The 63,385-nt window shown below is 50.8% G+C and overlaps 3 protein-coding genes across 3 annotated transcripts; all 3 read left to right on the top strand.

Annotated features, from left to right (window-relative positions):
• Nucleotides 1-2,704: 2,704 nt before the first annotated feature.
• Nucleotides 2,705-30,520, top strand: KLHL12 (kelch like family member 12). The gene is made up of 12 exons (XM_036398420.1): nt 2,705-2,788; nt 3,057-3,254; nt 9,918-10,071; nt 10,856-11,073; nt 14,070-14,219; nt 16,433-16,547; nt 19,621-19,727; nt 20,588-20,783; nt 21,933-22,091; nt 23,258-23,356; nt 27,464-27,650; nt 28,974-30,520. Exons 1-12 carry the CDS (start codon nt 2,705-2,707, stop codon nt 29,098-29,100), a joined length of 1,794 nt encoding a protein of 597 aa, XP_036254313.1. The 3' UTR covers nt 29,101-30,520.
• A 4,913-nt stretch (nt 30,521-35,433) lies between these two features.
• Nucleotides 35,434-38,586, top strand: RABIF (RAB interacting factor). The gene is made up of 2 exons (XM_036398545.1): nt 35,434-35,619; nt 35,700-38,586. Exons 1-2 carry the CDS (start codon nt 35,434-35,436, stop codon nt 35,940-35,942), a joined length of 429 nt encoding a protein of 142 aa, XP_036254438.1. The 3' UTR covers nt 35,943-38,586.
• An 11,469-nt stretch (nt 38,587-50,055) lies between these two features.
• On the top strand, nt 50,056-62,102 carry LOC118696418 (tubulin alpha-8 chain). Its single transcript, XM_036398578.1, has 5 exons — nt 50,056-50,137; nt 54,745-54,967; nt 58,751-58,899; nt 60,198-60,878; nt 61,712-62,102. Exons 1-5 carry the CDS (start codon nt 50,135-50,137, stop codon nt 62,003-62,005), a joined length of 1,350 nt encoding a protein of 449 aa, XP_036254471.1. The 5' UTR covers nt 50,056-50,134; the 3' UTR covers nt 62,006-62,102.
• The last annotated feature ends 1,283 nt before the right edge of the window (nt 62,103-63,385 follow it).

The following is a 63,385-nucleotide window of genomic DNA, read 5'->3' as shown; positions in this document are numbered from 1 at the left end:
CTTAAATCAGAGGCCTAGAGAGCTGGTGCCACCCCACTCAGAGCAGAGCCAACACCAACATCACATCAGGTGGCTCAGGGCCTTATCCAGGTACATGTAGGTGACTTTGGAGCATGGTGTGTTTGTACAGAGTGTTCTAGACAGCATCACCTCTGTGGGATGTCATCACCACTGTCATTCCCACACATGGGATGACATCTTCATTTTCAAAGGCCCTGCTTTACTTATTTGCTTATTCTGAAATATTTGCTCACTCTGAATATTTGCTTATTCTTAAAGAACATTGTTGCAGTGAATTTATTTGTACATTATTTCTGAGCCCTATGATGCACCTTGCTCTTGTTTACACAAATTTGATCATTCTAATTTCTCTATTTTAGTTCCTTTTTCTTATTTCAATAATATTTATTTAAAAGGATAAAAAATATATGAAGAACATTAATGTAGAGAGCAATGCAATATATGTCACCATTCAAATAACAACATGTATCTAAATTAACAAACATAAAGTAAATTGTGTTGTACTTTTCATCCTTTGAGATATAAAATTTAATGTCAATATGCAATTTTTACTGTGGCTGCCTTAATTTTCCTCAGACTTTTTTTCTTGAAAAAAATCATAGAATTATAGATAGAACACCTGAGCTGGAAAGGACATACAAGGATCATCCAGTCCGACCCCCGCCCTGCCCAGACCACCCCAACAATCCCACCCTGGGCATCTCTGACAGCGCTGCCCAAACTCTCCTGGAGCTCTGGCAGCCTCGGGGCTGTGCCCATTCCCTGGGGAGCCTGGGCAGTGCCAGCACCCTCTGGGGGAAGAGCCTTTCCCTGATACCCAGCCTGCCCCTGCCCTGGCCCAGCTCCAGCTGTTCCCTCAGGTCCTGTCACTGTCACACAGAGCAGAGGTCGGAGCTGCAGCCCCCAGTGGGCTCTGACCTCAGGCCCCAGGGTGAACAGACCAAGTGCCCTCAGCCACTCCTCGTGTGGCCCCTCCAGACCCTTCCCTATTTCTGTGACCCTCTTTTGGACACTCTCCAACGACTTCAGATCCTTCTTATATTGCAGTGCTCAAAACTGCCCCTCGGACTTGAGGTGAGGCTGCCACCATGCAGGGGGTGGGGGAGCCACCCATTGTTCCAAACTGGCTTTGATACTCCAGGGCTTTCATCTGTAGCCTTGGGCAATCAGCCCCAGGTGGACACAGAGGCTGACTGTTGGGAAATGAGGTGCACAGAGAGCACTAAGCAGGCAAATGCTGCCTCTTTCCTCCGTTCCTCCAGGCTGTATCTCCCATGCACTGAGTCTGCTCTCACACCCTGGTCACACATCCCTCCTGACTCTGAGCTCCCAGAGGAGCAGGTGATGATGCAGTCTCACACAAATACTGGTACCTGCCTCCAGAACAACAATTTCTGCTTGAGTTGGATCTAGAGAACAAGGTGCTGCTGACTCAAAAATCCCCCGTGGCAGAGCATCTGCAGCTCTGAAGGCAGTGGTAAACTGCCCTCCTTGCCAAACACTGGATTGTCATCTCCAGCTGCTGGGTCTTGCCAATCATTTGCTTCTTTAGCATGGCTGAGGTCAAACAAATCCTCCAAACTCTCATTCCATGTACAGCCTCCAAAAAGACTGACCCTGGTTCTTGGAGGAAAAAGCTTATGAATTAATGATCAGCCTGCAGGCCAGGATAATATCTCAACCTTGATGGACATATTCCTTAAGTCATACTCTGTTCTACATTTAGCTGGGAATTTATCTCAGGTTGTTGACAATGACTGTGCACCTGACTGTATGTATGGATTCAGGTTTTAAAATTCATCCCCAGGCAGGCTTGGAAGCAAGCTCGAGGGCAGGAGGGGAGCGGAGGCGGCTCAGGGCTGTCAGCTGGAGGCGATCTGCCGGAGATGTTGAGTTGTGTGTGTGGGAAGAGCTCAAAAATAGTATTAATTTTAAAATCCTGGGATTCTAGAGCAGGCTGCCGGAGCCTGGCTCCCAGCTTGGCAGAGCCAGATCCAGGGGATCACCCGGCAGGAACCACACCAGGGGAAGGAGGCAGCTCACACCCTGCCCTGTGCTCTGTGAGGGATCTGTGAGGGCTCTGCTTCCAGAGCACTGCAGCAGGGAACCCAGAATCATGGAATCACAGCTCCATTAAGGTCTCGAAAAAGCCTTCTAAGATCATGGAGTCCGACCACTCTCCCAGCATTGCCATATTCACCGTGAAGCCATGTCCCCAGGGGCCATCTCCACGCATATTTTGAACGTTTTCAGGCATGGTGATTCCACCATTCCATGCCCACTGCCCTGGGCAGCCTGTGCAAGGGCCTGACCACCCCTCTAGGGAAGAAATTTCCCCCATTATCCAACCTGACCCTCCCCTGGCCCAGCCTGAGGCCGCTCCCTCTCCTCCTGTCCCTGCTCCCTGCAGCAGAGCCCGATCCCCCGGCTGTCCCCTCCTGTGAGGAGTTGTGCAGAGCCAGAAGAGCCCCCTGAGCCTCCTTCTCTCCAGGCTGAGGCCCCTTTTCTCCAGGCTGAGCCCCTTTCCAGCTCCCTCACCGCCCCCAGTGCTCCGTTCCCCCCGCGCCCCTCAGGGTCCTGCGGGTCCCGCGGGGGCCGCTGGGGGGCGCTGTGGGGCCCGCTCCGGGCTCGTTGCTCGGCAACCGCCCGGCACCCAGGGGCGGGGCGCTGTGCGCGCAGCGCGATGACGCAATCAGAGCGCGCGGCACGGGGAGAGGGAAGGGCGGGGGGAGGCGAAGTGTGCGGGCCGGGACCTCTCCCCGCGGCGGTGAGTGCGACCGGGCCGGGCCGAGCCGAGCCGAGCCGAGCCGAGCCGGGCGGGGCAGGGCGGGGTGAGGCGGGGCCGGGCCGGGCTGGGCTGGGCTGAGCTGGCGGCTCCGGGCGGGCGTCGGCGCGGGGTCGCGGTGGGCGGGGGCGCCGGGCGGGGCGGGCGCTGAGGGCGGGCGCTGAGGGCGGGCGCTGAGGGCGGCGCGGCGGCAGCGCCCCCTGTCGGCGGCGGGCGCCGTGCCATGTGGCCGTGCTGGCTGTGCCCGCAGGTGCCGCGCGCCATGGCCCCCCCCAAGGACATCATGACCAACTCCCACGCCAAGTCCATCCTCAACGCCATGAACGCCCTGCGTAAGAGCAACACGCTCTGCGACGTCACCCTCCGCGTGGAGCACAAGGACTTCCCGGCCCACCGCATCGTCCTGGCCGCCTGCAGCGACTACTTCTGCGCCATGTTCACCAGCGAGGTCGGTGCTGCCGCCGGCCCTGGGTGCTCCGTGGGTGGAGGAGGCAGGGCCGCCCAGTGCTTGGGCTGGTCTCTGTTGAGCTGCTCAGCAGCTGGGCCAGGATCCCCCCGTAGGGGCCCAGGATCCCCTGGTGGTGATCCTGGAGTCCACTAGATACTCCCCGTGGTTGCTCAGGATGCCCCCGTTGTGGTTCTTGATCCCTTCATGGTGGCTGTGGGTGCCTCAGGAACCCCCATGGTCGCCCTGGATATCTCCATGGTGGCCCTTGGTCTCTGTGAATCCCCCTATGCTGGCCCTGGAGCCCTTGGGGTTCTGACCTGGTGGCCCTGGAGCCCCTCGAGGTAATTCTGTGTCTTATGGTGGCCCCAGAGCCATTTATTGTGACCTGGTAGGGAGTTAAGAGGTTGTGGCCTTGATTCATGGTCTGCTGTGACCACCCTGTGCCCAGGGAGCTGCCAGGCTGAGCTGCCAAGCCGGAGAGTTCTGATACATTTCTTTATTTTTCTAGTGTTGATTTGTGGTTTCCGTGGTTCCGGGCATCTTTCCTGCCCTGGCACAGCGCTGTGGGAGCCGTGCTGGGGATTCTGGGCAGCCCTTGCAGTGCAAGGGAGGGTGTTTGATGCGTGCTCTGGACTGCCCTTGGCACTGGCTGGGAGCTGGGCTGGGTGGGGGTGTCACTGGGGCTGGGGTGGTTCTGAGCCCCAGGTGCTGCACCCAGCACATCTCACCTGTGAGCACCTTGGCTCTCAGCCCTTCCTGTGAGACTTGCACTACCTGTGTGCAGTTTTCCTGAGTCACTGACAGGCACTGCCTCAGCTGGAGCTGGCACTCGCTGCTGAATGTCAGATGCTTTGCCTGGCTTTGTCTTTATAAGCTGGAGTCAATCTTTGCATCTTTTTCTTATGGAAGATGCTTTCCTTATCCTACCACCTTCCCCATGAGCAGGGAGAAACATTGTTAAGTAGCTCACAGGTCCTAAAGCCCTCCCTGCTAGCCCAAGAGTCATTGCATCAGAGAATGATTTTTTTCTTTGTTTTACCCAGGCACGAAGGCTGTGGCAGAGCTCTCTGTGTGCCCACTTATCTCAGTGCTGTCAGGGCAGCAGGTGTTTACAGTCCTGTGCAAAGAAACCAAAATGATGCTTGTGTGGCCCGACCTCAGACCAATATATTTTTTTGTCCATATCTTCATGAAATTTGTAAATTCATCAGGTTTGTGCTTTTTCTCTGCATAAAGGAAATGTAATTAGATGAAGAAAATGCACAAAGCAGATTCAGTCCCTGGAGGCTGAAGTTCTCTGTTCTCCAGTAGCTCTAGGTGCTCAGCAGTACAGAGGTATCTCTGCTTCTCTGGGTTTGCCTCCACGTTCCTGTCAGTGCTTTCGACTTCTGGACTTGTTCTAGGCAGTGTTACTCCATGTGCTCCAGAATGTTCTTTGTGGCTGCTAACAAAGGCTGGGGGTTGGTGTGCTTTGGGTCTGAGCTGTGTCTCCTTGCTTTGTTACATTCATGTTAACAGTAACATCATGGTGACCTTCATTCAGACGTGTGAGTCTTCCTAGGAAATTAAATTCTTCCTGGGAAAGCAGCTGTGCTCAGTGGGCAGAATTGCTTGCTCTCTCATGCTCCCACAATGCCTCTGCTTTAAGGGTTTCTTTCTTTTTGCTTGGTTTGTGTTTCTTCCAAACTCGTTTCTTTGTTATGGAAACCCTAAAGTGCCCAACCTGCCAAGGGGCAACAATTACAGAGTGTTTGTGGGACACTTCCTTCCAGGAAGGGGCAGCTTGGTGAGCCTCAGAGTGGCCATGTTTCCTCTGTGTGTCAGGGCTGTGATGGGACAGTGCTTGGACACTCTCCAGGCACTTGTGGGTGCAGGGTTTGGCCAGGCTGGGACTCCAGAGAGCTCAGAGTGTGTGTGGTGCCATGGGCTGACAGGCCCTGCCAGGGCTTCCTCAGCACTCCATGGCTTTCCTCCTGCAGCTCTGGGGCCTGCTGGGCTGCTCTGATGTGCCAGGCTGGGCTGCACGAGGCTTTGCTCAGAATTGATCTTGGGGTTATGCCATGGCATTCCTGGCCTTTTCTCCTGGGGTTATGCCACGGTATTCCTGGTGTCACATCTGTGCATGGCCAGTACAACACTGGCAGCAATACTGTTGTCATAAAGAACTGCCTTTGCCTCTCTCTGTGTCTCAAGTTTCCTTCCTTCTCTCACTTCTGACTTTTAACATTCTAAGAAGTTGTCAGTCTAGCTTAGTATTAATTCCTTCCCATTTTTTGTTCCCGTTTTGCCACATGAGGAGAAGCCACTGATCACCTGATGAAGCCCAGGCTTTTTACAACACTTTGCTTTGCCCCTGTGCTGAGCAGTGTGGGAGCACTGAAACACCATCAGTTTTACCTGCAGGGTTGTTCCTTGTAATGAAAATTGCAGTTTTATCTCCCCTGGATCTTGGCTGTGCATTGGCATTTGTCTTTGTTTGTCCAAGTTAACATGACTTGGGATCTTTTAAGAGCTGATTACTGGCTTCACCTCAGAAGGAAACTGTTCTGTCTTCTCTTGGAGGCTGTGTTCTAGAAATTGAAGGGTCCTTTCCCCCCAGAACAGAGAAATATTATTCTGAAAGTAAACAACTGGTGTTTCCAGGTTCTTACACGGTCAGCTTCTCTGTGCTGTGATTGCTCTCCAGGGTACAGTGAGCCACACATTAGCACTGTCATGCCAGCATTTCTCTCCCCCTGTGAGAAGAAATTGGAGTTTATTCCAGAGTACTTTTGTGTATCTGTATTAGTAAGGGCAAAAACAAGAAGTAGCCTTGGGTAAGAAAGGAGTTGCAAAATTTTAGACCCATTCTCCTGCATGATTGTCGTGGTTTAGCCCCAGGCAGCAGCCAAGCCCCTCAGAGCCTCGTGCTTGCTCCCCCACCAGCAAGATCAGGGAGGGAGTCAGAAGGGTAGAAGCTGGAAAATTTGTGGGTTGAGATAAAGACAATTTAATATGGAAAGCAAAAGTCACATGTGCAAACAAAGCAAAACCAAGAATTCACTCCCTCCCATGTTTCCCATGGGCAGGCAGGTGTTCATCCATCCCATGGAGAGCAGGGTTCCAGGACGCGTTACAGTGACTGGGGAAGGCAAACACCATCACTCCAAACATCCCTCCCCTCCTTCCTTCTGCCCCCCACTTTGTGTACTGAGCATGGTGTCATATGGCCTGGACATGCCTTTGGTCACTTTGGGTCATCTGTCCCCGCTGTGTCCCCTCCCAGCCCCCCACACACCCCCAGCCCCCTTGCCAGCCTGGCAGTATGAAAAGCAGAAAAGGTCTTGGCTCTGTGTGAGCACTGCTCAGCAATAACAAAAACATCTCCATTATCATCCCTACATTCAGCACAAATCCAAAATACAGCCCCATGCCAGCCACTGGGAAGGGAATAAACTACCCCAGCCAAACCCAGCAGAATGATTGATGGGTGGAATGGAAAAAGCAACATTGTGTCTCACAAAAGAGCTGTAACCTCAGCCCCTGCCTTAAGGCTTTCATCACCTTGGGGGCCTTGAGGTAAAACTCCTGAGGCCTGGAAGTGACTGTCCTTAGTTGTTTTCCTGGATGCTGTGGTTGATTTTGGGATCTGTGCTGCTGCACACTTCCTATGTATGGGCTACTCCCTTCAGGGAGAGTGAGCAGAGCTCTGATATTAAACAGCAAAGTGGGAAACCAGTCTGAAATTCTGACAGCAGAGGTGTGTCTGGTGCCACTGAACAACCTCAGAAGTAAACAGTGAACACCTTGGAGGGGAAAGCTGCCTGGCCTGTGTGTTGGTTAGCATTGGATGGCCATCATTTTGCATTCTGAGTCCAAGGATGTGGCTGCATGGATGGACCAGGGACTGTCTGTGTCCCAGCAGCCCAGCACTGAGCACTGCAGGCAGTTCTCTAATGCTGCACACACAGGCTGGAGCTCAGCTCAGAGTCCTCATGAGTCTGAAAGGCTGAGAGAATTTGGATTGTTGAGTCTGGAGAAGGCTCTGGGGTGGCCTTCCAGTACCTGAAGGGAACCAACAAGAAAATGGAGAGAGACTGTTTTCACTGGGGTCATAGGAGAAAGGGAAATGGCTTCAAACTGACAGAGGGGGTGGGGTCCATGTAAGGTCCCTTCCAAACAAGACCAATCCATGGTTTTTTGTTCAGAATCAAATTGTCTCCACACTGAGACTCTTCTTTAAGGGATGATGTTAGGATCCCAATTCTGCATCACAGACATTAGATGAATTTACATAAAATGCTTCCTTCCTACTAGGCATTCTTAGCATGTGAGTAAACTGGGCAAAATAACAACCAAGTAGTGGAAGGGAAACAGGAAGTAATCATCTGTATGGTATTAGAGTTGTCCTTGTGGTTTGTGTTGTGGTCACCAATATAAAGAGAGTATGTACATGGTTGGTTGATCGTGGGTCAGGAGCTTCTTTATCAGCTCCAGGCTGATGTGTGAAGAACTGATGCTTACAGCTATCAGGAGGTCAGTAGAAGTTTGTAACATCTTTGGTCCTAAGTATGTATGGTCTGTGTCTTCATTTGCTTATTAGAATCATCTGGACATCTTGTCTGATCAGTTCTGCACTTTGGTGGCACCTGTGTCCTTTGTGGTACAAACAGCTTAGTCTTGGTTCAGGAATGTTTTGTCTGGCCCAAGGCAGGAACTGGTTTTAGCTTCTGAATGCAATGCCTGGCCTGTCACACAGCAGGTCAGACAAGGTAATTTGCAGTTCCTTCCCAACTTTGGAATCCATAAAGGTTGTTCACTGAGTCAAGAGAGTTGAAAAGCCTCTTCTCTCAAATTCCTTCAAGGGTCACCCTTACCTCCTGTACTTCTGTGCAGGTGTATCTCTGCATGACAGACAGGGCTCAGTCCCAGCAGACAGACATCTGTGCTGTGTCATGGAGTGCCTCTGCAGGAGTAGCTTCCACTGCTCTTATTTTCTGTTTCTGTATCACCTCCTTTTTCCCCAGCTGTGGCAGATGTGAAGCTCAGTGTTGGTGCTTTGGCCATGCTCTCTGCTCCCTGATCCTCTGCCCAACTGGCTGTACCAACTTTGGGCTCATTCTTGGCAAGAGAAGCCATGGGCTTTCATCTGCATTGTGCTTGCACTGGTGCTGACTGCTCCAGAAGTCAGGGGCTGGTTTTGCAGCGTGCCACAGGAAGATCATTATCCCTTGAGGTGCAGCCATGCTGCTGAGCTGGCAGCAGTGTGCAGGGTGTGATCAGTGAGCCCACCAGCCAGTCCATTGGTCAGGAATCATCAGGTGCTCTGCCAGCAGCTCTGTGCTGGAGGCACTGAACCATGAAACTGATGCTTTGTGAAATATAATCTGTTTTGTGCAAATTTGATGGATTCACAGAATTTGCTGTTCCCAAAGATTGACCGTTGAGAGGATAATGTTCCTTGGAAAAAATAATTATTCCAAAATTAATCATAGAGGTGATTAAATAGTCGAGGGACAAAGCCTGGATTGTGTAAGTGCCATCACTGCACAAACTGTCATTTTACTTTGTTTCATTTTAGGAATGAAGTTCACCATAAGCTTGAAGAACATATCAGGAAAGTGACAAGTTGAGAAAGCTTTTTCTTTGGCTTGGTTTTAGAGAAGAATGGTGAAGATGTCCAGGTGTTGGAAAGGAAAATTACGTGTCAGTAGAATTGACTTGGTCAGGTTTAGGGCTGGACATGCCCAGGGAGAAGTTACCAAAGCTCAGGCAGAAGGATGTCCTACTGATAGGGGGCACTGAGAAGCCAAATTTCGGGGCCACAGAGACACTTGGCAAAACTCCCAAAATAAGGAAGAAATTGATAAAGCCAGCTCAGCAGCTGTGCTGAATTCAGCTCTGAATGGGCAGAAGGTAATTCTGGCAGGGGCATGTCAAGACTGCTGACTCACAGCCACCAACTGCAGAAGTCCCCTGACCCAGAGGAAGAGAAAGACTGAGCATGGGACTAATTAGCAAAAGAAGCAAGGAAATCATTAACCAATAGAAGATAGAAGGCTAATCAATAAGAGAACTAGATAGCTTGTAGCCAATGAACATTAATGCCTTTGTTTGCTAAAATGTATAAATAATAAACTTTTTTGTCAGTCTGGCGGGCTTTGGGGATTGGTCCCCAGCCCCCCTTTCTGTGCTGAAGTGAAATGAATCAAATCCCCAGACTCTGGGTGTGGCTTGGCCTCTTTCACACCAGGTGAAAGAACCTGGTTTGGGCCAACACTTAGATGGAGGCTCCCTGGGAGCTGCAGCATGTCACACACATCCAGCTCAGGCAGGAATTCCCTTGGAGCAAAGCTTGGAGTACTGCATGGAGGAGACATTTGAGTTGTCTTGCACAGGTGACACATGTCATCTCTGCTGACTCAGATCTCAGCTCACAGGTTTTACTGTGCTGTGTGACTGTCCTTTTGAGCCATAAAGAACTTTTGTCTCTTACTCATTTCTGTAAGTGAATTCTGTAGGGAAATTCCCTCCTTCCCTATATCCTTTCAGTGAGCACCAGAATAGAAAGGACAAATCTCTCTTGAAAGCTCTGACAGATCTTATTTTCAAACCTGCTGAGGGTTGTGGGCTTTCTGATCACATTAATGAAAAATAAAGCTGTGTCTCCCTTTCAATTTACAGCTCTCAGAGAAGGATAAACCCTGTGTGGATATCCAGGGCCTGACAGCCTCCACCATGGAAATCCTGCTGGACTTTGTATATACAGAAACTGTGCATGTGACAGTAGAAAACGTCCAAGAATTGCTTCCAGCAGCATGTCTGCTTCAGCTGAAAGGTAATTCAAAAATTAGCACAAATTGCATCATTGCTGCTGTTTAGAGATTTGGTTTGTTTGACCCTCTGTGCATGGAAGAGAGGCTGGGGGAGGAATGATATTTTTAAGTAGTTATGTCCAACTTCTCTTTTCTTGTGTGCTGTGGTCTCATGGTGGAGGAATGGATTTGAGTGCAAAACAAAATGGTAAAACAGGTTCCATTCTTTGGGCTACTGTCGTTCTGCAGGAGGACTCCCAAGAGGAATTGTGAGCTGTATAGCACATAAATGTTACAGCTCAGTTAGATTATTATAATAAGCAATCCTAGATGTCATTTGACCTGCCATCACAGTGTGTCTGGGTCAGTAACAGACTGGTTGCTGTCATTGCACATGCACCTATGGAGCTATCCCAGACAATTATCCCAAATCCCAGACAGGTTACCTAAAAGTTATCATAGTCCTAGAGATCTGGTGCCATATCCACTGGCAGACACATTAGTGGTTTATAATCCATGAAGCTGAGTATAGCTCATACTGCAGTCTTCCTGGTATCAGATTGATATCATTTTTTCATTGGAATAGAACAGCCAGAGCTCAAACCAGCCCAAACACGTGGTCTGGCTGCTCCAAGTGTCCTCAGTCTCCAAAGCAATACATGCATGTGTATGTTTCTGTAGTACTTTTACTTGTTCTTTGGATTGGACTTTCATTATTGCTTAGAACTTTCTTTTTTGAAGACCTTGCCAAAGCAGTGGATTGATAGTAAGTGTGCAGTGCTCATTCACCCCTCCAATTTTCCATAGGTGTGAAACAAGCTTGCTGTGAGTTTCTAGAAAGCCAGCTGGATCCATCAAATTGTTTGGGCATTCGGGATTTTGCTGAGACACACAATTGTGTGGATCTAATGCAAGCTGCAGAGGTCTTCAGCCAGAAACATTTTCCAGAGGTGGTTCAGCATGAAGAGTTTATCCTCTTAAATCAAGAAGAGGTTGAAAAGCTCATCAAGTGTGATGAAATTCAGGTAAAACCTGAAAAGTACCATTACTGTGCAAAGCATTGAAATAAAACATTGAAACCAGTCAGTAATTAGTCCATACTCCTGGGATGGACTTCTCACACAGTTCCTGAATTTGAAATTTAATTTTCAAGAGGCATCTATTTTTATTTTTGCTAGTTTGTAATTTTATCAACACCATGTAGCTTCTCTGTAAGAATTTGTTGTCACACAAGTGTTTCTTGCAAGTCAATCACAGCGAGTTAGTTCCCTTTGCAGAGTTATTGGCCCTTCATTCCCTCCTTTCCCTGGAGAAGATAAGTTGTCTCAATGCCTACATTTCAGAAATAGCCTCAAGCTCTAACTTCTGTTTGGCTGCTGCACAAGGAATCCTGGGCTGGTGCAGGGTGGTCTGACTCTGCCAGGGGTTACAGGGAGATTTAGTTCCCTGAAGGTGAGCTGCTGGAGGGTGTGCTATGTGACTGGAACATGTCAGATACATTTTTCCAACTTTTCTATGAATAAGTTAAATATTAAATGAGGTAAATGAGGAAAGAGCTTGACTATTTATTGGCCCCTATTTATTGAGGTGGATTTTGTTGAGAGCTGATGTTCACTGCAGTGGAAAGGCTTGAAGCAATCACTGCTCAGAGTTCAGGGGAGCAGGAATGTCTGGAAGCAAACCAGTGTATGGGATATCTTTGGTGGTACTCCTGAAAAGCCAGTACAGGGGTAGCCAGAGGAGAATTGTTGATGTGTTCCTTGAAAGTGGTCTTCAGCCATGCCAACATCCCCTTGTTAATGAGGCTGCTTGAGAAAAAGCCTGTGAGGCAGTGGTGAAGGCCCCAGCTCTGGCTGGGATCTGCAGTGGAGGAGGCTGAGTGTGCTTGGTGTTTGACCAACTGCAGTTTTGTGCTGTGAGGGGCTGAGCTCCTGTGGCTTGTGATGCCATAGGCCAGCAGCTTCTGGGCTGGGACCAGAAAAGAATGAGGAACTTCAGAATGACCCAGCCAAGCTTCTTGGATGATTTGCTCAGGAGAGGTGACATTCCTTGTGGATTGGAAGGGCTGGTTCAGACCTTGCAGCAGGCAGTGTGTTGGGCTTGCACTGTGGTACCTTTAGAATATGTGATGAGTAGGGCACAGGAGGGGATTCTCCCCTCTTCTCTGTCCTTGTGAGACCTCACCTGGGGTGCTGTGTCCAGGTCTGGGGTTCTCACAGAACATGGAACATGTGAACCTGTTAGAGAGGGTCCAGAGGAGGCCACAGAGATGTTCTGAGAGCTGGAGCCCCTCTGCTCTGGAGCCAGGCTGGGAGAGCTGGGGCTGTTCACCTGGAGAAGAGGATTCTGCAGGGAAACCTTATAAAGGGGCTTATAAAAAAGAGGAAGAGTGACTTTTTACATGGACAAGGGGTAACAGTTTTAAAGAGGAGAGATTTAGATTTGATGTTGGGAAAAAATTCTTCCCTGTGAGAATGCTGAGACCCTGGCACAGAGTGCCCAGAGAAGCTGTGGCTGTCCCTTCCCTGGAAGTGTCCAAGGCCAAGCTGGACCAGGAGCAGCCTGGTCTGGTGGAAAGTGTCCCTGCCCATGGCAGGGGGTGGAATGGGATGGGCTTTAAAGTCCCTTCCAGCCCCGACCAGTGTGGGATAAGGAGCAGATCTCTCTGCTGCTGTGCCAGCACAGAGGTGCTGTGTGGAATCAAGAGTGTGATAAGGGAACACCCTCAGAAAATCTCTGGGCTGCTCAAGAAGTGCAATGACAGGTCCTCAGTGTGATCCTGCATTTAGTGTTACTCATCATTTATCAGAAAACAGAAATGATTCCATGAATGGTAAAGCTGTTAAATATATCTGAGGACATTCAGTTCAGGAAGGAATAAATCAACACAGGATTATTGCATTTAAAGAGGAGGTGGGGAAATTGGAAACAATACAGTAGTCTGCTCTCCTTTTGTGAGCTCTAAATGTCCTTCCCCTGTAATTCCAAGAGAAAGAGGCCATTCCAAATTACACTGTAACAAATATAAAACAATGGTGTAGAAGAATGCCTTATATAATTAACCTCAGTGGCTCCCTGCTTCAAAACATTCTGCCTGACAGCTTCAGACTGGATTTCAAAGGGGACCAGTCATAGGCTGGTGGGAAGGCTCAGTCCTTTCATCACAAGCTCTTCTTTTATCTTCATATTTAGTCTCAGTTAACAGACTGTGTGATAATAAATTCATGTCTGATTTCCTTTTATGTCGGATGATCTGATAGATGTGCAAAAAGAAAACAAAGTCTAAGTAATATATAAGTAATAAGTAATATATAATTCTTATATATATAGAAGTAATATATAATTCTTTTATATATAGATATAGATATACAATTCTTATGCTTTTGGTAATCAAAGGTGTCCAAAGCATCTGTGGCTCATTAAAGGATCAAATTTGGATTATTTAGTCAGTGTAATCTCCAGAAGTGGTGTAAGCACCAGCATGTGCTGGTCCTAAATGGAGACAGAAATAAACTAGTGATAAAATAAAATAAACAGTAGCGTTCATGCCCTGGGATTCTCCACTCTGAAATCTTTTTTAGTTTTTAAAAGGTGGATTGAAACCTTAAATGTACCTGCTCTGGCTGGAATGTCTGTGGGCAGTGTGTAGGCCCAGGGCTGCCAGGGCCTAGGGCAGACACTTTGCTGTGCAAAGGAAACATGATTCTAATCTTCTCTTTGATAGCACTTTGAATTTTGCAGGAGCTCTCAGCTCCAGGCTCTGCTCTGCACCATGGCACTCACTGCTCTGGGACTTGGGCTGCCCATGGTTGATCTCAGCTGCAGGGGAAAAAGCAAACGCAGGTTTAAGGAAAAGAAAGTGAGGGAGTTCACTGTGGTTATGGGGATTTCCCTAAGGGACCCGTAGCTGAAGGGTCCTGCTCCCCTGCTCGCTGTGAAGCAGAGCAGCAGCTGAGCACTGTGTGCTCCGTGGCAGCAGCTGCTGTTCTGCTGCCCCTGATCGGGGTGTGCCTGTGTGCAGGTGGACTCGGAGGAGCCGGTGTTCGAGGCGGTGATAAACTGGGTGAAGCACTCCAAGAAGGAGCGCGAGGCGTCGCTGCCGGAGCTGCTGCAGTACGTGCGGATGCCGCTGCTCACGCCGCGCTACATCACCGACGTCATCGACACCGAGGTACGGTGAAGGTCCCCCTGCCCCAGAGCAGGCTTTGCCCTGAGCAAGGCAGTCCTACCCACACAGCTCGGTCCCTCCTGGAGACAGAGTGCCCACATACCCAGGCCGCTCGTAGCCGCTGCTACCTTAAGCAAGCTTAGTGGATTTCAGTTCTTTAGTGATTATCAGCTCTCTCAGGATTTCCAGCTCTTGCTTGCTAAGGCGCCAGTGGGCTCGGGGGAGAAGCAGATGAGAGAGAGGAGAAGGAGAGGTCCTGGTGGTTCCACAGTGATGGTTTTACTGAGGGGTCTGTGAAGGGTTCCAGCGATGGCTCTTCTTCTGCTGAATGGGCTAAAACAGCCCCTTTTTATAGGGTATAGGGGATCCAAACTTGTCCAATAGTAGGGGTTAGGGGACAGTGACCTATGGGGTTACAGAGATAAGTTAGGGTCCGAGAAGCAAAAGACAGGAGCTTATTTTGCTATCTCATCATGACTCAGCAATTCCTGCTGTTAAGTTTTAGCCCTCCAAGGGGTCTTAGACACACAATTCTATGGAGTCTGCTACAGTACAACAGCCACTGCTGCTCCTGCCTGGCCTCTGCTGGCCCCAGAATGGCTGCAGAGCCCTTTCTCTGCTGCTGTTTGGTGACACTGTGCAGCTGTCCCTGCTCAGCACAGTGCTGCTGTCACACTGAGCTGATTGCTGTGCCAGCAGTCACAGCATCCTGCTCTGCAGCCCCAGGGTGCCCTCTCCAGTGCCATTAGTCAGCTGTCCCTGCAGATATCCACAGCACCTTTCTGTTGTCATCCCTTACAGTCTCCAAGTGCCTTCTGCCTTCATTCCTAAGCACTGGCAGGTCCCCTTCCCCAGGCTGAAGATTGCTGGCATCGATCTCAGGAAGGTCATGGCTCCTCAGAAGGTGTCTGAGGTGCAGATGAACAGAATGTACCTCTGAGTGAGAAAGACAGCAGCTGTGTGGGTCCAGGACCAACACACAGCCAAGAGCCATGGCTAACGCTGCTGCTTTGTGTTCTGGGATGCTGCAGAGGCAGCCCAAAATGGGGACAACAATTAAGCTTTTAAGTGTTAATTCAATTCCAGACAGGAAATTACCCCAGGCAAGATTTCAAAGGAAGGCCCAGAGAAGGTCAAGCCAGCCTTCAGGTTGGATGGTCATAGGATGTACTCAAGGGTCACCAGCCCTTGTCACCTGACAGGTGCTGAGTGGTGAATGACAGACATTTCTCTATGTCAGGAAAAGGCTGATTTAGCAACAGTCATCTCAAATGTGATAGATTATGGAAGTTACTAAATCAGGACAACCTAATGGGCCGTTGTGGTAGGTTGTGCCAGAGCTAAAGGGTGTTCAGTCAGATTATCGTGGTCCACTTCAAACTGAAATTTAAGCTAATGGAAAAGGGACTGGTACCAAAACAAATAGATCTGTTCCAAATCCAGCCTGAGACAGAGTGTGTGCAGCCCTCAGCTCTCAGAGTGAACGTGGAGGGTGACCTGTCCAGTCTGGCAGGGCCACACACTGGTGGCACATCCTCAGCTTGGGGCAGTGTGGAGAGTGGAGTGTTGGCCCCATGTGCCTGTCTCACACGGACACCAGGAACCTGTAGAGGTAAATCTGAACTTACTGAAGCAGCATGTACACCCAACACCCATAGGAAAATGATAGCTGAGCTGAAAGGAGGTTGGTCCAGGCCTCAGCTAGGGAAGGGAATTACACAGCATTGTGCAAGGATATGAGGCTGTCCTTGCATGCCCCTCACTCTTCAACAAGACCTCAGTGTTCCTGTTGCCTCTTCACAGCTCCATGTCCCGTGTGCACAGTGATCAGGGCAGTAAATCAGCTAAACAGTTTCATTGTGCTGTGCTCTCCTGCTCCTCTCCAATGGCAGGTGCAGGTCAAATTATGTGGGGCACAACAAGTGTGGTTTCACTGCCAGTTCCCCTTCCTAGTCATACTTCTGCTGGCTTAAATGGAGCAGAAGTGGTTTTTCCTTAGTGTTCCAATGCAGCCATTTTCTTTAAGGAGCCTTCAGTGCCAGACTGTGAGGATGGAGCCATATCTTCTCAGCACCTTCAGTTGCCTTTGCATTTCCCAGGACCCGCACACAAGTCCTTTTCATGCTGTCTGAGCTGATGAGAGTTGGCTTTAGGACAGTTCTTCTGAGGTTTCTTAAAATACATTGCATGTAGCAGTGACTCATGTTTCTCCCCAGCCCTTCATCCGCTGCAGCCTGCAGTGCAGAGACCTCGTGGACGAAGCCAAGAAATTCCACCTTCGGCCCGAGCTCCGGAGCCAGATGCAGGGACCCAGGACACGAGCACGTCTGGGTGAGCAGCAGAAAAAGGACCCTGAGAGGGGCCAGGGCACTGGCAGGTGTTGTGTTAGCCCTTGTCTAATGCCTTGTGACTGTGTTGGTGTTCTTCACAGCAGTAACTTGTTGTGCCATGGTCCCCAGCAGGACAGAGAGGGGACTGGAGCAAAGGACAGAGGTGCCTCTTTAGTGCCAATGTGGGGTCTAGCTGACTGCCTTTAATCCCAGCCCCTGCTGTGGCCTTAAAACCAATTTCCTGAGTTGCTGGTGCCTGCAGATGCATTTGTCCCAGCATGCAGCTGTCCAAGAAGTGTGGGAAGAGTTTCTTCCTGTCTGAAGAGGTAGGTAGGTAGGTAGGTATCAGAGTCCAAAGTAGAGCTATGAGGTGAGTGGCAGCTGCCTTACAGTGATAGCCAGTTTCCACAGCAAATTGAACAGGGGAAGGTGCAAGGAGGGAGATGGAGATGTCCCTCTTCCCCTTCAGAGGTGCTTTTTTTTTCTCCCTAGCCTTGTTAAGGCAAATAAATTATGATATCTTCCTTTATTTCAGTAACTTCTACCAAGCACAGTCACTGAATTGTTCAGAAAATGTTTGTCTTAGGGCTGTGAGCGCTCAAGGGCAACATAAAAGTAGGACTGACCTACAGAAAAAGGAAAAGTATTTTACTGGCTTCTGTGCCATGCCTGTGTCCTGGTGCACTCCCAGGGCACTGCCATCAGTGCCAGCAGGTACCACTCTCCCTGCAAGGAATCCTCCCTGTGTGTTCTCCAGTGCTGCTGCAGGTGTGGTGGAGAGAGATTCCAAAATCCCTTTGTGGCCTCTTTTAGGGGACAGAAAGCAGTTTAACCACAAAAGGAGGAGGGCAGATCAGGTTTGTCAGAGACACAGTGATTGCACCTCTCTGGCCTGAAGGAAATGTTGTTGTGCTGTTCCTGCATAGTCCAGGCCTCAGCACATTTTGTGGGAATTCCTGTACCAGTTTTGAAGATCTGCACTTCAGCTCAGCCTGTCATGGCAGCAGCCTTCCAGTATCTGAAGGGACCTACAAGAAGCCAGAAAGGGACTCTTCATCAGAAACTGCAGCAATGGGACAATGGGGAATGGTTTCACACTGAAAGAGGGGAAATCTAGGGAAGAAATTCTCTCCTGAGAGGGTGGGCAGGCCCTGCCCAGAGAAGCTCTGGCTTCCCCATCCCTGGAAGTGTCCAAGACCAGGCTGGACACAGCTTGGAGAAGCCTGGGATAGTGCAAACTGTCCCTGAACATGGAATGACATGTGCTTTAAAGTCTTTTCCAACACATACCATTTTGTGATTCTATGATTTTAGAAAAACACATTTCATTTTATTCTTAGTTGAAATACTTCACCTGATGAAAAAGACATTAAAAAACTGTTTTATTGTCTAATTGTACAGGTTAAAACTGCACATTATTGTTGAGGTTCATCCTTTGGATTCAGCCCTAGCTGTTTTAATTGATTCCATACCATCTGAATTCAGCAATGTGTCACTTTAAACTGTGATCAAGGCATGCATTAACTTTGCACAGGAGGAGCTGAAGTGATTGCACTTTTAGCTTTCTTACTGGAAAAGAGGCTTTGCAAGATGTTGGAGCTCTTGTGAATCCTTCCCAGTTATTTTTTATATTATTCTTCATCTGAGGTTGCACCTTTCTGCTTTGTGACAGACAAAGTCTTGTTAAATATTTGTTGCTTGGGGTTCAGTCCTTGTGCAATGAAAGGCTGGACAGTCCTAAATTCTAGTGATAAACTCCCTGTTCCAGAAAGGGCCCAAGGAGTGGAGGGGATGCTAAGCTGTTCTAAACCTGAGGCAGAAGCCTGCTTCCAGGCAGTGATTAGAGGGGAAGTTGCAACTCTCCAGGTCACAGCTGTTGCTAACAGTCATGGAGGAAATAAGAAAAATTCAGAGAATTCATCTCAGAGAAAATAGATAGAAGGCAATTTTGAAAATAAAATACACAAGATTTAAGAGACAATTCCTGGGAAAATATTTAATTGGTTTTCCAGCCTTCAGACAGCCTGACTTGTTTGTCAGTTATGTGGTGAACAAAGTCCCCTAAATCAGGCCTGGATGTCACCTGAGGCCAAGAGGAGACTTTGTGTTGTGAGGAGGCTGCAGGGAAGCAGCCATTCTCCTACAGATTCTATGGAGTGGTGAGAGGTTTGGAAAAAACAGTGGAAAGGGTACAAAAGGAGATAGAAAGGAGTGAATTTCACCACCTGTCTCTGAGGCAGCTTGTCTTTTCAAAGTGCCTCTGATGTTTGGAGAAACAGCCCTCCAGCAGCCAGCTCCTAACACCTCAGTCAACTGTCTGCCACATGCTCTGAAGCATTTCTCCCTTCTCTTTCTTGCTGAGCACACAGGGAGTGTTGAGTTTGTGAGGGTCCCCAGGACAAGGTGAGAGATGAGGAATCTGACTCCATGTTCTCAGGAGGCTGATATGATACGACATGATATATGATATTATGTTATATTATATTATATTATATTATATTATATTATATTATATTATATTATATTATATTATATTATATTATATTATATTATATTATATTATATTATATTATATTATATTATGCTATACTAAAACTATACTAAAGAAAGAGAAAGGATACAGACAGGAGGCTTAACAAGAATGAACAATAAAAACTCGTGACTGACCCCTCAGAGTCCAACACAGCTGATGGTGATTGGTTATTAAGTAAAAACAATTCACATGAAATCAGTCAAACAATAATCAGTTGGTAAATGATCTCCAGACCACATTCCAAAGCAGCAAATATAGGAGAAGCAATCAGATAATTATTGTTTTCATTTCTCTCTGAGGCTTCTCAGCTTCCCAGGAGAAGAAATCCTGGCCAAGGGATTTTCCCAGAAAATATGACAGTGGCAAGGGAGTGTGAGTGCCTGAGCCAGGTTAGGTCCCTTCTCCAGAGCCGAGACAAAAACAGTGATTTAGAGGCAGCTTTGTGCCAGGGAAGCCTCAGAGTTTCTTCAGGTTGTTCCCCTGAGGTGACCCTTTGGTTGTGAAGGGATTGACTTGGCTTTGCTGTCCCTCTGTCCCTCAGGAGCTAACGAGGTGCTGCTGGTGATCGGCGGCTTCGGCAGCCAGCAGTCCCCCATTGATGTGGTGGAGAAATACGACCCCAAGACCCAGGAGTGGAGTTTCCTGCCGGTAAGGGACTGCTTCTGAGCACCACTGGGCTGAGCAAACACTGATCCTGCAGCACCAGCTGGATAACCATCTCCTTGGGCTGTCCTGTGCAATCTGCTGAGGATTTCTGACAGAAATTCTTTAGAGATTTACATGGAGAATGCAGAGTGACTGAGGGAGAGGGGGTTGTTGTCATAGACCTGATCAGCTGAGCCTGCAGAGACCCACATCTTGGTTGTGGGAGTGAGAACTATCATGTTTCTTAGTGAAGGGGTGTGAAGCTTTAAGGTTAGTGATGATAATTGGAATGTCAATAGGAACCGTGTAATCAGTGCAGTCTTAAGGCTGCTGCATGATCCCACTGCTTGCAGTGTTTTGGAGCATAATGGGAAGAGAGAATTCCTGCACTGAGGAGTATTTCTACCCAAATTAAAATCAGCTTTATCTGTGTGAAATGGTGGAGAACTGCCTCTTCTTCAGTATCACCAGTCAGGGCAGACTCAGTATCACCTGGTGTTCCAAAATTCTGATCTTTTTTGGAGGCTGAAAGCTTCATCAAATATTCAGAGTCCCTACTTTTTCCCATTGTAATGGGAGGCTAACAAAATCATCCCAAATGCATTGGGGGTTATACAGCAGCACAGGATAAATGACATTTAGTGTGAAACATTTGAGTGCAGAGAGACACAGTCCTGAGAAGAGAGCACAGCCAGGGGAGGCAGGCACAGTCACTCAGGCTGTGTCCTTTAAATCCATAGAGCTGCGTGCCCTGGGGCAGTGGCCATTTCCCAAAGGAGCAGCAGGAGAGGGTGAAGAGCAGGGGCTCATCTCCATGGCCAGTGCTGTTTCTGTCTGACCTTGGTGTTGCTTTGCTGTCGCAGAGCATCACCCGCAAGCGGCGCTACGTGGCCACGGTGTCGCTGCACGACCGCATCTACGTCATCGGCGGCTACGACGGGCGCTCCCGCCTCAGCTCCGTGGAGTGCCTGGATTACACCTCGGATGAGGACGGCATCTGGTACTCCGTGGCTCCCATGAACGTGCGGAGAGGGCTGGCAGGAGCCACAACCCTCGGAGGTACGTCCTGCTCGCTGCCAGGGTGTGGCATTCACACGCCCTCTGAACAGAGAGGAGCTGTGAGACGAGCAGAGAGAAGGAAAACACAATTCTTATCTCGCTTGCTGTGCCTGTGTTGTGCTAAAGTAGAATGCAATATGGAGAATGTTTACCCAAAGAGGATGTTTTGTTCTCTTGGCCTGTCTGGGCCAAGAAGTGTGTGTGTGTGTGTGTGTGTGTGTGTGTGTGTGTGTGTGGGACTGTCATGGGACAGTCAGGAGAGAATCAGGGATGAGTGCAGTTCTGAGCAGTGTGAGCAAGGGTGAGTGCATGGCAGATTCAGTTTAGATACAATGTACATAGTATAGTATAGTATAGTATAGTATAGTATAGTATAGTATAGTATAGTATAGTAATTCTTTATCCTTCTGATGATGGAATCAGATGCATCATTCTCCCCTCCATCACAGTCGTCTTTGATTTACAATACCAGGGCAGAGCAGCCTGTATCTCCGGCCTGAGATGCCCTGAGCTGCTGTGTGAAGAGTGGGCTGGCTCTGCAGGAGGAGGGGAGCCTGAGATTCTGCCTTCTCATCACTGAGATGCAGAAATGGAAAACTTGCCCACATATCCTGAGAGGAGCTCTGCCTCCGCTGCATTCCTGCAGCATGTATTTGTGAACTGGGGGAAAGGGGCTCTGTGAGAGATTATGGAGTGGGAAGTTCTGAGGGTGGTGACAGTGTTGGGCAACACTGAGCACAGGACACCAAGTACAGCTGTGACCATCCAGCACTGCAGTGACTGGAACATCTGCAGGGAAGGAGTGAGGACTTTGGGGAGGTACTGGCATGAGGCTCACCATGGGCAGGGTTTGGTTTGGGCATGGCAGTGTTTCAGTGGTTCTGCAGCATGAAAAAAAATAGCTGAATTCTGTGTGTTCTCTTTCATCCATCAGCAAGAAGCAGATTTAAGGGCCAGATGGAAGTTGTGTTTGTTTGTTGGGCCTGTGAGCCAGGCTGAGGAGCCTGGGTTCACCTTGGCTCCCAGTGTGCCATGGTCTGTTCTCTGTGGTTTGCAGTCCATGTTGCAGCTTTGCTCCGTGTGTCAGGGCCCTGGTGCTGCCTGCCCCTGGCTGACTGGCTGTGGCTGGTGCCTCCTCTGTCCCTGCAGACATGATCTACGTCTCGGGGGGCTTTGACGGGAGCCGCCGGCACACCAGCATGGAGCGCTACGACCCCAACATCGACCAGTGGAGCATGCTGGGAGACATGCAGACAGCACGGGAGGGAGCAGGGCTCGTGGTGGCCAACGGAGTCATCTACTGCCTGGGTAGGTACCCTCAGCACCTCTGAGCTGTGCAGAGCCTGCCTTTTTACCCAAGGGGCCATTCAAGTGCTGCCTGAGCAGCCCCAACCTGTCACATCCGTGTTAGAAAAGGTTTAAGCTCACTGGGCACTCACAGCTGTGTCAGTGCTGCCTGACCTCACTGTGCCCGTCACAATGGCTTGAACTGCAGCTGCCACATCACTGCAGGGAATGCTGCACACTGCAAATTAAACACAATTTACACACACTGCATTTGAAGGATGGCAGGAGTGTGGAGGTAAGAAATGCCAGCTGAGGCTTTGTGTGGCCTGGGCAATGTCTAAATGCCCAGACATGAAGCAGGTAGCTGTGGGACAGGGGGTGCACCTGCAATGGTGGCTGTAGTGCTCCAGAAATGTATCTTGAGCTGTCTGTTCTCCAGCTTCTTCCTGTAGCACTCATTTCGGTTTCAGAGCACTACACCAGCTGTGAATATAGTGAGATTGCCAGAGGACAGAGCACTCTGAAGCTTGTTCTGTGGGCCCCAGAAAAGGCAGGCCCAGTGTTGCACCCACCTCTGTTGCAGTCCTGTTCCTGTGGAGTCACAGATCTTAGGCACTGGTTTCATAGAGCCACTGGATGCTTTGGGTTGGAAGGGACTTCATCTCATTCCACCCCCTGCCATGGGCAGGGACACTTTCCATCAGACCAGGTTGCTCCAAGCCCTGCCCAACCTGGCCTAGAATAAACCAACCATGTTCATTCCTCTTCCTCTTGCTGTTCCCCAGGGTGGATGGCAGCACACTGCTCCTTTGCTGGGGCTGCACAGAGATTTTGGTATCTGCTTGTGAAACAGCTCTTGAGAGATCCCAGCCTACACCATTCAGCCTCAGCACAGACCTGGGAGCTGCACATCTGCAGGGCTGCACCAGCAGTGGCCTCAGTGTGCTCAGAGGCAGCTCCATGGGGCTGGTCTGGTTTGCTGCTTTGGGGAGGTGATGCTCTCCCAGGGCAGTGTGAGGGCAGAGCTGGCTCTGGGCTGGCTGCAGGATGCTCTGCCCCACCAGGATGGGCTGTGCTGATGGCAGTGCCACGCTGTGCTCAGGGCCCACCAGGCATGGTACTGCTCTCTGCACAGAAAACATTCTCCCCAGGCCAGCCCCATGGTTTGCTCCTGTGTTTTGTTTCAGGAGGCTACGATGGGCTGAACATCCTGAATTCTGTCGAGAGGTATGACCCCCACACTGGACACTGGACAAATGTCACTCCAATGGCCACCAAGCGCTCAGGTAAGAGCCCACGGTGTCACTGCTGAGTCAGAAATGACACAGATTAATGAGTGACACGCTCCATGTGTTTTCAGAAGGCTAATAACAATTTTATTAGGATCCCATTCCTTTTTATACTCTAGTTCACAAAAGTGGACCTCATTGGTCCTTTAATCAGAACACCCTCACCATTGGCTAATTAAGAGGACACCCATCTGTAAACAGCCTTATGGGAAAACAACTTATTGCAGCCACCACCTGTGGATTGTTTAGTATTTGACTATCATTCTTTCTCTCCAGCTGCCTCAAACGAATTCATGGGAAAGCTTATCTAGCTTTCTCTCTCTGACCAGACTGTCACAGCCACAGTGCCTGAGGTCAGTGTGTTTCTGCTGCACTGAGGGAGCAGTCACTGCTGCTGTGTTCTGCTGCCCTGGAGGATGCTCTGGCCCCAGTGGGTGGGTTGGCTTTGAGAAAGGATGATTTTACTGGCTTGAATTCCTAAGAGAAATACTAATTTTCACATGCCTCCATCCCAGGCCAAGGTGTGTACAGAGGAATGCAGTTGCAGGGTCACAGGTTACAGGGAGGCAGATGAAATGCTGGGTGACTTCCACAGCCAGGAGCAATGCCTGGCATGGAGAAGAGCTCCCAAGGCACAGACTGACCCCAGTACTGGGTCAGTGCTCATCAGCTGCATGGGGCATGGTGAAGGCAGGTGTGGCTGCCAGGCTCCTTCACCTGAGCCCTGCTCTGGGGCAGCACTGCCACAGCACTGTCACCCAGCAGTGGGCTTACACAAATAATCACACCATAATTATCCCCCACCAGCTCTTCACTTGTCTCCCTGCCTGGTGTTCTATCCAAGCTTTAAGTTGGCATTTGTATCTAGGACAAAAATACAATTTAAATCCTACTTTTGGGGTATCTTTCTGTTTAAACTCTCCATTTCTCAGAGGGGTTGTCATGGGGCTCCTGTAGCTCCTGTGTGCCCAGGTGTGTTGACCTCCTGCTCTGGCTGTGTGCCTCAGGCCTCCTGCCCTGCCCTCCAGGCCCTGCTGATGGGCTGCCCTGGCCCTGCCTGTGTGTGCATGGGAAGGTTGCTCTGTGCCTCCACACCTGTGTGCCTCCCAGTGCTTACAGTTATGTGCTTGGACCCTCTTTCAAATCCCTTTTAAAGCTGCTTTTTCTCTGCTTCTTGCAATAACTGGCCCTCACAGCCAGCTGGGCAGCACTCCTGCATGTGATCCCTGTGCAGTGGTCCTGGTTAGGGACAAGTACTGGGTACTCAATAAAACTGGGCTCTGTTCCAAAACATTTCAGTTTTCCTGTGCCTGCAGTGGCATTCACCAAAACTCCAATCTTTAAATATTTATTCCTGTGACAGGGATATTCATGTTAAGTGTTGGTTTATCTGCCAGGAGTGGATTTGATTTAGGAGTTGGGCACTTTCCACGTCCAGGAAGGCCATACATGTAAAACACAGGATAAAATCTGCAGGTTTTTCTAGGTCAGAGGCACCATGTGAGGTCAATCCATGCATGAATCTCTAGGAAGCTTGAGGATCAGATGGCTTTCCTCAAGGGGCCTGCTGTGGGCACCAGAGAAGGCTGACTTTGGACAAGACCAAAAGCAGAGTTCAAACTTTCTACAGCAGGCCTTTCCCAGGTCTGTGCTCCCCACAGGAGCTGCAGGCTTTAGTGGCTGTGCCTTGGCTGCAGCATGAGCTCCTTGGTGCCACAAGCCAGCAGGAACCTGGTGAGGCTCTTGTCCCCAGCACTGGCTCAGCTGATTCCTTCCTTGGCACTGTGACCTGGAATACCAAGATCTGAAACGTGGGTGTGCCCAAGGGCCTTTTTTTTGCTCAGGTTTTTGTGCTGCCACTCTGGTAATAACACCCCTAACTACTCATACCTTAGGTGTGAGTGCTGGTGACCTTGGACCCTGCAGGATTTCTTCTGTCCCCAAAAAACCCTCTAAGATTTATCCATGTGCAGGTGTTCCAAGACCAGGACTAAGAGTAATCTTGGCTGTATTCACAGAGATCATTTCCTCCTTGTTTCTTTTCACCTCTTAGTACAGGTTCTGGAGGGAGGCCACCTCTCAGAGACCTTGGCCACATTGCATTGCTGGCCCCAGTTTCCCTGAGTAGGCCTTGGTTTGGTCTCTTCAGCCAAAGCTCCTGGAGAGCCCCCGGGCCAGCCTGGCCATTCCCAGCTGTTCTGAGGCTCTCAGCAAGGACAGACAAGGAAAGCCAGGATGTGTTATTGGAACAGAAAGTCTCTTACACCCTGTTTGTAAAGAAACAGATCCATGCCAGGGTAGCTGGCTCGTTTCCTTCAGGATATTCATTAGTGCAAGAGTTCCATGTGGGTGGTGACAGCCTGACAAGGCTGACTGTGCTCCCAGGAGCCCCTGAGGCCACCAAGTGCCTGGTAATGTCACAGTGTCCTCCTGTGCTGTACCTGAGGGGCTGCCAAGGAGGAACCAAGGCTGGTGGGGGTTATTTGCTGCTGGTTTCATAAATTCCCAGTTGGAGCAGCATATTATTGTCTGCTTTCACTGTGAGAAGACCTGTTCAGGCAGCTGTTCCAGCCACCTCTACTTCTGCAACAGTGTAGAAACCAGTTTTCATTTTGTCTTCCAGAGAAGTAATGTCAGGGAAATCCCTCGTCCAGCTTAGCATGGAGCAGTGTGCAGCTACTCTCCAGGCCACAGCCAGGAGATGGGTGACACCAGGGACTCAGAGTAGCAGAGGAACCTGTCTCTGCCTGCCAGCAGAGCGGGCCTGGTGCTGCTGTGCTCACACACCTGTGGTCAGGTGTCAGCCCAGGTAAACTCTTGTGCTGCTGTGCTGCCCAGGCCCCCATGCCACAGAGTCAGCAGTGTTCAGTGGAGTGAGGTGTTTTCATGTTTCATATTGGAGACAACAACACCAGAAGACACAATTCCCAGCTATTTTAGGGGAGGTATACAGGCATAAAAAATGTCCTATGGAGAGGGAGGAATTGAGCTGTTCACCTTGTGGCAGCGAGCCCGGTGCTGTCTATTGTAGTGTGGTTTTATACTTTGCAATACTTTGAAGAAGTTTTGGTTTGTATTCCCATATTTTTCCCAAATGGTTTATCCCAGACTGTACCCCCTCCCTTTACCTGTGTAATCCCTCTCCCTGGCTCTCTGTCAATCACTCAGCATCCCATCCCTTCCATCCAGAAGTTTCAGTCCAGGATGTCGAATGATAGGCCAGGGGTCAGCCCCCCAAGCCTTGCCCCATACTCTGTCCTAAATGTCCATGCCCCAGTACCCATCCCTTAGGGTCACTTATTGGTTGGTAAGATGTTATCTACTTGGGGTTTCCAACTCCCTTTAAATGTAACCTTGGCACATCTCCCTGGGGCTCTGGGCAGGAGGCCCCTGAGGTGCAGGAGCTCCTCAGAGCCCCTGAATAAAACCTTGGATTAACCCTGCTAAGAGTCGGCCCTTTCTCTTCTACCGCTGTCTCTGGTGTCTCTCCTGCAGCAAAGGCGCCAGCCCAGGTGCCCTCAGCACCCTCGGGGCACACACAGAGAGTGTCTCCCCCCAGTCCAGGTGCCCTCAGCACCCTCGGGGCACACACAGAGAGTGTCTCCCTCCAGCCCAGGTGCCCTCAGCACCCTCGGGGCACAGAGAGTGTCTCCCCCCAGCCCAGGTGCCCTCAGCACCCTCGGGGCACACACAGAGAGTGTCTCCCCCCAGCCCAGGTGCCCTCAGCACCCTCGGGGCACACACAGAGAGTGTCTCCCTGCTGCCAGCCCAGGTGCCCTCAGCACCCTCGGGGCACACACAGAGAGTGTCTCCCCCCAGCCCAGGTGCCCTCAGCACCCTCGGGGCACACACAGAGAGTGTCTCCCTGCCAGCCCAGGTGCCCTCAGCACCCTCGGGGCACACACAGAGAGTGTCTCCCCCCAGCCCAGGTGCCCTCAGCACCCTCGGGGCCCAGAGAGTGTCTCCCCGCTCTCGGCCATGTTGGGGCTGCTCCCCCGGTGTCTGGGACTCGGGACTGGCCGAGGGTTCCTGAGGGGCTCCCAGAGGGACAGAGACACTGCCAGTGTCACTCGTGGGTGTGACTGTGCCACCTTCTCTCCGCAGGGGCTGGCGTGGCTCTGCTCAATGACCACATCTACGTGGTGGGTGGGTTTGATGGCACTGCTCACCTCTCCTCAGTGGAGGCCTACAACATCCGCACCGACTCCTGGACCACGGTGACCAGCATGACCACACCGCGCTGCTACGTGGGAGCCACCGTGCTGCGGGGCCGGCTCTACGCCATCGCTGGGTAAGCCTGGGCCCTGCCCCTGCCACAGGGGCTCTCTGTGAGAGGAGACACCCACAGGGTCACTGTGCCCAGCCAGAACAGGCAGCTCAAAGGTCCAGTATTGTGTTTGCAGGAATGATGAATCCGACTCCATGTTCTCAGAAGGGTAATTTATTACTTTATAATACTGTATTATATTAAAGAATACTATACTATACTAAAGAATACAGAAAGTATACTTACTAAAATGCTAAAAAGATAATAATGAAAACTCCTGACTCTTTCCAGAGTCTCAACACTGCTTGGCCCTGATTGGCCAAAGAGTCAAAACAACTCACACCAGAATCCAATGGAACAATCAAATCTGTCTCAGTTTGGAAAGCCAGGTGTCTGCTAAGGAAGCCAGGAGCCTCCCCTGAAATGGAGAATGTAAACCCTCCCCACCCCTCCAAATTGCTATAAATTTTAAATTAAGGGGCTCTCAGGCAAAAATATGGGAGCAGGAATTAGCAGTTCTCTAATAGGGAAGAAAATAAAAGGATCAAATAAACAATGCAATAAACCAAACAACACTGACAGAGTCAGAACCCAGCCTGACACCCTGTGGGTCAGGCTGTTGGCAGCAGAACCATTGGAATTGTGGCTCAGCCCTCCTGCAGTGCCAGGGCTGGTTCTGCTGGAGCAGGGATCCTGGAGAAAGGTGCAGTCTCTGCCTCTGAAGATCCAGGGGCAGAGGCAGCTGCTGTTCCTCTGGGCAATCCAGTGCAGAAGCTGTGCTGGTGTTCCAGAATCTCCAGATTATATCCAGGTAGGAATGCTTGGCTCCTCCCTCTGGGCTCACATCTCCCAATGGGATGCTGTAGTTCTTATCAGCCATGCAGGGACATTCAATGGCTGTTATCAGCAGGTGTCTCCTCCCAAGGGAGGAGTGATTGTGATCACTCAGAGAAAGATCACAAGGAAAGCTGCCCACTTGACAAAAGACAACTGCCATACAGATGGTAATAGAATACATCTTGCCTTGCCATCTGGAACAACCTGGGGTAAACAATCCCCAAACACATTCCACATGAGCAAAACACAGGAGAAGCAAATGAGATAAGAATTGTTTTCCTTTTCTCTGAGGCTTTTCAGCTTCCCAGGAGAAAAATCCTGGGCAAAATTTCAGAGAATGTGAATGCCACAGTCCAGGGCCCAGGCAGGCAGGAGAGCAGCAGCAGGCAGCAATGGCAGCCTGGTGCAGGGGTTATAATTTGGGCTATTCCAGCCTCCCAGGAAGAGCTCTGAATGCCTCAGCCTCTTCCTCCAGCACCCTCCTTCATGTGTAACTTTGTGTCCTGGCAGATACGATGGCAACTCACTGCTGAGCAGCATCGAGTGCTATGACCCCATCATTGACAGCTGGGAAGTTGTCACCTCCCTGGGGATGCAGCGCTGCGACGCCGGGGTCTGCGTCCTTCGGGAGAAGTGAGCAGAGGGAACTCACAAAGAAAAACATTCTAAAATGTCTCGGCTGGAGGAAGAGTCCCAAATGATTTGCAGTGACTGTTCTTGAGAGTTGTGGATGCTGTGGGAATAGGCACCAGAACAGCAGCTTTCTGTGCTGCTTGTGACTAGAGCATGTGCATAACTGTGTGATCTCAGCAGTCATTTGAAATCAGGGGCTCTGTGGGAAGCTGGAGGAAGGGGATGAATGGGTCAGGAGAAGCTGCACTCTCTGCTGTTCCTGTGGCTCAGTCTGTGGGCAGAGCAGAGTTGCCCCAGCCTGGTCTCAGGCAGCCTGGTGACCCCTCCCAAGGACATGTACATAGCCCTGGGTCACCTCTTCAGCCTCCGCAGGACCCCGCGGGTCCTCGGGTCGCTCTCAGCCGTGTGGATGTGTGAGGCTGAGCCCAGCTGCTCTTGTGTTCCAGCTTCAAATCATTGTGTACGTCCTGAATGTTCCAACGTGCTCCCGAGCACTGCAGAGCCAGCCTGGGTGAGGTGTGAGGGGCCCTGAGCTGTCACTGTGTCTGCAGGGCTGCACAAAGGAGTCGAAGGTTAAAGCTGTCAGCCGCTGTGACCAGAGCCTGAGGCCACGGGGCAGAGGCAGGGAGGAGCTCACTGCCTGCCACAGAAGCATCTGCAGGTTTGTGCTCTTGATCAGGTGCTCAGCAAGGTTCATCACATCGTGTTTTCTCAAAAAGCTTGACAGCTCCAGCTGCAAATGATGTGTGGCACCGGGAGCTTGGCCATACCTGTGCCTCACCCTGTGAGGAGGCCACCTGAGCTGAGGCCAGGAGAGCAGGGACACAGTGGCTGCTGCCCACCAAGGTCCTGCTGGGTGAGTCCCTGGGGATTGTCCCCAGACAGACCTGAGCCCAGCACACCCAAGGCAGCCTTTCACTCAAGTTCATTGTGTTGGTTTTCCTTTTATCTAGGATTTTTCTGCTTCCAGGGCTGTTCTGGAGTGACATCCAGGATTCTGTTTCGCCCTTTGTTCTCAGCTGTTTATTCCCCTGTCTCATGACTCCACATCCTGTGACAATTGCTATCCCTGGCCTGCCCCATGAGCCCAGGTGAGGCTCCACCAGTGGCTCCCAGCAGCTCCTGGAGCACTCCCTGCTCAGCATGTCCTGCCTCACTGTCCTGGGAGCACAGGCTCCCCTCTGCCATCAGCTTGGCCCCACAGTGCCTGGGCTCCATGTAGTGCTGCTCGTTGAGCTTCCTGCTGACTCCTTGCTTGGGGACAGGGTGGGATCAGGGACGTGGTAGCATGACCTAATGATGCACTTTCAGCCAATGCTCTGACCTTCTGCGTTTGTTTCTATCACACAAGTGTTCTGTGGTTTTGTTTCCTATGTTTATTTTTTAATGAAAGTATAAAGAATAAAATATTTCCTGAGCCAGTAGGAGTTTAGCTTCTGTTCTCTACCTTCCAGACATGACTGACTACTGTGTGGAGGGTTTGTGCAAACCCTGTGTTAGACAGGCAGCTGCCCTCAGGTTGTCTCTGCCCTGCAGCTTCAGCCCAGTGATGAAAAACAGCTGCTCCAGCTGTGGCACAGAGACCAGCCAGGCCTGGAGAACTCCCTAATGAGGGAATTTCTTGCAGGGTTTGTTGGAGAAGAGCATGGAGCAGAGAGGAGGAAAAGACTGATGACAGTCAACGGCAATAATGAATCATCAGGGGCTGAACATGAGCCCAGGTGTGCCCAGGTGGCCAAGAAGGCCAATGACACCTGGCATGTACCAGCCATGCTGTGACCAGCAGGACCAGCGAGCATCCCTGTGTGCTGGCACTGCTGAGGTCACTCCTCCAATCCTGGGAGCAGTCCTGGGACCCTCACAAGGAGGACACTGAGGGGCTGGAGCATGTCCAGGGAAGGGAACAGAGCTGGGGAAGGGACTGGAGCACCAGGAGGGGCTGAGGGAGCTGGGAAAGGGGCTCAGCCTGGAGAAAAGGAGGCTCAGGGTGGACCTTGTGTCTGCACAACTCCTGAGAGGAGAGGACAGCCAGGGGAAATTGGATTCTGCTCCCAGGAAACAGGAATGGGACAAGAGGAAACAGCCTCAAGTTGTGCCAGGGGAGGTTTAGGTTGGATATTGGGGGAAATCTCCCCTGAAGGGCTGATCAGGCACTGGCACAGGCTGCCCAGGGCAGTGGTGGAGTCACCATCCCTGGAAATGTTCAGAAGACCTGTGGGTGTGGCCCCTGGGGACATGGTTTAGTGGTGAACACGGCAGTGCTGGGGAAATAGTTGGACTCAGTGATCTTAGAGGCCTTTTCCAAATTAAACAATTCCATAATTCTAGAACTGTTACAGTAGAGCTGCAGTTGCAAAAAATTACAGCTCCTTTGCCCACCACAGGCATGTGGGATGAATGGAGCCCAGCATTAATTCATCTCTCCATGTGCAAAACAGATTCTCTTGGTTTCAGGGCAAACTGCAGCATTCTGCCCCAGGAGCCTCTGATGGGTCCAAATCCTCCCCCTACTGCCTGCTGCCCCCACAAACAGCTCACCACTCACTCCAGATGTTCAGGAGCCTCTCCTGACACCTGTCCCCAAACTGCTCCATTATTGGAATAATACCAATACAGCTGGACAGGACGTGCCTGAGCTTGTCTGGCCCTTGCTGCTGAACCAAATAGCGGCATTGTGTGGTGTTTGACCCCACAGACACTTTTGGCTGCCTGGGTGTGTGGTGTTTGACCCCACAGACACTTTTGCCTGGCTGGGTGTGTGGTGTTTCACCCCACAGACACTTTTGCCTGCCTGGGTGCTGCAGCTGGACACTGCAGACAAGTCCAGGCCTGCAGGAGCTCTGGTGGTGCTGGGATGGAGCTTCCCCCATAACAGGGGCTGCTCCTCAGGTTTCCCTCTGTGGAGAAGCTTTAAGGGGATGGTGAAGGAAAGGAGTCGGTTCTGCTGGAGGGTTTGGATCCAGAGCTTTATTCTGGCCTCTGAATGCAGCACCAGCTCCAACAGAACTCCCTGAGCCCGTGGTTGCTGCTCCTTTAACCCCGGGGAGAGGGGCAGGGAAGGGGCAGGGAGCCACCAAGCAGGGACAGGAGGGGAGGGACAAAGGGACAAAGGACACCTGGATGGCCCAAGGCCCCCCAGGGGTAGAGGGCATCCTTTGGATCTGCCAATCACTCGAGGCCCTTCTGGAATGCCAGGATTGACAGACAGTGCTGGGAGGGGAAAGGAGAGGTGACTGACACACCTGGGAGGGAATTATCAGGGGAGAGACCCGGGGTTCTGAGGTAAACCCTGAAATCACAGTGCAACACTCCATCATTCTTTGGCCAGTGAGGAGTGGGGAAGCAAAGAAGGGAACAGGTCCCGTTTGGGGAGTGCAGCACTCCCTGGTGCCACCCATGGATCTGTCCCCCTGTGCCCTCTGCCACCTGCAGGGTGCAGGCAGTGCAGGGGGAGCTGCCAGGCTCTGATGCTGCCCCTGGAGCTGTCAGGAGCTGCTCTCCCTTCCCTGCCCTCCTGCTCAGGGCTCAGGGGGATTCAGCTCCAAAAGTGCCGTGTCCAGTGTGTGGCTGGGCAGAAACTCAGCAGCTGGGCAGGTTGAAGGAGCAGCAGCAGAAGTGGGTCACAGCAGGATGTGACCAGCAGATCCACCCCTGCCTTTCCACGACAGGATGTACTGAAGGGTTTCAAGAGGAACTTCAAGGTGTTTCTAGGGAGGCAATACACAATATAAATCTTCAAAATGCCCCATGTTGGTGCTGGAGATGAGAAAATATCCTGCTGAAAGCAAAACAAAGGGACAAAATGTTCTGCTTGGGAGGAAACTGGTATGGATTCTTCCTGGCCAGCAAGAGTGAAGCTTTTCTTCATGAATGATCCAGCAGAAAATGCTAAAAGGCAGAATTGGAGTGAGTTTTCAACAGAGACAGCTCCCATCCAAGACTTAAGAATTGGCCAAAGATCCTTTTAGTGGGTTTTTATTTACCTCCTGAACTGTCCACCAGGACTGTAACAATGAGAGACCTCACTGCAGCCACCAGCCCTGACCAGCCAGCCCAGCCTGGGGCCACAGGCTGGAGACATCAGGGTGCTGTGGTGCCACTGGGGTTCCTGGGCTGGGCCCTCCTCAGGAGTGCCCATCTCGTGTCAATGTGACCAGGGGAGAGCAGGGGGGGTTTGCAGCCTGCAGCAGGGCAGGCAGGGCTCCCCTCCCCACATCTGGCTGGGATCTGGCCCCTCACAGCCTGGGTTACCCCAAAATGGGGATGTGCACACGGGGTACAGCCAGACAGAACCGTACAAATGTTCTGCTCCAGACTGGGAGGGAAAGGCCTCCTGTTGGATTTGCAAGGATCCCCCGACGCCTGGGAAGAATGATGTGCAGAGCTCCATGATATCAGAGGGCTAATTAATTACTTCATTATACTATATTATACTATAGTACAAAGAAACCTAAAGAATACTAAAAGATACTAAAGAAAACTCGTGACTGTCTCTCAAAAGTCAGGACACAGCTTTTTCCAATTGGCCAAGGAAACAAAACAATCCTCAGCAGAATCCAATTGACAAACTCCTTCAGATAAGCTTCCAACACGTTCCACATGAGCACAACAGGAGGAGCAAATGAGATAAAATTTGTTTTTTCTTTCTCTGAGGTTCCTTGGATTCCCAAGGAACCCAGGAATTCCCAGGAAATATCCTTGGGAAGCTGTGCCTTGCTTGTCTCTGTGAAGAGAAATGTGGGCACAGGCCTCCCCCACTGACCCCCCTGCAAAGCAGATGTGGGCAGGAGCAGAGCTTTGCTGGCTGGTGTGGGGCAGGGGTGACCATGGGGAGGCTCTGAAGCTCTGGAGAGAGAGACAAGGGACCCTGGAGTGGCTGTCCCTGCTCAGGTGCCTCTGGGGCAGCCCAGGCAGCTCCCAGGGCAGGGATGGATTTGAACTCCCAGCAATGTTCTGGGGTGTTTTTCTCAAACTGGTGTTGACCCTACATGAGCAGGAAGGAACTCACAGAATCCAAGGATAATTGTACTTGGGAAGGGCAAGCTGGGGGTCTGTAACCCTGATCCAGTTTGGATCAGGCTCTGTTGAGTCCAGAGCATCTCCAGGCATGGGGGCTCTGGGACTTCCCTGAGTCCCAGGACAGGACCCTGTCCCCTTCCCTTGGGACAGGACAGGACCCTGTCGCCTTCCCTTGGGACAGGACAGGACCCTGTCCCCTTCCCTTGGGACAGGACCCTGTCCCCTTCCCTTGGGACAGGACTGGACCCTGTCCCCTTCCCGTGGGACAGGACTGGACCCTGTTCCCTTCCCTTGGGACAGGACTGGACCCTGTCCCCTTCCCTTGGGACAGGACAGGACCCTGTCCCCTTCCATTGGGACAGGACTGGACCCTGTCCCCTTCCCTTGGGACAGGACAGGACCCTGTCCCCTTCCATTGGGACAGGACTGGACCCTGTCCCCTTCCCTGGTTGGCGCCTGGCTCAGGGCAGCCCCAGGGCTGCTCAGTGGCACTGCTGAGCTCCTCACCTCCCCCTGCTCTGCTCCTCACACACCCCCAGATGGGGCTCAGGAGCTCAAATGCCCCAAACTCTGCCCCAGCCTCAGAAGCTCCTGCCCAGGTGCCAGGAGGGTGGGGTGATGCCTCCCAGCCACACTCACACCCCAGCTCATTGCCCAGCCTGGAGCCTGAGGTGAGCAGCTGGATTGCTGCAGAAATCCTACACCTTTATTTAGTGAATATCAGTGAATATTTAGTGAATATTCACCTCAGCCTGCTCCCAGGACAGGATTCTTGGGGGAGGATTCCCAGTCCAGGATCCCAGTCCAGCATTCCCAGTCCAGCATTCCCAGTACAATATTCCCAGTGCACCATTCCCAGTACACCATTCCCAGTCCAATATTCCCGTACACCATTCCCAGTACACCATTCCCAGTACTTCATTCCCAGTACATCATTCCCAGTACACCATTCCCAGTACAATATTCCTGTACACCATTCCCAGTACACCATTCCCAGTTCAATATTCCCAGTACACCATTCCCAGTACTTCATTCCCAGTACATCATTCCCAGTACAATATTCCCAGTACAATATTCCCAGTACACCATTCCCAGTACAATATTCCCAGTACAATATTCCCAGTACACCATTCCCAGTACATCATTCCCAGTACACCATTCCCAGTTCAATATTCCCAGTGCACCATTCCCAGCCCGGCGCTCCCGGACCCTCCCGGGCATAGGCAGCGGGGCGGGGCCATCACAGCGGGGCGGGGCCACATCGATGGCGTCATCGCTGCGCTCTGATGACGTCACTGTATCGGCCCCGCCTCTCGCCATGGCGGCGCCCTGCGCGGAGATGGAGCCGGCGGCGCCTCCGGCCTCTGCCCCCGCCGCTCCCGCGGCCGCGCCGGGCTCGGCCGGGCTCGTGTGCGCGCAGGGCCGCAACCTGCGGGCGGTGCTGTGCCAGCGCTGCGGCTCCCGGGTGCTGCTGCCCGGCGCCGCCACCTTCGCCCGCCGTGAGGTACCGGGGGGTTCGGGGGGTGGCGGGCGGTGCCGGCCGGGCGGTGCCGGCCGGGCGGTGACGGCCCCGTGTCTCCGCAGCTCCTCCTGCCCGCCATGAGGAAGAAGGCGGCGGCGGCGGCGGCGGGCGGCGGCGGGGACGTGCTGCGGGAGCACTGGCTGGTGCGCGACATGTTCTCCTTCGAGAACGTGGGGTTCACCCGCGACGTGGGCAACGTCAAGTTCCTGGTGTGCGCCGACTGCGAGGCGGGGCCCATCGGCTGGCACTGCCTGGACGACAAGGACAGCTTCTACGTGGCGCTGGAGCGCGTGGCCCACGAGTGACGCCGGCCCGGGCTGGGAGCCGGGCCCGGCCCTCGGGAGCCGCGAGAGCCCCGCGGGGGCCGGGCAGCCCTGGGACTGACCGCGGCTGGGCGCCCCGAGCCCCACCGAGCACGGCCCGCCTGCCCCGCGGCCTGGCTGGCCGCAGCTTGCCTGCTCCCCGGTGTGACCGACCCACGGCTCCACTGTCACCCCGTTTCCCAGATCCACAGGCTGAGCAGCGTCAGGAATCGCAGCCCGGGCACAGCCGGCTCTCACTGCACCCACACGGGAAGAGTGTTGGTGGTGGGAGGGTCCCTGTACCCTGCAGGGACAGCTCACCCTGACATCTTTGCCTCGTAGCCCCAGTCTGGCTGCTCTGCCCCAGTCTGGCTGCTCTGCCACTTCCCTGGTGGCTGCTGTTGCTCCAGGGGGCTGAGGTGTCTCTCGTGCTGGTGGCCCTGTGACACCATGTGAATGGGGGCACTGGGACAGGGCACTGCACTGACAGGACTGCTGCACTGAGTCCTCGTGGCAGCTGAAACTGTCTGACCTGCAGCCACAGCAGTTCCAGGGCTTAAGGCTGAATCTTCTGTTGATTTTCAGAAGGAATGTTTGCTGCCCCAAGCTCTAACATTTATGTTCTCCAAAACCTCATCCCACCTGACAGCTGTGGCACCTGAAGTGAGTGTAAGGCATTCCAACTAATGTGTGCAGTCCTATTAACTGAGTACTTGGGAACAAACACACAGGTAGAATGTGCAGACAGCATAAGCTGATAGTGCAGCAAACAAAGAAAATGTGCCAGACCATGGAGCTTTCAGGCAGCAAGAGTGAAGAGATTCCAGCCTGAAAAGCAACTGAATCATTGGACAGGCAGTGCTGAAGCATGTCAGAACATATGAGTGTGTGTGAAACAGTGATGTCAGGAAGGAATTTCTCTTCTGTAAAAGCTGGTGGTAAGAGTGATCTGGGATATTGTGACCAGTTTTGGTTTCTGCCTTTTAAAAGCTGGGCACAGAGCTGATTAAAGATGGAAGGAGGCTGCAGCAGCCGTGGCTCTCCCTGCATTTATCACTGCTGGTAATCGTGGCCCAGCTCATTCTCCATTGCTGAGCCCTGTGTGAGTGACACAAGAGCTCTCCAGGGGGGCTTTGGGCTCCCTGGTGCTGTCCCTCTCTGTGGAACACATCCCTGTCCTCTGCTCCTGAGCACTTGGGTACTAACCCAGCTGGGAAGGTGTGGCTGTCACCGTGCTGGGTGATGGACTTGTTTGTGCCACCTAACTCAAGGTGGAATGTAGGGTGCTGCCCCAAGGCTGTGGGAAGAACCTTTCCCTTGCCCCTCTAATGAAACAATTTTGCTGGCAGGGCTCTGTAAGGCAGGCAGAGCTGCAGATGAGTCTCCCAGAAGAGGCATCCTGACAGCAGGAGGGGCAGAAACAAGTCCCTTCTGCCTGCAGTGCTTGAGCACCTGCACTTCTATGATTTGGAGACACTGCCTCAATGTGTGGCCTGCTCTGGGGCTGCTCTGTCAGGAACCTCTGCTGTGGGCAGTCAGGATTTATCAGGGCAGGGAGAAAGGCAGAACTGGGGGCTGAGGGCTGAGGAGCAGAAGGCAGATCCTGTGCTGGGTCCTTGCTAAATGTGTCAGATGGACATTTGTCATGGAAACTGCTTTTTCCCTCCTGCCCTTCCTGTCTCTTAGCCCTAAGCCCAAGGACTGCACAGGTTCACCAAGGAGATGTGCCTCAAAGGACAGGAGAGTTTCACTTGGGTTCTGCACAGGCATGGCAAAATGGTGGGATCACATCAGTAATTTCACACTTTCATTTGGATTATTGTCTCTTAGGATATGTGTTCTGACCTGAAATACCCCAGTTACAGTTCATGTTACTTAAATATGCTGCACTGCTCACACCTCATTTTGAAGGAGCCACTGTGCAGAACAGACTGTGGAAATCAGCTTGACTAACACTGAGTAAATGACCTCCAAGAAATGGCACCTGTGGATTCCTGAGTAGTGGGTGGCACTGGGAGGAGCTGGGGGTGGTGGCAGCCTTCCCAGTCAGTAGAACACCCCTGGAGAGATGTGAGAGCTCAGGTCAAAGCCTTCACGTTGGAATGGCAGCAGGAGAGGGGAGCTGAGTCCTCCATGGATCCAGGTGTGCTTTCTGCTGGCTCTTAAATGGGATCACACAATCTTGAAATGCTAAGAAATGAACAGTGTGATGGGAATTCTTGGGAAGAAGCTTTTGTACCATGAGATCTTGGGTGTCATTCAGCCTCGGGTAGGGTCTGGGTTCCTGCAGCTTGGACAGGCCACGAGAAACCCCTGCAGTGCTGGTGGCACAGGGACCTGGGGCAGGTGATGGGACAGCTGTGCAACCCAGCTCTCAGTCAGCACCTGGGCCAATTCATGTTCCCAGAGGTGACTGAGAATTTCAGGGAGGTGGGGGGAAGGCAGCATCACTGTGTGGGATTTGAGCTCAGGCAGCTCCACTGTGCCGTCACTGGAGCTGTGGGGGAGGAGTGTCCCAGTCAGCAGACATGGCCTGGGGGAAGAGCAGCTGCTGCTCCACTGGACACATCACCAGGTCTGGGATCTGCTGAAGCTGCACCGTTCCTGTGTCAATGAGAGCTAATAAAAATTCACATAGACTCACAAATATTTTCACTGCTTTTTTTTCCAGCATGCTGAAAAACTTTTCCAGTTGCCTGCATTAACTCCTAGAAAATAAGGGTAGACAACCCTAAGGCATGGAAGGCACTTACATGGTATCTAGGAAGGCTCACCTTGCAGCCCCTCTTTCTCTATCAATACCAAGACAGTACAGAAATCCTTATTTCCACATGTAGATGACTTTATATTAATTTGAAAATGGATTCTTCTATTTAATGTCTGCATAGATTTGACTCCTGAGACCATCCTGTGTTAAGATGTAGCAGTGCCTCGGAACAGTAACAAACCTGCCTCCTTTGCTCCAGCCAATCCCTCCAGCAAGGTTCAAGGGGGCAAATAATAACAATTTTGTCTAATTGCTTCCCGGTGTGGATTTGGCAGGATCTCTAGTGCCTGCATGCCTGGTTTGTTTGGGTCAGTGTTTATATGCCCTAAATGTGCTCAGGATGGTTGAAAGCAGACCTTGCTCCAGTCTGGCTCTGGTACTGGGATGGGTTCACAGCCCAGAGCTGTGGTCTGGTTCTGGCATTGGCACCTCCTGTAGCTTCACCTCTCTGCTCCCATTCCCACCCAAACCTCCCACTGGAGCAGCTGCTGAGCCCTTTGTATGTTCAGTTTGATAACTTGGGCTAAAGCTTCCTTTCTTGGCTGCTGGGTTGACACATGCAGCCCGTGATCGGCTCCAGGGGCAATGGCAGGATGGAGGCCATTCCTCCTTTTTGGCAGCTGCAGGCTGTGAGATCAGCTGAGCTGTCCTGGGGAGCTGCCACAACTCATGCCTTGCACAGAGGTCACAATCACACTCTTCCTTCCCTAAATGAGTTACATTTCACTGAACCAGGTACGTGGTGCATGGAGCAGGGGCTGGGATTCAAGGCTCCCTCTTTCCCAAGCTCTGCAAGTCAGCAAAAGCCTGGGTGCCTGGGCCTGCCAGGACCTGAGGCCTCTCCTTGATTCCTCCCCTCTGACTGGGAATCTTCAGCAGGGCAGTGGTGACAATGTGGACTTTGAAGCAGTAGCTTGGAGAACGTTGCTGTTTGCTCCCTGCTGTGTCCTAGGGCTCTCCCATCCAGCTGAGGCCTCACAGAGGAACCCAGCAGGGATGAAGTGGGATCTCTGCAGCACCTGCAGTGTGTCTGTGGGACCTGCTGCCTGCAGGTGTGGAAGGGAATGGCTCAGCAGAGTTCAGAGAAGAGCTGTGGCTGATGAAAGCAGGGCCAGCTTGGCCAGGGAGGTGGTTGTGGTGTTCCCTGTCCTGCACAGCTCATCTTGCTGCATTCCCTGAACCTCTCTGTGAGCAGGGACTGCCCCATCAGCACAGGCAGTTCTGCAGGGAGCTGGTTGGGAGAACAAGGATTTCTGAAATGAGTTATAAATTTCCCTGAAGGTAATTTTACATATCTGACATTACACTCCCTGGCAGGAACATAAGTAGGAGGAAAGGAAACAATTGAGATGAAATAGCTTCAGGGTCCTTGGACAACTGGTGCAGGGAAAGCGTCCCTGCCTCCCACAGAGTCAGGTTAATACAGGCCAAACTCCAGAATCAAAGAAACACTAAACCACCAAGTATTTTGCCAAAAACCCACCAAGTATTTTGAAGCTGCCTGGGGACACAAAAGGAAACCACAGCAGATGAGTGGAACTGGCCATAAAAATGCAGAGAGAGCATGAGGGCTTTTATCAAAGCCAGCTTTGTTCTCTTTCAACCAACACTTTTATGCATTTCAGCATAAATACTTGAGTGCTGAGTTGTGAGGCAGCCAGGTCCCTCCAGTGCAGCTTTGGTATGAGCACAGCTGGGCCCCTCAGTACAGAGAAGAGGGAGGTGGCAGCCCAGCAGTCCAGGTGAGCCTGTGGGGCTGCATGGGGGAGAGAAGGCAATTTTCACAGGAGTGTGCTTTGGAGTGCCCCTGCACCTGAAAATGACCCAATCTTACACAGTGAAAATCGAGTGCTTGGCTCCCTTCATGTGACCCCTGAGGAAGAGTGAGCAGGTTCCAGGGTTGCTGAGATAACACTTCCATCCTCTGAGAGGGGGAAGCAGCTCTGGAAAAAGTGTTTCTTGCATCTTTTCTGAAACTGAATGGAGCATGGCACAGTCCATCCCAATGGTTGCTGCAGTTTGGCTTTTGAAGTGCTGCACATAGAACTCCAGGAGAGCTGCAGGGGTGGGAGCACCTGGGGGGAGGATCTGTCCCTTGAGCATCCCAGAGCCATTTTCTGGGGGCTTAAGACATGAACAGAGACATCAGCTAGTCATATACAGCTTCTGCCTGGAGAAAACCCTGCCAGGGAGGGAAGGGCGCCTGCCTCTCAGCCGTGTGGGCTGAGCTGGGCGGGACAGCCTGGGGCAGGTTTGGAGCCCAGAAATGCAGCCGGACAGAAATGCAGAGCCCAGAAATGCAGTGGGGCGTGTGCCAGAGGGCCAGAGCCGCGTGTATCGGAGCTCCGGCTGAGTGTGGCAGGACAGGGCAGAGCTGCCGGCGGCTCTGTCCTTCACAAACCTTTCAGGGTAATTTGCGTTGATGGGATCCGAGTGTCCTTGGGGCAGGGCTGCGCTGGGAGCATTCCCTCGTGGGTGTGTTTGTCCCCGCCTCTCCTCGCTGGGGAAGCAGCAGGGTGTGTGTGTGCTCAGCTGGGCTCCGCTCCCCCTTTCATGTTCCTTATCTTGCAGAGGCTCTCGGTTCCCTGCGGGAAGCTGACAGTTGCTGTAATCGCTGTGCGTGCAGAGGGAGAGCGCTCCATCTGCTTGCTGCCCGGAGTACCCTGTGCCATTGTTCCAGCCCAGCTGGAAGAGATGCCCTGAGAGCAAGGGAAAATGAGCAAAGCCGTGTCAGCACAGGTATCCTTCCCCTCCCGAAGGAGCTGGCTCTGCGCTGCCTGGAATGCTGTCCATGGCAAACAGCCAGAGCACAGCTCGTTGCACAATCGCTGGTAATTTGGAATATCTGGCAGTGGAACGTGAGGACATGGCTTCTAGAATTTGTTGCCTCATTCTTTCCTGTTCTCTTGGAGGACTTGGTTCTCTCTGCCAGGCCATGGCATGTCCAAGGGGCTGGCACCAAGAAAAGCCAGGACCTGCCAAATAGAACCCAAAAAGAGTGCTTGGAGAAAGGGGCAGCTTCAGGCTCCAGAGGGAGGGATCTCCCTTGATGAGGAACACCCAAGTGTGAGCGCTGTAGCTGTGCCTCAGCAGCGATCTGGGGGCTCTGTGCCCTCATCAGCTCAGTTCCTGCTGCAGCCACAGTTGTCCCAGCCTGGCTCTGGTGCCAGCACTCCACAGCCCTCATGATGCCAGCACTGCTCAGGGGGATCTGGTTCCATCCCTTTCCTCAAGGCCCCTGCTAGGATATGGGGGTTTCTGTTGGGATCCCAGTATGCTGGCACCAAAAGGGAATGTCTTGTGTGTAGCTGGATGGTACCCAAGACACAGCTCCTGATTTTGGGAGAGGTGATCCCACAGTGCCCAGTGATGAACAAACTCAGGGCAGCACAACTTAAAGTGCAGTTCACTGGGACCCTCTGGCTCACTCCTTGGCACCCCCTTCCTGCTTTCTCAGACAATTAGTTTGTGCTGCTGATCCAGCTAAACTGGTCTTGGCACAGAGGTCAGTGAGAAGAGGCTGTTCCACGTGCAGCTGCACCACAAGGCCACTGCAGGACTGGGTGCACTGGTTGAAGTGCAGTGCACTGCAGAGCACCTCTGCCTTGTCCATGCACCCCTGGGCAGAGCACTGGACCACCTGGAGCTCTCCAGCCAGGTCAGTGCCTACAGTGCTTCAGCTCCTCAGGGCTAATGGGGGCATGAATGCTCAGCTCTGTCCTGGTGCCCTGCTCTAATCCATCAGTGTCACCATGAATTTCCAGAGGGTCTCAAATCTGAGCCAGTGGACTGAGCAGTTTCTGTTCCTACCTGCTTTACTGCTCAGCACTCCACAGGATTCTCAGTACAACCACCCTGTGTGCACTTTGGGTAGCAAGAACCAACTCAGGTCTGTGACACTTCCCCCAGCCTCTGCTGCCTGGCCATCACAGATGGAGGAGTCTGGACTGTGGATGTATTGTGGTTTAGTCCCAGCTGGCAGCTAAGCACCAACATAGCCCCTCATTTGTAATGGCAGGGGAAGTGGAAGGTGAAAGTGAGAAAACTGGTGGGTTTACCTGAAGACAGGTAAATAATGAAAAAGAATTTTTTAAAAATATAAGGGGAGAAAACTAACAAAGAGAGGAAAATAGAAACCAAGAAAAGTGATACAAGAAAGTAATCGCTCATCACCAACTGCCCTAAGCCTGGCCAGACCCCACCATCTCCCTATCCTCTGTTTCAGGGCTGAGCATGGCATCACATGGTCTGCGATATTCCTGTGGTCAGTAAGGAACCATAGCTGTCCTGGCTGTGTCCCCCCAGCTCCTTGTGCACCCCTGGCCCAACACTGGTGGGTCAGGGTGAGGGGGCAGAACAGCTGCTGACTCAGTAGGAGCTAAATCATCCCTGTGGGATCAGTGCTGTTCTCAGCACAGATTCCAAACAGCACCACCAGGTGCTGTGGAGAGCTGTAACTCTGCCCCAGCCCAAAGCCCTACAGGATGTGCCCTGCTTGCCACACTCACCCACTGCACCTCTGCCAGGTGCCATGGTCACAGTCAGTACAGATGTGAATGTCCCAGCTCTGGGAATAGGAATGAGCTGGGCCCTGGTGCTGCTGCCTGAGCAGAAGGGAGGGGAAGCTGCACAGCAAGAGAGAGCTGGCTTAATGAGTTATTTTGGTTACCCACACTAAAGGAATCACTAAATTGTTTGGGTTGGAAAGGACCTTAAAGCTGATCTTGTTTTCACCCCTGTCATGGGCAGGGACACCTCCCACTGTCCCAGGCTGCTCCAAGCCCCATCCAGCCTGGCCTGTGACACTTCCAGGGATCCAGGGGCAGCCACAGCTGCTCTGGGCAACCTGTGCCAGGGCCTCCCCACCTTCACAGGAAGGAATTTCTCCCCAGTATCCCACCCATCCCTGCCCTCTGGCAGTGGGAAGCCATTCCCCCTCATCGTGGCATTCCAGCCCTTGTCCAAAGTCCCTCTCCAGATCTCCTGGAGCCCCTTTAGGTGCTGGAAGGAACTCTAAGGTCTCCCTGGAGCCTTCTCTTCTCCAGGTGAATACCTCCCAAAAAAAGCCAATTATTGCCCTAAAAGAGAGACCAATTCCTCTAGCAGGGCAAGACAAGATATTTTTCAGTATCTAAACCAAAAGTTAATGTGGAGAAGACAAAATGTGTAGGCTAGGGACAGTTTACTCCCAGGTAACAAACTGAACTGGTTACAGGTTCAGGTACCAAAGTCTGGGATCATTTGAGACAGGGGCACTGTCCAGCACAGACACAGCACCCCAAAACAGAGAGGCACAGCCCAGTGGGTGAGTTCCTCAGGGGGGCTTTGAATTCTAAATGAAAAACAACTGTACTTGCCAGAGAAGCTCTTTCAGCTTTGACAAATGGCAGGTGGAGGTTTGGTACCGCAGAGCAGCAGGAAAGGCAGGAAAGCAGCACTGAAAGAGCCTGGGCTGAAGCAATATTTAAAGTGAGCAGGGATGGGAGCAGCCCCTGCAATGTGGGCTTGCAGAGAACAAAAAAATAGGGCAGGTAGTGAAGTCCAGGCTTGCAGGAGCAGGATTAAAACAGTTGGATGAACAAATAATCTAAGATTTAAAAGCAGAGAATGTATTTAAGGTCATTAAAGCAGGCACTTATTTAAGGATTACCTCCAAGAAGCCAGGCTAATAGCACGGTGAGGTTACAAAGTCAAGTGATCAAGGGAGAGAATGCTGATATTAATCTTGCTCATGAAATGTTCATCTGTGGGCAGACACTGCTGCACTGAAAGAACCTCACAAACAAAAACAGAGCCCAGCCCTTTGGGGTTCCACTCTGGCAACTCAGGCACATCCTGCCACTTAATTGGACACTCCCTGCGGGGGCAGGATCAGGTACAAACAGGGTTTAATCACATAATCACAGATACACCTACTGCACACACTCAGGGTTCTGGAGGCCTTCCCTACAAACCACTCTGGCTATGCCTTCTGCCTTGTAGTTCCTGTATTGAGGGATTCCCAGCCCATCTGGATCAGGACTGTTTAGAACAGGAATGAATTCAGTGCTGTCTAGTTATTAATAGTTTTCAGCTCTAAATGAAAGATTTATCTTGGCACCCAGCAAACATTCTCAAAACCCTTATGGAGAATCCATGTCCTCCCATCAAGGTCTGGCCTGAGGTCAGTGGATCAAGCATTCTCCCTGAATTGTTGCTCTGTTTGTTGCAATGCAGCACTGAGATAAAATGTGCAGGTCTGTGTGATGAGATGGAAGGTTGCTGTGGTTTAGAAATTATATTCCCCAATTCAGTGTCTCCACCAAGACTCCCCCAAACCAGATGCCTCTTACTGCCCCCTTCCTCTCCACCTTCCTGGTCTAGGGAGGAGATGGGATTGAGAATTGGGGGCACAAAAGGTGCAAATTGTGAGTTAAAAACAATTTACTGGAAACATCTATGAGATAAGAAAACAACCAGAAGTAGCAACAATATGTAATAACACGAGGTATAAGGCATTATTTATTTACATGGAGAACCACAATACCCAACAGCTCTTCCCAACCACACCACACTTTCCCCCACCAAAAGAGAATGTCATTCTCCCCCAGGGAGGGGGAGTCCCTCACTGCCACCTTCCCACCCTGGCAGTGAAGTGCATGGTATGGAATAACAACCTGGAACCACCCACATGGCTCCAGGCTCTGCCTCTCATGGCTGCTGGGAAAAAGTTTCACCCTGTCCTGGCTGAAACCAGGGCAAATGTGCAGGTCTGTGTGGGGAGGTGAACATCCTGCTCTGCAGCCAAAGCCCAGCAATGTGCACTGGGCTGTTGCTACTCTCTGGTGCATCCCAGGAGCACCCCCACCTGCACATCCCTGTCCCTCCCAGGGCCCTGCCCACACCACCCTGGGGCACACCAGAGGATCCCCACCCACCTGGGTTATGCAGTTCTCCTAATGAGAAAGTGAAATCCATGTTAAGGACCTGGCTGCTGGACTGTGCTCCTTCCTGCTGCTGGAGCATCACACATCCCTTCACCAGCTCCCAGGTGATGTCCAGGAGCAGCTCCAGGTCCTGCCATCTAAAATTTAAAACAATTAATAAAATCAAATATATTAGAGACAGAAAGAGTCTTTCAGAGCCAGAGAATAAAATCTATCACTGAGGAGCAGGGCCCCCACACTGCTGAGGTACCCCCTGATCCAGCCTGCAATGGGCTGGTGTAAGGCTGGTGGCTATGGGATACAGCTTAAACCAGAGCAGGAAATCCCACAAAGTCACTGTCAGTCCCCCCTTCCCCAGCTGCCATGCTCCTGTGTGTGGAATTGTCCACACAGGCATCTGGGCTGCGTTCTTTGGCCTCCACAAAGGAGGCACTTGGAAGGGAGTGTCTCTCCTCTGATCCACCCAGAGGGGCCCTACACTTCTGGAAGGAGCCAGGTCTAAAAGCAGGGTGAGTGCCCAGGACTGAGGATGGATGTGTGAAACAGCCTGGATTTGCACTTGGAGAGGAGGAGATGAACCTGAGCTCTGAAACCATGGAGCTGTGCTGAAGCACTGTCCCCTGAGTGGTGCAGTTTGATGGCTTCACTCTCACCATACATGTGCCCTCAGTAATTCTCACACCTGGACGGGTGTGCTGTGAGCTGGGGATGAGGAGGAGCTGCTGCCTCAGTCAGTACCTGGCTGAAATGCAGGCAGCAGGCTGCCCTTGTCCATCTGAGTGCTGGGGAATGTGCATGGAACTCCCAGGTCATCCCAGGTACTCAGGGCAGGCAGGCAGAGGGTTAAGGATGTCATGGTTTTGGGAATTCACTGATAGAAGTGAACATGCACACATTATTTTTCCAATTCTTCTGAGAGAGAACAGAATGTAAGAGCTACAGAGTTGTACATTCAAAGAAGTTTCATCCAAGCTGCTGGAGAAGCCCCAGGCCTACAGTGCAGCTGCAGAGACTGTATCACAGATACACAGCCAGTCCAGAATTTTTGGAAGGTGTCATATTCACTGAACACACAGGCTGCAGCCAAAGTCTGTGCCTGGGGCCATGATAGCATTACCAGGCACAGGGAAATCCTGGAGTGTTGGGAAGGATGAAAGTTTGACAAGAAAGCCTCACAGATATGTATGCCTAGCAGAAAGATTTTTAAATGTAGAGTCTGATGAAGGAATAGAGATGGAAGCAAGTTTTGATATAGAAGAAAAGAATTGCTGAGCCAGTCTTACTGGATAACCAAGGAGGCAAAGGGTGTGTTAGTCAGAAGGGGTTTTTATGGCTTAGAGCAAAGGATAAACCCACCCCAAACAAGATGTTCTTACCAAGCAGAAAGAGAGCACAGGCAAACAAGTCAGCAAATGGTGCAAGTAGAAAAAAGGTCTCAGAATTTTCCACTGCAAGAAAACTAAAAAACAACTTCTAGATTAACCTGTAATGTACTGACTTTGAGTGATTGGGGAATAGTGACATGAATATGGTAATTACAGTAGTTATGATAGGCTATAGATAATAGTTAAGGGATAGATTGGTTCTACTGTATTAAGATGCTCAGCAAAGAAAAGTATATAATGCATTGTAACCAAAAGAAAAGTCTATAATGCATTGTGACCAAAAGAAAAGTAAATAATGCATTGTGACCAAAACCAAAGGGTCTCCAGGCCTGCCTGCAGCTGGAGCTGACAGCTGTGGGCACAGCTCTGTCACCCACGACCCTGGGCTGCTGGAATATCTTGGATGGAATAAACTGCATTTTGGAGAGCTGGATCCCACATCTCTCATTCAGGTTCTTACACTGGAGAAACAAAAAAACTCTGCTGCTCACAGAACTGGTCTCCAGCAGGAAAAAAGAATGTGCTCAAGAAAGCCCCAATAGCCCCTTGGACTTGACATGACTGTTTAGTCAAACTAAATCAAAAGCATTTCAGGTCCTAAAGAATGGTTTTTGGGTGTGCAGCAGCACCAGCTTCTGTAGGACTGGGGGAATTCTTGATAGTGCAGCAGCTGTGGGAGGGCACACTGAGGGAAACTGAGGCACACTACCAGGACTATCCTGGTCTTCTTTACCAAACAACTTCACTAAGGAGATGCTCACAGCTAAGAGCACTTTGCAACCAAGGTCATGCCTCAGTGAGGTTAGGCCAAGCAATTAGGATAAAACAAATGAGAAAAAATAACAGAAAGAGAAGTTCTTTCAGGTCTCTTGGAGCACAGGTTGGGGATTATTAGAAGTTTAAAATTGACTGGATTCTTCAAATGTACACCAGCTTGAAAGCACTAAGCAAAGAAGTTGGGCTTGCTGAGGATCAAAACATGAAAGAGAAGACTTATCTTTAAAAAACACATTGCACACCTTGGTGTATGTTTTTGCTTGGTGTCCATCACCCAGCTCACAGGTACCCATTTGTGTGATCACTCCCCATTCTGGTGTGGGGATGGCCATGATGCCTTGAGAGGCTACCCAGAACAGAGCTAGACAGTGTTAAAGGAATAAAGGAGGTATTAAAAAGGCCCTCAAAAGATACACCTTGGGCAGTACAAGAGCCTGGCCAAGGCTACACCCAAGATGGACCCCAGGTCACAAGTTTTCACACTTTTAAAAGTTTTGGTTCATTTCCATATTGGGGTTAATTGTCCAATTCCAGCTCCAGGTTATGCAGTCCCATCCTCCCAGTTTGCTCTCCTCAATTCCCTGTTGTTTACACTTTTAGAGCCTGAAGCTGCAGCGGTGTCCTTGGTTCTGGGGCTAGAAGATCATTGCTTTGTCTGACTAAACTGTGAAGAGAACTCACTGACGCTCTATATGAAGTTTAGAGCTATATAGTAATGCAGTACAGAATCTGGAAAATATGAAAGCTAAAACTTAAGATATCAGCCAAATTCCCTAAACACCATTTTGTGCTTTCTTATAGCCCACCTGTTTTTCAGTCACACATTAAACTTGGAGTCATTATTTGGAAAAACAATTATATCAATGTTATTTGTGGGTTCTTCCCCTTTCTTCCACCTCTGACCCTCTCTCAATCCTCTGGTCCTTGCTTTCCAGAGTGCTTTTGCCCTTCTTTCCTTCCAGGGCACACCCACACAGGTTTCGTTCCATGCCTTGGGCTCAAATGATCACAGTGGGGTTGAACAGCAGGAGCAGCATCCTCAGCAGGTGGCAGTTCCCTGCCCTGGGGATCAGTTAATCCCTCCCCTCCATGTACAGATCCAGCCTGGCACAATTCCACCACACTCCTGTTAAAAGTAACACCTTTATCCAGGCTGCTTGCAGGGCTGGAGATCTATACAGGAAGAGGAAAAATCATCTACTTTGTTATTGTTCAAAACTGTTTCACGTCCCTCTCCTGCTGCAAAAACTCAGCTCTGTGCAGGAAGAAGGAATTTCCTGAAATTGATGCTGGTGCTGAGGCCCTGAAGGACGGGTGGAACTCCAGGTATCAAATATCAGACCTGCACACACAGCAGCTGCTTCTACCCAGGGAATGAGTTTGGCAATTGCAGGAATATTTCTGTTAATATAACCCTTAGGACATACCACAGGGTTTTTATGCTTTCCACTTAATATCCAACTTCAACTGGGGCGTTTAAATACCAGATCTACAGATTCCAGTAGAACCTATGTGGATCTCCAGATCTGGCCCCTTAGCTTTGAGTCCTTTCCATTTTGTGATTCTCCATCCCACTAGTGGCACTTGGCACAGGCCCTGCTGTTCCTGTGACTGCAGTGGAGCTGCCTCCAGCCTCCTGGGACAGGGATTTTTCTTTTTCAGCCCAGAGACAGCACCCAGAGCGCCTGGAGGACCGGGTCCTGTGGGTGCCCACCGCGCAGATGTGGGGCTCTCAGGATGTCCCCCAGCAGATCCCAGGTGCCATCCTTGGTCCCAGCTTTGCCCGGGTGTTTCACTGCTGCCTTTCCCCAGGCTCATTGCGCGGAGCCGGGACAGGGAGAGCTCTCACCCAGGACCCCCGTGGGTGCGAGGCCATCAGCGGCCCCCCGTCCTTCAGGGCTCCCTCCCAGGGCAGCAGCCGCTCACTCTCGGAGCCCTTGGCCGACACCCAGGGGTGGACGGTGCTGAGCCCCCTGCCCTTCAGCCACTGGCTCCAGACAGAGCGATCCCAGCCCGGGACAGAGCGATCGCTGGCCCGGCCACAGCAATCCCGGCCTGAAGCGGAGTCTGAGGAGGAAAGTGCAGACCTTCGTTGGCGGGAAGACTAAACCCCGCCCCCTCCCCGCCCTTTGTTACGAATCAGCCAATAGTTCGCGCAGGATGGTGACAGACATTTCTATTACCCAATGGCCCACAGGTGAGCGCACGCCACGCCAATGAGCACAGCGCAGGGAGCCGAGCGCCCCGCCCCTCACTTTATAAAATGTGAGCCCGGTAAGAGCCGCTGCTGTTGCGGTGCTGCCCAGACACGTTGCGCGTCTGTCCCGGCGCTCCTGAGCCATGGTGAGTGGGGCGAGGGCCCGGCGGGGCAGGGGTAGCCCGGCGCAGCTCCGTGAGCTGCAGCGGTGAAGGAGGGAACGGGATGGGCGGCAGGACGGCCCCGCCGGGCCGTGGGGGGCAGTGGGTCTCGCTGCCCCGAGCCGTGTCTCGTCCCGCGCCCTGTCGCTCCCGCCGTCTCGTCCCAAAATGGTGGCGGGCTCGCCGAGAACATGGCGGCCCCCGGGACCCTCAGCCCCGGCCGGCTCAGGGGCTGCAGCTCCGTTCCGGGCACCGTCAGCCCCCGGGGCCGTGTGTCCGTGGGGGCCCGGGGCGCCCTGCCTGTAGAGCTCGGGACAGCCGCCGGGTTCCCGCGGTGTGCAAGGCCGGGGCAGCTCCGCGCGGTGTGCGCGACCCGCGGGGCCGGAGGCAGGCAGGGAGGGAGGAGCCCGGCCCACCGCCCTGGGAGGTGCCGAGGTGCCGCTCCCCCGCTCCTGCCCCGCGGCTGTCCGGGGGCTGGGCTGATGGGCAGAGTTCCTGAAGGACTTTGTGAGATGGGCTGGCGAGAATGAGCTGATCGGTTGAGTCATCTTGGTCTGAGAGGTGTGACGGGGCTGGGATGTCCCGCAGGACAGGGTTCAGGTGCGCTGGAGGCTGGGATGGGCGTTCGGCTCTTACCCGCAGGGGTGTTGCCTTCCTACATCTCTGAAAAGAGATTGTCAGAAGGTTACATGGATTTACAAATGTAGCAAGACTGCTACTGTAGGCATGTGAATGTGTGGGAAATACAATAATTTTCAGCTCAACAAGTAAGTTAGTGTTGGTGGATGTGTTCTTGCTCTTACCATTCCCTTGGGGGCTGTTTATTGTCACGGTTTTCAGATAAAGTCAAATCAAGAGTACGAATACAGCCCCTGGTCTCTGCAAAGGATGCAGGTCCCCTGGAGTCCCATCCCAGGGAAACCACGTTCCTCCATATAATGTGCTGATAAGTTTGGTCTGAGCTGGCACAGCCATTCTCAGGAAGCTTGGCTTTCCATCAGCCTCACACAGGTGCAGCTAGACCTTGAGCACTGTGCTGGGGAAAGCAGAGGACCAAGAGCCTGATCCAGCAGTGCCATGGAGGATCTGGGGGGGCTGCAGCCCAGCAGTGAGTGCAGCAAGGGGCTGTCTGCAGCTCCTGGAAGGGCAGTGACAGGACAGGGCAGTGCCCTTCAGCTGGAGCACATCTGTAGGGAAAGGAAACTGAGACTGGGCTGGAGAAATTCTGCCTGAAACTTTGTGTGCTTGGAAATAATGTAAGTGTGGAGAAAGCATTTAGTGTTAAGTAAATGAGAGGATTCTGTAATGGCTTGAATACAGCATTTACCAGCACTGTCTGTATACGTTTAATACTTATTCTGAAGTTCATCAGTGATGTGTGAAGGCACTGATCTATAATGAGTGTGGCAGTTCTCTTGCCTGTCATTCCAACTTGGAGCTGGTGCTTTTGGAATAAAATCTGGGCCTTGTTCTTCAGTATCCTTGGTTCTGTGAAAAGGCCATGCAGCACGAAATGAGCAGAGAATCTGTTAGTGTCTGACAAAGGTTTGTTCTTAATTGAATAGCCTCATACTACTTAAAAGTCCTTAGCAAAGCAGGACACTAGCACCAGGCCAGGTTTTGTCACTGACCTCATCTAGTCAAGTTTTGAAAGGCTCCAAGGATGCAAATCCCCTCCCACTTCTCTAGTGACCTGTTCCAGGGCCACACCGTTCCACTGGGGAGCCTTTTCCTAACACCAGCCTGAGCCTTGCAGCAACCTCTGAGAATCCAACCTGGAGCCACCTGCAGAGCAGAGGGAGCCTTCTCCTGTGCTCCCCACGTCTCCTTTTGTTCCCTGGCATGTGGCTTGCCCTACTGAGGACAAGAGCGCCCTGTGGGACGTTCAGGCTGGGTTCTGTGGGAGCCTCCAGGAGCAGGGCTCCCTCTCAGTTACTGCTGTTTGTGCAGGGAGTCATTGCCCAATGTGTTGAACTTTGTATTTTGTCCAGGTAAGCATGCCATGTTTAACGTGGCACCTGTAACACCTGCTCTGTGGCTGTGTTGCCAAGCTGTGCATTCAGAGTTGGAAGGGACTCACAAAGACCATTGAGTCCAGCCCCTGGCCCTGCACAGGACACCCCCAGGAATCCCACTCTTTGTGTTGAGTTCTGTCAGCCCTGGGGTTGTGACCACTGTCCTGGGGGCCTGTTCCATTGTCTGGTCACCCTCTGGGGGAAGGATGTTTTGCTCATATCCAGGCAAACCTCCCCTGGCACAGCTTCCCTGGGGTCCTGTCACTGGTCACCAAAGGGTCTCCTCTCCTGAGGAAGCTCTAGACCATGCTCAAATCTCCCCTGTTCTCCTGGCTAACCAAGCCAATGGCCTCAGCTGCTCCACATACCCTTCTTCTTTACCCCCTCCATCTCTGTGCTGTGGTGTAGTCCTTACCCTTTCAATGACCTTTCCCAGCTGCTTGGGGGTTTCTCTAGCAAGGCTTAGGTCACTGGTAGCACTTCAGTCAGGTGAGGATCCAGGCTGATGTGGTGGTCTGTGTTCTCCTGTCCCTGCAGGAAAGTTTCAGGCTGTCCTGCTCTCCTAAGGGGATGTTCCCTGAGTCATGGTCTGGTCTCTGTGGCACTGCAGCCAGCTTTCCTGTCACCTCTTCCATGCTGTGCAGGTTGGCTGTGTGTTCTCTGCCATGGCAGCACCGGCCAAGCTCAGTGCCTCAGCCTGGAGGGTGGTGGTGTAATGGCTTTGGAGAGGAGAAGGGTGGCAGCAGCTCTGAGTGATGCTGCCTGCAGAGAGGATGTGGGCTGGACATCTGAATGTACAGCTTGGATGAATGGGAGCTTAAAAATAGTTCAGTGCTGTGTTTGAGAACTGATTTTTTTTTTTTTGGACAAATACAAATCTTAATTTCATGGGATTCCCAATGAGTTTGAAAGGACTGTGCTCCTGCTTTTCTGCATTGACTGTGGATGTGGAATAGGCAGTTCCAGGTCATAGAATCACAGACTGGTTTGTTTTGGAAGAGACCTTAAAGACCATCCAGTTTCATCTCTTCCACCAGACCAGGTTGCTTCAAGCCCCATCCAGCCTGGTCTTGGACACTTCCAGGGAAGGAGCAGCCACAGCTTCTCTGGGCAACCTGTGCCACCCTCACAGGGAAGAATTTCATCCTAATGTCTAATCTAACCCTATCATCCTGCATTTAAGGCCATTTCCATTTCTCCAAAGTCCCTCTCCAGCTCTCCTGGAGTCCCTTTAGGCACTGGAAGCGGTTTAAAATCTCCCTGTAACCTTCCCCAGGATGAGCATCCCCAGCTCTCCCAGAGGGGCTCCAGGCCTCAGAGCAGCTCTGTGGCCTCCTCTGGGCTGGCTCCAGCAGCTCCAGCTCCTTCCTGTGCTGGAAGCCCAGGGCTGGGGCAGCTCTGCAGGTGGGGTCTCACCTGAGCAGGGCACAGGGGCAGAATCCCCCCCTGCCCTGCTGCCCCCCTGGGGGATCAGCCCAGCACAGGGGGGTTCTGGGCTGCCAGAGCAGGGGGCTGGGGCACGCTGAGCATTCATCCACCAACACCCCCATGTCCTTCTCCCCAGGGCTGCTCTCTGTCCGTTCTCTGCCTGGCCTGTACTTGTGCCTGAAAGTACTCCTGGCTTATCCTGGAATTCCAGGGAAACAAATTGTCTCATCCAGTCACAGGGTCTGAACAGATTTGGGTAACAGTCACTTTAAACTGGAGTCTATTTAGGCTCTTGTAGACTGTGCTTTACTGACATTCAAAACTAGATGTTGAGTATAAAATGCCACAGATGGACTAGGAGTTTGGAGATGTCTCTATTATGGTTTGGCTTTTACCACTTGAAGTCCTGTGCTGCACTGTTAAAGAAACTGGGTTGATACTCTGGACATCAGAGGGAACTTGGGAATCCATAAATGGGTAGGAACAGATAATTTGGCTGCCATGAACTATTTTCTACATGGCTTTCATGAGGTAGTTTTATCCGGTGTTGAGGTGTTGAGTACCTTGTGTACAGCAGCGTGGTTTGAGGCCTGATGGGTCTGTATTTATGGAGGGTTATGAAGGGGTTTGTTAGGCAAAGCCTCTCCTACTGAGTGACAAAGGTTCCTCAAGGGGTCTGGAGAATATTTTTTTTGTTTGTTTTGTGTACATTAAATAAGTGTTTCCGGGTCCTGGGAGGATTTTGCTGCCCCTGGGGCTGGGGTCTGGGTGTTGCTGTTCTGGACACTTAGGCCAGTGAGAGGTGTGATCATCAGCTTTTCTAAATATTCAGTTTGGTATGAAGAGAGAAATTGGCTGAAGAACTTGAAAGAGTTGATCAGACTCTTCCTGTCTGATTGAAGCATAACAAAGAGGAATGAGCTTGTAAAAATGATAATGTTCAAAAGGGTTTTTCTGGGTGGAGCTGATGATGTCTCAAAGGGGCTTTTGTGTCCTGTGTGTTTTGTGCCAAATGGCCCCAACACCGAGACAATAAGGCCAATGTTTTAATGGCTTTGCGGGCTGGCAGTCCCCCCGGGCGTGCTGATCCTCTGCTGAACAAGGGCACTTGTGTTTGTGCTGAGCGATGCGTTCTGTCCTGTCCCGCAGCGCGAGTGCATCTCCATCCACGTGGGGCAGGCGGGCGTGCAGATCGGCAATGCCTGCTGGGAGCTCTACTGCCTGGAGCACGGCATCCAGCCCGACGGCAACATGCCCAGCGACAAGAGCATCGGCGGCGGGGACGACTCCTTCAACACCTTCTTCAGCGAGACAGGGGCGGGGAAACACGTCCCACGTGCTGTCTTTGTGGACCTCGAACCTGCAGTCATAGGTAACGCTGACAGTGCAAGGTGTCATGAATAAGAAGCTTGACTAGGCCAATGTTCAAGCAGCAATCAATTTATTAATTAATATGGTAAAGTATGAGCCATACAGTGCTGGGTACAGTGGGGGAAGTTTTCCCTCCAACTGCACACCGATAGTTGAGGCTTACAGGTATTTATAGGGGTACTCATAAGATTTCTCAGCAGTTTCTATTCCAATTTTTACTCATCAGCAGTTTCTATTCCCAATTTTTACATCACAATTCTATACACTATTGTGATTTAGTTTTTCTCAGGATGTATCCCAAAAGGAGCATCCCAGATGGTGCTGGTCTGGTTTCCAAAAGAAGAAAGAAAAATCCCATGTGGTGAGGTCCAGCTCTCCAGATGTGGATCCACCTTTTAATTGCAAGGACTATAAATCTCATAACAGTGATGTCCAGCTTCCCTTGGTTGAAACTATTAATCCTTGAGTTGATGTTCACCTTCCTTTCTCGAGCTGCTTTTCACTGTTTTGTTAAGGTGTGAGATAAGCATGTTTCCTTTATATATATTCCAAAGCTATAGTTTCAAGGATACAAGCAATATTCTAAAATTATACTTCAAAAGGTTATTATTGCAGAACTCTTTAAGGATTAGCTACACGCAGAAAGTTCCTGTCAAAAAGCAACATCCTTAATGCTTTAATTCAAATGCTCCTAAATCAACTTAAGACTTATAAAGGTTAATTGTGAACAAAGGATAGGTTCAAAGGCCTTCTTCCATGCTTTACTTTCCTCAGTTATTATTAGAATTGGTCTTTATAACTGTTTCATGGTCGGTTTCCACACATATCACAATCACAAACACACACATTGCCTGTATGTACCTGACACGAAACACAGCTTTGTATTTCACAAAGGCACTGGAGAATATTGCCACATGTTATTGTCACATAAATACTTTAGACTATTGGTTTTGGCTAAGGGATCCATTCCTCTAGTCCTGAAAAATGCTTTGGGCTCTAAATTTTTAGTGCATGAAGCTTTCCTACACCTTCCTAGTGATGGAAAATACTTGGCTTTATTTTCATTGAGACTGGCAAATGTGCTCTGTGGAGCTTTCAAGAATTTCGGCATTGCCTTCTGCCAGGCTGTGGAGTTAAATGGGTCTCATGAACACACTTCATGCTTTTGCTATGCAAGAAGCAGTTACAGCCCCTTGGAACAGTATGGCATAAGGTGTGCTGCAGTCAGTAGAGCCTCTTTAAGAGACACAATATATATCATTAGGAAGATTCCTTATTGCACACAGGAGTGATTGCTGTAGTTTCCCAAAGCAATCTGTGGAAGCTGAACAGTGCTTGCAGAAATGAGTCCCCATATCTGGCCTAAATTCAGAGGTTTCTGAACATGCACTTCAGCTTCCTGGTGCCTTATCTTTGAGAAACAGTCTGCTCCTGAAAATGTGTTCTGTTCCAAGCTCTGGCAACACCGGCTCTTGGTGTTCAGGTGTGATCCCATGCATCAGCTACTGACCAGTCCTCCATCCTGGGGGAGTAGATGCACTGTCAGCTCAATGTGAGCTCCTGGTTTCACAATTCCTTCATCCCTTGTGTCAGGAATCCTGGTTTTCCTCTCACCAGTGTGTGGCAGAAGTAATTCTTCTGGAGCTGGTTTTTTGCTATCTTGCCTCAAGTAGTGATTTGGGGCTGTTATAGCAGAGGTCTGTGTTGCCTATGTTTTATCTTTCTGCAATACAGAGCTGGGGAAATGTGTGGCTGTGGCCACTCCTCTGTACCCAAACCATGGCTGTTCTGTAGCTTCTGTTCAGTGTAACACACCAGACCCCTTCTTGTGGCTAACACAGCACATGAACCTCTCAGGGGAGCAGAAGGCTGTGGGGCTGTTTGAGGGTGGGAGTGCTGGGCTATAACTTTGAAACCAGCCCAGGCACCCTTGGCCATACACTGATATTCCCAGGAGCTGCTGCAGGTCTGGCTTTGTGCTTTTTTGAGCCCTGTGGCTGTTGCCTCCTCTGCACTGGCCAGGTGGTGGCTCTGAGCAACCAGGAACAGCTCAGAAATGAGATGAGACAGGTGGCAAAAGAGGGCAGAGGAGCTGGTGAGTCTTGGAACAAATGCCCAAAGGTAGTGAGTGTTCCAGTGCTTGTTGGTGATGCAGGTGTAGTGTGGGGAGATGGGCAAGATTGGTGATACTCAGTTAGGGCTTTTTGTTAAAGGTTACATCATGTGCCTTTCTCAGAAATAGCTGCTATTCCTCCCTGGCTAATGTGAAAATTACTGCTCCAGTTTCCTGGGCAGGGCTCATGAGTCTCCATTCATGCAGCAAGTCCCTGTGCACTGAATTTATGAAAAACCCATCTCTGTGCATGCAGCAGCTGTGCAGCTGCCACTCGTGTGCACAGGGATTTCTGTCCCTCCAGATCAGTGCTGGTCTTGCACAAAGCAGCAGGATGGTGGATATGCACCACCTCTGTGAATGTGGTGGTAAAATACCATCAAACTTCCACCACAAAATAGGGCAGTGACATCTGGGAATTCAACACAAGTGTCTTTAGCAGTCTACCCCAGCTAGACCTGAAAACATGAAGGATAGAATGTCTGGGGCCAGCTGGTTTGGCTGTCCCCTCACCCAAGTCCTTTGTTCCAGGCACACTTTTGTAGTCCAGTGGCTGATCCTCTGAACTCTACAAATTTTGTTACTTCCCAAGGACCATCCTGGCTCATGCTACCCGTCTGCATAGGATAAAGAACCATTTTATTTTGGTTCTGTATTTTTCCCTTATTACCCATATTTGTCCCTTGTAATGTGGAGTGGTCTTGTAGGAAGTCTTAGACACATGGGTATTTGAGATGGTAAATTTTTCCAAATTGTCTTTATTTTGATGCAGTCTTAGAAATACTTTAGACTGTTGGATTGCAGACTGGAGTGGGAGCTGCTCAGCCTAAACTGGTTTAAGTGCTAACTTTATTTTTATGTCTTAAGTTTTACTTTTCTTTGTATTGCTTGTTCTATTTCAGATTCATGAATACACGCAAGCAGGCAGCTTCAGCTGTAGTTAATAAAGCTCTCTGCTGTTCACCTGATTTAAATTAAACAATGCAATACTGCAATAGCACACGAGAGTGGTTGGAGCTAAACCAGAGACAAAGCTCTGCTGAGTGTCTTTGTACCTTTCTGGTAGGACAGAGCTTTAGCCTGCTGGATGTAAGTGCATATTTCTGGGAACTAGTGGCTCTAAATCAGTCTCCAAATGTGTAACTGCTGGGGGATGTGTGTGCTACAGCTTACAGCTCAGGGTTTAGATAATTGCTCTAAGAGCATCTCCATCTCTTTGGAACCCTTCTCTACCTTTGGCTGAAAGTACAGTGAAGAGAAAGGGGCATGGAAGCCAAGTTGGCTCTGCTTACCCACAGAAGCATTCTGGAGGGATTGGGAAGTGAAGGGGAAAAATGGGATTTCAGCTGCTGGGCTGCAAAATGGGCCTTAAGTTGTTTTAAACTGGAAAAAATGGTTCTGCTACAGTCCAGTTTTTAATTGCTCTGACAGGTCAAAATTCTAAAATTGGTGTAAAATAGAGCAGTTTCCTAAGCAATAACTTAATTTTTCTTAGTTATTCAGCATTTAGGCTGTAGGAAGGCACCTACTGATTGGTATTTGCTTTTTATCTCTAAAGGTTTAAGTACACTATTCTGGACACCACTAGAAGTTTGAAAAAGCTGGTTTATATAAAAAAATTATTTAAAAGTATATATATTATATATTAATATATATCTTGTCTCTCCCCAGATGAAGTTAGGAATGGGACATACCGACAACTCTTCCATCCTGAGCAGCTGATATCTGGGAAAGAAGATGCTGCAAACAACTATGCTCGAGGTCACTACACAGTGGGGAAAGAGATCATTGATCTGGTTCTAGAGCGCATCAGGAAGCTGGTAAGACTCCCCTGAAGGCTCTGAAATATCTGTTTCACAGGATTTGGAAATGAGGTTATCAAATACATAAACTGTGCTTTAATTTCTTTGTGGTATGAGAATCTGTGGACTTAGTCTGCATCTGCTTTTATTCTTAGCCAGCTGAGAATGGCTGGATTTCTCCTGTCAGATATGGCTTTCAAGTGGCCTAAAATGCTGATGAGGCACTTAAAACTTCATATAAAGTTTCATGTTTGGAAAGTCAGAACGAAAAATTATGATTTGCATAGTTCCTGCTGGAGAAAGATTGGTCTCTGGCTGTGGCTCTTTCAAGGAATTTTAAATAAGAGTGCTTGCTTCTGTGGTTTGGACTATCGTTTGCATTTCCTGCTATTATGATTTCTGGATTAATTTTATGGTAATAACAGTAGAAAAGGAATCAATCTCAGTAAGTTGGGATGTTTCAGCTTCCCCAGTACTTCAGTCATGTGGCAAACTTATGAAGGGGGCAGTTTAGGAAGTTCATGTTCCCTATTTAGGGCTGCTAAGCATGCCCATTGCCCAGTCTGTGTCACAAAGGTGGGAATTCTCATTGCACAAAATGCAGGTGTTTTGATATGGAATGCTAATTGAGTCTTAGTGTAAAGTCCACCTTTTGCAGATTACAACTGGAATTATTCTCAACGCTTGACTGCCACAGTCTCTAATTAAAGCAATGATAAGTTTGCAGCAGGCTTTACTTTGACCTGGAAAACAGTCATGATTTCTTTGTACAAGCTGTTGGCAGTCCCTGTTAGTCCTGGGAGCTGAGCATCATGTGGCACCTCTTTGTGAGGACAGGGCTGTCTAGTTTTGTCTCCTGAGTGGGGTGGATGGGACTGGCACTGTAATAGGCTGTGACAGCTCACTTCCCCCAGCGGAGATACACGCTTGGCACTCGTGCAGCATTGCAACAGTAGCTCTGGGATGGGGGATTGCTCCATTTTTGGGCAGATAGAGAATACCAAGTAACTGTAAGGGTTAGGTCTTTGACTGTTCCTGCTTTTCTTGCTCATTGTTAATGGCCTCAGCTGAGAATTGGGGATAGAAGGAATTTTAAGCTAGCAATTTGAAGTGGTTGCCATCCAATACGTAGGGGGTTTAAACCAGCCAAGAATATTGCTTTTCCTGGGACACCTTTTTGACTCTTGGTGGATAAATTCTGTATTTCTGAAGCTTGAACAGTTGGTATGTGTCAGAATTCAGAGCTGTCTTTCTTGAGCTTGATTGGGGATTCTTAATGCACACAATGTCTTGAACACCTGTGTTTTCTCTTTCAGTCAGATCAGTGCACTGGCTTGCAGGGCTTCCTGATTTTCCACAGCTTTGGGGGAGGAACTGGATCTGGTTTCACCTCTCTGCTGATGGAGCGACTCTCAGTTGACTATGGGAAAAAATCCAAGCTGGAATTCGCCATCTACCCTGCACCTCAGGTCTCAACAGCTGTTGTGGAGCCCTACAACTCCATCCTGACCACCCACACCACGCTGGAGCACTCTGACTGTGCCTTCATGGTTGACAATGAGGCCATTTATGACATTTGCCGTAGGAACCTGGACATTGAACGCCCCACCTACACCAACCTCAATCGCCTCATCGGTCAGATAGTGTCTTCCATTACTGCTTCCCTTAGGTTCGATGGTGCCTTAAATGTGGATCTTACTGAGTTCCAGACTAACCTGGTGCCTTACCCTCGCATCCACTTCCCGCTGGTGACGTACTCCCCGATCATCTCTGCGGAGAAGGCCTACCACGAGCAGCTCTCCGTGGCTGAGATCACCAACGCCTGCTTCGAGCCCTCCAACCAGATGGTGAAGTGTGACCCCCGGCACGGCAAGTACATGGCGTGCTGCATGCTGTACCGCGGGGACGTGGTGCCCAAGGACGTCAACGCCGCCATCGCCGCCATCAAGACCAAGCGCACCATCCAGTTTGTGGACTGGTGTCCTACTGGATTTAAGGCAAGTCTCAGTTCCACCATGATTTCTTAGACTTCTCATTCACTGTCCTGGGTGGTGGGTGCTGTTTTGTTGCAATGTGGCAGGGTGGTAGAAATGCTGCCAGTAATAATTTTCTTCATAGTTATACCAATTATAATTGGAGGTTTTGGAAACTGACTGGTTCCTCTAATAATTGGAGCCCCAGATATAGCATTCCCACGAATAAACAGCACAAGCTTCTGACTACTCTTGTTCAAAGTGTCTCCTTCAGAAGTCAGAGTAAGGCCATAGAGCAGCCATTTCAAGTCCATGCACACACACACCCCACAGATAGCTCAGCAGAGGACAGACAGGAAGGGTCTTTGTATGATGAATTCCAGTGAAGGTTTATTGCATCCACCACGCCAAAGGGATCAGGGACAAAGACACAACCAGGTGCTGTGCACAGGTTTGAGTGTGGGGTCAGTGCCAATGACCTGAGGGCACAGGGCAGGGCAAAGGGCAGCAGCCTGTAGGGGAAATGGGGGATGAACACTTGGGGGTGGGCAGGGTCAGCTGGCCAATGGGAGAAGCAATCTCATGTAGATTGGCAATAGTGCTGCACAGCACCATGGGGGAAGTCTTCTCTCTCAGCCTAGGTGGAGAAAACTCTGGTGTGTTCCCACAATGGAGTGTGTTTGCTCTGAGCTGTTCTGTAGGTACCTGGTTTATATTCTGAGATGTGAAGATTTAGGTTCTCATGCAGGGCTGTTTTGTGAGTGATACATTTTAATCAACTCCTGTTGTCTAACTTTGATTATTGTCACTGTCAAACACCACTGAGAAACTCATGGTCTCTTGCACCTCTCCTGTAGGTTGGCATCAATTACCAGCCCCCCACAGTGGTTCCTGGGGGCGACCTGGCCAAAGTCCAGCGGGCAGTCTGCATGCTGAGCAATACCACGGCCATTGCCGAGGCCTGGGCTCGCCTGGACCACAAGTTTGACCTGATGTATGCCAAACGTGCCTTTGTCCACTGGTATGTTGGAGAAGGGATGGAGGAGGGGGAGTTCTCAGAGGCTCGGGAGGATCTGGCTGCACTTGAGAAAGATTACGAAGAAGTGGGCACAGACTCGATGGATGGAGAAGATGAAGGAGAAGAATATTAAATCCAACAGTGAATTGCAAGTCTTTGCCATTTTACTGCCTCTTTAGTAGCAATGTAAATCATGTCAACTGATTGGAATAAACTTCTTTAATCCAGAACTTTGGTAGTGTCTAAACACTATGTACACTCATTAACTACATGCAGTCAGCAGTCCAAGAGATGGAATTCCTTTCTGAAGAAGGTAGCTGAATAAAATAACCATGCTGTGTTTCAGTCAGCTCTTGTCCTTAAGGCATGGCTATTTGAAGAGTTATTAGTGCCCAGAACATGAGACTAGAATGAGCTGGAGCTTTTTCTGGAAGGTGTTAGGTATATTTTTTCCAAGACTCTAGAGCTGGTGTCACAAGAGGCAAAAGGAGCTGTGTTACCCATAAAAGATGCAAGACCTTCAGAGCTGAAGGCTGTTTGGGTTAGCTGTCTCCTATTCTTAGAGAGGGCTATAACTTAGAGATGCAGTAACCTGGATGGGGAGGAGATGTCCAGGAAGGGTGTGGTGGACCTGCCACTGTAGCCAGAGCCTGAGCAGTGGTTGCCCTTGTGTTGCTGTGCCCTCCCACAGAAGGACCTGCAGTCTCCCTGTCTGCAGCTCTCTAGAGTCAGACTTCTCCTGAAGCTGTCTGGAGAAAAATCTCTGGGTTAACTGGCCACAGTTAAACATCTTAGTTTTCCCTAAAACTAAGTCTTTTGCAGAAGTAATTATTCCATGGGTTCAGATATGAATGCTGCCATCCTTCTGTGTAAGCTGCTGGAACAGGAGAGGATTTGGCTAATCAGGTTTATCTTCAGATGTGAGCAGCCTCTGTCTGAAACCTTCTGCATCGACTGAGTGGGGCCTGGGCACACAGTGAACCACAAACCAAATAACTTCATTGTTGTAGAGCTGGATGACTGAGCAATCTCCCCCACAGCAATGCCAAAGGTGGAACAGTTAAATCTGATGATTGAATACTGAATGTGATTACAGGATACCAAAGTCTGACTCAAAGATGAGATTTGGGCTGGAGAATTTTCCCCATCCAATTTCAAACTTACTCATATTCCTTCTGATTTAATAGCAGAGTGTGATTCAGGCCAAGCCTTGAAACCTGTTAGTTGCAGATGTGCACACCTGCTTGGCAGGAGTCTCCGCTGAATTATGCAAGATCCTGAACTCCTTTCTGCAGGGAAGCTTCAGTACTCAGGTAATGCTGCAGTGTCTGACATCCCCTCACACAGCAGGGCCTTTCCTGGTCCCAGTTGGCTGCACTTGTTCTAGGTGGGGGTGTTACCTATAATTTAGAGGAACAGGCTGCTGCTGTTGATAGAAGGTCCCAGAACAACCTGGTCTGTGAGAGCTGACCAGGAATTGCTTTGGCTCCTCTTTTCCTGGATCGCTCTGTCG

This window comes from Molothrus ater, chromosome 25 (genome assembly GCF_012460135.2).
Source record: "Molothrus ater isolate BHLD 08-10-18 breed brown headed cowbird chromosome 25, BPBGC_Mater_1.1, whole genome shotgun sequence".
NCBI lineage: Eukaryota > Metazoa > Chordata > Aves > Passeriformes > Icteridae > Molothrus > Molothrus ater.
The sequence above is the reverse complement of the archived record's forward strand: the minus strand, read 5'-3'. Positions and strand labels throughout refer to the sequence as shown.

Coding starts and splice junctions, on each gene's coding strand:
- KLHL12 (XM_036398420.1), top strand. CDS start 2,705: ATGACGCAATCAGAGCGCGCGGCACGGGGAGAGGGAAGGGCGGGGGGA. Junction 14,220..16,432: donor CCGACGTCATCGACACCGAG/GTACGGTGAAGG, acceptor GTTTCTCCCCAG/CCCTTCATCCGCTGCAGCCT. Junction 20,784..21,932: donor AGGAGCCACAACCCTCGGAG/GTACGTCCTGCT, acceptor CTGTCCCTGCAG/ACATGATCTACGTCTCGGGG.
- RABIF (XM_036398545.1), top strand. CDS start 35,434: ATGGCGGCGCCCTGCGCGGAGATGGAGCCGGCGGCGCCTCCGGCCTCT. Junction 35,620..35,699: donor CCACCTTCGCCCGCCGTGAG/GTACCGGGGGGT, acceptor GTGTCTCCGCAG/CTCCTCCTGCCCGCCATGAG.
- LOC118696418 (XM_036398578.1), top strand. Junction 54,968..58,750: donor CCTCGAACCTGCAGTCATAG/GTAACGCTGACA, acceptor GTCTCTCCCCAG/ATGAAGTTAGGAATGGGACA. Junction 58,900..60,197: donor TAGAGCGCATCAGGAAGCTG/GTAAGACTCCCC, acceptor TTTCTCTTTCAG/TCAGATCAGTGCACTGGCTT.